The sequence below is a fragment of the Ixodes scapularis genome, unplaced genomic scaffold (assembly GCF_016920785.2).
Source record: "Ixodes scapularis isolate PalLabHiFi unplaced genomic scaffold, ASM1692078v2 PGA_scaffold2__306_contigs__length_199485367, whole genome shotgun sequence".
Lineage (NCBI taxonomy): Eukaryota > Metazoa > Arthropoda > Arachnida > Ixodida > Ixodidae > Ixodes > Ixodes scapularis.
Genome location: NW_024609857.1, coordinates 68,951,045 through 69,023,133, shown reverse-complemented (window position 1 = coordinate 69,023,133; position 72,089 = coordinate 68,951,045). Strand labels below are relative to the sequence as shown.

General features: G+C 46.7%; 1 protein-coding gene across 1 annotated transcript; it reads left to right on the top strand.

Annotated features, from left to right (window-relative positions):
* Positions 1-26,645: 26,645 nt before the first annotated feature.
* On the top strand, positions 26,646-64,047 carry LOC120838684 (solute carrier family 41 member 3-like). Its single transcript, XM_040208707.3, has 4 exons — positions 26,646-26,712; positions 54,677-54,986; positions 63,420-63,527; positions 63,847-64,047. The coding sequence occupies exons 1-4, from the start codon at positions 26,690-26,692 to the stop codon at positions 64,045-64,047; spliced, it is 642 nt and encodes a 213-aa protein (XP_040064641.3). The 5' UTR covers positions 26,646-26,689.
* Positions 64,048-72,089: the final 8,042 nt, after the last annotated feature.

The window sequence follows — 72,089 nt, the reverse complement described above, 5'->3', positions numbered from 1 at the left end:
AGTTGGGGTGCGCCGGTAGGTTTTACTGCGCTGATGTCACCGACGTATTTCCTGAATCGGCGCCTCTCATCGCCGCATCGCAGCTGAGCGAAATTCAATGAGATATGTTGCGCTACAGCGACAGCATGGGACTAGTCCCATACGCCGGTATGCTTGTTGGGAAGTGCAGCGAGTCTTGTCACCACCCCGTCATTGTTGGCAGAAGGGCCGGCCCGTGTCAGTCGTTTGCAAAGCGACGTAGATGGCGTTTTTCGCGGCCTCGGAGATGCAGGAGGGAGCCGACGTTAAAAAAGATACGTTTGAACTACGAGTGTCAGCAAGAGCCACGTAAATACCTGTTTACACTCGGAGCGGACGCGCGCGCTTGATGGAAGTCTTGTATTCGCGCTGTTGGTAAGCGCTTCGGGACCGTTCTTTTACGATTGCAACTCGATACTGACGCGACACTCGGCAAAGAAAGGTTGGACCGGGGTCGACAGTGACGTGCAGTCTGTCAGAATAAAAATGGCATACCAATAACAAAGTGTACATACCGTGTTACGAAGGCAATCCATACGGCGTTTATTTCAGCTCTATATCACACAAAACAAGAAGATAGAATCGACGAGAGTCCCTTTCCGACGAGTGTTCGTCAACGCTGCCTCGGGAAACAAGGGGAAGAGATTGACCTCCTCACCTCTTAATCTAGAATTGAGGTCAGTGATCAAACTATAATACGGGAAGGGTCCACAAGGGTCGCGCGGGCATATTCCATTTAGCACGCCAGCCGGTCGTAGGCAGACGGTCTTGCGACGAAGCAACGCAGCGCCGAGTCGGAATGCCTGCTAGGCCTATACGCTTCGTCGGAGTCGGTGAATCCAGCGTTCTTGTTCGTCGTGGTCTGTTTTAAGTACTGTTTTCTTGCTGCTTGAAGTCGGCACGCGCGGGAAGAACACGTAGAAAAATAAACGTTCAGTCAGTCAGAGTTTTGAGAGGAAGGAAAACAAAGAAAATAAATGTTCGTCGGTCGCCGTCACCCAAGTAACTGGCGGCCCTGCCCTACTGCGCACGCGCAGTAGTTGCTTTGTTTACCACACGATAGATGGCGCTTGGCTCTCAGCATTATCAAATTTGGCAATTTTCGCCACACATCTCTAATTATGCTACAAAATGTGGATCTGAATATTATTTAACAAAACTTTTAGGAAACATTCGCCGGCTATTTATTGTTTACGATCGCGGTGCTGGTGAGGTAGGCTCTTACCCAATAGGCGATGTGGATTCGGCTGACGTGCACCGATTCTGCGTATGCATCGTAGTGAACAGGCGAAGGAAGGAAGGCGCAAAAGAGTCCAGTTTTTTTTTAAAAGTTCTATAGCAAATAATTTTTTTGGGCTCCCTATTTTTGTGTTTTTGTGTTTCTTTTCACACCTTTTACGACGTGCGGTGGATGAAACTCGATTTTAAAATCATTTCATGGTCCCTTTAAATGGATACTACAACGAAATTTCGGCGCTCATTTTTTGGTCTATATGTGTTCGAAGGAGCAGCATCACATCGAACATACCAATATCTTGTTAAAAAAAAAAGTCACGAAAAGGAATTTGAAAACCATTTAAACGATTAGCAAAGAGCACCTGGTGGATGTCGCTAACGCCTCGCTTGTAATGCCCGTCTAGGAACCTTGACAGCTAGTGACGGAGGTTGTCGCGCCTCCGGCCACGACGAGAGAAGAGGGGAAGGAGGAACTCCCCTCTTCCTAAGAATGCCTTTTGTGTGTCGCAGAAGTCGCTATTGTCCTCCTACAAGATTATAGAAGTCACTCAAAATCAGTACAAAAGCAGCCGCTTCGGTGGCTGGAACGACTAGGCCATCATCTCGACGTCAGCATCGCCGTAGCTTTGCTCGTCACGAGACGACCTACGTCACGATTGCGTTGGACGTCACGTGGTCTCCGCTGGGCCTTCTCCGAACGCTTGCCAGAGTGGGCCGTTTATAACGAAAAGTACAGCCACCAGGCTCAAAATACAAACGTGCGATTGTTATTTACGGATATTGTGGATCATATTCAACCTATTTTTGAACATGACGGGAATATTTCAAATTTCGCTGCGCAGCAGCGGAGGAACATCAGTGCCACGATCCAGTTTTCTGGCCAAACGGGTGAGTGCCGCCATCTAGTGGTTGAACTAATGGCTTGTTCAAGATGGCCGCCGTGGGACCGCCGCCTTACTTTCATTCCACGCGTGGTCACGCGTGGAATGACGCTTCAGGCAACCCACAACGCTCACGTGAAATTTGACGTACGTCACGTTTCACGTGAGCGTTGTGGGTTGCCTGAAATTCCCGCGGGAGGTCATGTGGCTGTGACGCCATGACCCTATCGACTAAACATGCTTGTACCGTCATGCCACCGACGCCGGCTTTTCTGCGACAGGAGCTCATTAACACTATCGCGTTAATAAGCAGTATGTATTCGCTAATTAAAAACTGCTCCCGGCAAATGTATCCAAAGCCGGTTTGTATCAGTTCGTATCACGGCCAAAGATTAAAGTTAACTTCGCATTTCCAAATAACAAACGCTCATGCTGTTGTTCACGGTAATTATATTTGCACAATTTATTAAACGAAACGAGCAAGCCGTTATATATCTTATATACTCGAATAAGACACAAATCAGATACGTATTAATTGAAAACGAGCGTGTATGTGAATATATGGAAATGCATAAAAGGATAAAATATCGAGGACGGGGACGGAAACAGGACTTCTTTCATTGAACAACAACGTAGAATGACACAAAATGATGTGTGGCCCTGCATGGTATTTTCATATTTTCTGTCGTTCTATGTTACTGCTCGGTGAAAGAAGTCCTTCGTGTATCCTTAGCATATACGTAAAATCACTATCTTAGAGTTTTCTCCTGGAGACGAAGATAGGCGGCCACCAAGGACCCACTTTTTTCAGATTATAAGGCCATGGTATTGGGCTTCTACGTGGGAAAACTGTTTTGCTCCTATTTTCCACAATTTGGAGCATTTTCCACCGTATACACACCACAATGCCCTGAAGCTACTCACGTGAGTTAGGGATCTTTACATCATAAGTGGCTTCATCAACAACAGCCGAAAGAAACACAATGTGAGTGCATAGTACTCCGGGAATGATAAAATTAAACTTTCCGTCGATTGAACATATCAGAGGTCGCTCCTCTCTTGGGTCTGAAAATTAAACAAGGCAGCAATCAACACTGCGGTTTCACATTGAAAAGATGGCCCCCTTACGCCCAGGAGTTATAAGATCAATCAATCAATCAATCGTGTGTTTTATTCTACACGCCAAACGCGAATAGGTTTTAGGAGGGCCTAAGGCCTACAATAAATTATGTAGATGCAAACCAGTAATATTCTGAAAGTTAAAATTCAGTTGTGCTTGTAGGAGAAAAGTTAAACAAGCAAGTCGGCTTTTCCGAAGACCCGTTTGCGAAGAAACCGATTGTTCGAAATTTTTAACTCTGGTAAATAGGACTATGTTCGGCACTGAATTGAATACGAGACAGCAAAATATTCTCAAACTTTCTGGACGTTCTGGTCGTGTTGAATAGTACACTATAAATGCAGGCCTGCCCCATCAATTCAAATCGCCCTGCATAGACGATTGCAAGCTATGGGACTGGCCGCCGCCGTGCCTCTGCTCGAGCAGGCACACCCGTGCGATTACAAGCTTGCCAAAGGTATGTTCACGCGCACGTTGCACGTGCTTGCACGCATGGGGCACCAGTCAGTGCACGGCCGGGCTAGACGGCGGCGTTCCTCGCGGCGTTTGCTTTAGCTTAAGAGCAGACATTTTGTTTTCTTGCCACATGGATCCGCGAACACGCCAACTTTCCCAGTAGTACCTCAATCATCTTCTATAACTATTCAACCGTGATCGAAACTTTGCGCCAATGTATGAACTTTGGCAAGCGTGGCGTCCCGACTGTGCCCCATGCGTTCAAGCACGTGTTGCATTCGCGTGAATGTGGCTTTGGCAGGCTTGCTATTTCACGTGCTTCCTCACACGAGCAGGAAAATCGCGGCGGCCAGATGCCCTGTTTGCAATCGTCTATACTCATTTGAAGTAATTGCACTACGCTGATGAATATACTTCTGTTTACGATAAATAAACGCTTTTTTTTTAGTTATCGTAAAAAGTGCTTTCTGAGAGGACAAAGAGGGGAAGCTTTTCTACATAAGTCCCTGCAAGTAGACAACCCCAAGGCCTGCAGATCTATTACTAGTCTGGAAATGCTTCTAGTTCGACTCCGTAGCGAAGAAACCAACGTGTTAGATTGGATTGCCGGCAGTATGATACTTTAGACCCATGTTACGGATTAAAAAAAACAGGACGCGGGATGGCCAAAAGAACGCGTTTTTCGTTTAAGGCTCGTCAAATTATGAGGCGCTGGAGAAATGCAGCGAGAAATGCAGCCTTCAGCGTTAAGTCCTTATTTCGAACTCTTTTTGTTCGCCTTCCGCCCATTGAAATGCATGCGGGAAGGGCCTTAGAACGCACCTGGTATCGCTGCGCCGCAGCGTTCTTCCGCAACAAGTTCGTCTGCTTTCCTCGCCGTCACCATGGCAACGAACGCCGAATGAATAGAAGCACGCACGGTACCGCCGCGTTACAGAACACTAGCCGCGTGAAGCCAGCAACAGCCGACGCCATTTTACGAACGCCGTCTGCTAGCCAAAGCCAAACGCGGTTTGTCAGATCAACCGCCTCCGCCAGTGCGCCGCTAGCAAAGACGACGAAGCTGAGACACGCCGACGGCGATCGAGCAAGCAACAGCACCGCGGGACGACTGCAACGGCGGCATTTATTCGGATCAAAGGCCGCCTTCACCGGTGCGCCGCTAGCAAAGACGACGAAGCTGAGGCACGCCGCTGGCGAATGGGCGAGCAACAGCACCGCGGGACGACTGCAACGGTGGCATTTATTGGGATCAGAGGCGCGAAATAAGCCAGAACAATTTTCATTTGAATCATAACACGTGATATCCAAGTTGGGGACCACATACCTTTGCTGGGTCTTTCCTGTAAACTTTTTACAGAGACACGGGGTGCCGCATTCAAAACACAGCTCCGTTTGCAAAATATGGGGGCCCTGAAAAGGGCCGTTTAGACCGCTACCAGAACCTATAACTGACGTAACGAGCACTTGACGAGCGGTTGGCGTATAAGTCGTCTTTATGCACGCAGGCGGGCGACGGGCTCAGCGCAGCGGACCACTGGAAGTCACCGCGGGGCCGTCAGAATCCTCGTCTTCCGCACTATTCGCCTCGAGATCGAACCGTGTCGCCACCGTGCGGCCGAAATCGGAAACGCGCGAAAGCGGGGATACCACCGTGCGTCGTCTGCTACGGGCGCACGGTCAGAAGCATGGATCTCGACGACGCAAGCCCGTTTCAAGCTGAGCTTGAAACAATTTCCGAGGGCGGCGTTGGCATCTGTATCATCGTCAATCTCCGTGTCTTTTTACCTTCACATTTAAAAAATATATTGGAAGATTTACTATCGATAAATGAATGGTTTAAGTATTGGGTCAGGCTAATAAATCTAAGACAAATAATTACACAAGCGTAGCGTGATATAATGCGTTCATTATTCGATATGATTGAAATCAATAAACAATAAAGACGAAGAGGAAAATAATACACCCGAGTTCACTTTATGCCTAGAGTCACTACATCAGCTTTAAAGTATCGGCACTCAGTTCCCCAAAATTGGTTTGGGCGCCGCCATTTTAGGTCTTGCCCAGAGCAAACGCAACTGCCGATCATCATGATCCAAAAGTACGACTTCCTCAGCATTAGATGCGGTGCTAGGAAGCTGATGCAATATTGAAATGCTCTGTCGCGGGTTGTTTGAGCATTTGTGAGGGACGGAAAAGCGTTTCCTGTGATTTTAGATAAAGCTCTATATAACTGGCAACCATGATTTTAAGCCACAATTTTAAGCCAAGTGTCGTTACTCGGAACCGCAAGCTAATTTACTGGCACAAGCGGGAACAATGAAGAAGAGGCAGGTGTCAAAAGGTAGTGGCTTGTGGAATCCACGGGGCTTACGTCATGGGCCCTCCAGGTATTAAACGCCTCTTGAACAAGAGCATGAATAGTGTCATTAAATAAGCTACGCTTCAGAGTAGCGACACTTGGCCTTATTGTGGCTTAAAATCATGGTTGCGAGTTATTTGAAGCTTTATCTGAAATCACAAGAAACGCTTTTCCGTCCTCCACTTTAAACAGTTTTCGACAAAGCAAAGCAACATTACATGAGCTTCCTAACACCGAATCTAATGCTGAGGACGTCGCACTTTTGAATCATGACGATCGGCAGTTGCGCCTGCTCTGCACAAGCAACAAAATGGCGGCGTTCACAACACTGTCTGGGGAAGAGAGTGCCTATACTCTAAGCGCAGCTCATTTATTGGCTCTAGTTCCCGCGAAACTTCTTTTCCCTGACTGAAACTGAAAGTAAATATGAATAATACTCCATCATTATAGCTTATTTAGTTATAACAAAATACACATAATGAGAGGGGGAAGCGGGCGGGTAGGAGAAACGCGGGTTTTATGTGCGACCGTTCTAACCGTCTCAAAAGAAAGAACGCACGAGCTTGCGCTGGTTTAAAAAAAAAAAAAAAAAAAAAAAAAAAAAAAGGGCACCAAAAGAAAAGATGCGGCACGCTGTGTTCTTTGTTATTATGCGTCTAATTGCAAATTGTTGTGTGTATGTTTATACAGCCGGAAGTTAGTCTGCCTTAGTGGGCGTCTGGTGTCTCAGCTGTAGATGAACAATTTAGCCAGTGTGGTACAGCCGCAAACCTGGGGTCTTTAACGTGCACCACGCAGTAGTGATACACGACCGCACGCCGGTATACGATGCTCTTCCAGATCGAAACGGGCAGGGGCGGGGTGGGTTCTGCAGCGCGAGCTTTCGCTCCAAGTGCTCCGAGCTGGTGTGCGCTAGACCATGCACTCGGCCACCGACCCCCCCCCCCCCCCCCCTTCTTGTGCGTCTAATTTATATACAGGTATAAGTATTTGAAGATCGACGATGGACGTCGATCGTCTCGAGGTAATGTAACTTAATAACAATGTATAAATAATAAACTTGTTGAAGGACTGAACGACTAAATTTTTCAATTCTTGGATTGTAATATGGCGGTAGCCTATTGTACTTACTGTTGATGAAGTGCAATATGAGGTGACGAGGTAATTATTAATTGATGAGGCTCCATAAGGACGACGACATTAGTGGGTGTCGAACCACAACGTACAGTGCCAGACTTGTTTCAAGTATCGTGTACCCAAAGACTTTCTTCACCCGCAACAGTATAAGGTAGAATCAATGAGGATGCTGCTATACAACTGTACGTTGCACAGGAAAACTGCACTGTGCAGAAGTGCGGCTTATTCGTTAATATGAGGGACGGATTTCTAGCAGCATTCCCTTATTGACTACTTGGAACAAATGGCCTCGTTGACGTAAAGTGTCCCCGTTCCAAAAGATCCTTGAAGCATACTTAAACCGCAAAGGAGTATGAGGCGAAAAATAAGAAAAAGGAGCCTGGTGTGAAAGGTCCATATCACCACTATAGCTTCTACTATCAAATACAAGGGCAGTTAAACAATACACAAAGAGAGTTTTGTGATCTAGTTATATTTACACTGAAGGTCATTGATATCCAACGTATTCAGAGAGATGACACCTCCTGGTCAACCAACATAGAGCCTTTTCCACTCAAGTTTTACATGGAAGGCCCCACTTCCGCTGAAATTCCTCACGTAGACGAGTTGTCCGACCGAATAAACTGCCATTACTCTCTATTTGGGAATCTCTCGATCTTTGTTCGTAGGCTACAGTAATATGAGATCGAGGAGTGTGGCTCTTCGTCCGCCGAATATTGCTTCGGCGGGGTTTTTGTTTCGTGTAAGATGAGGCCGTCGCGTGTTGCCGGAACAAGAACCTGGCGATTCTTCACTGAAGTGCTTCTTCCGTAAGCTTCAAAAGGGTTTTTTTTCGTTTCGCACATCATCTGCTCTGCTTGCCCGTTAGTTGCAGGATGGTATGGAGCACTAATGTGATGCCTCATGCCGGTTTTTTTTCTTCAAAAACGTGTTTATTTTATTTGAAGCAAAATGTTGCGCGTTATTAGAGAAAAGTATTTTCGGTAGGGCAAAAGTAGGTAAAAAAGACCGTGGAACGTCAATGACGTGTTTGGACGTCGTGGCAGGCATCGAGTAAACTTCCAGCCACTTAGAGCACGCATCGCCCATGACTCCGTAGATGGATACGTTTCGCCACCCATCGACTGAATAGTGGATCGTTTTCAGTTACTGTTCATGATGGCGTTCGATTCAAGGAAGACTTCGAGTCTTTCCACAAAGTTAGCCCAGGTGCCAGGACTTTTGTCGAAAGCGGCAAGTGTTCGAAACGTCGACAACGTTGGTAGCCACATGTTGTGCTTGACACTGGACACTTACCATTCGCTGAGGAGAAACTTGCTTGTTCGTCTGCCACGAGTCGTCCGATATCAGGTCATCACCGCAACACCATCTCCCGACTAAACTGGTCTTCATTGCTCGCATGTCCATAGTTAGCAATCACGTCAACTTATGAATTCCCGAACGCTCATAACTTGCCGTCGCTAAACGCCGTTCATTCATAGCGTCTTCATTGCAAATAAACGTCTTTCTATTTCTTCTGATGGTTTTCCTAAGCTGTACTTACAACATTATGTGTGTCGGTACTTCCGAAAATATTGCAACGGCGTTTGTTTTCCGGGAACTATAATGTAACAACCTTTACAACATCTTCCGGACCCCGTGAAACACAATATTTCGTGACGTTATTTTAGTCGTCATTAGAATGGTGAGGTAAGTACCGTAAATCGCGAAGCAGTTTACTTGACGTCCGCTTCCACTGGTTGAGTCTACTGAGCGTGCATTCCTGCAGAGAAAATTTTCATTGATAGAATATTGACACGTCAATCAACATTTGATTCCTTCTTGGTAAGATTTATTGCGAAAGCCCGTTACAACCGCCGAACCGTATGTCCCTATATCAGAGAACAATTTATACCCAGCCTGACATTCTCGCATTCCGTTTGCTGGGCCACGCTACTTGAGCTAGCTGAGCACAGCTGGCAGCGGCGCGAGCAAGGCCACGAGGGGAACGTGATGGTGCTCGAGCCATCCCACTGTGAACCAATGTTTCGGCCACCCCACGGGTGCGTGTCGCCATCTATTGGTTGAACTAACGCCTTGTTCAAGATGGCTGCCGTGGGACCGCAGCCTTAATACGTAGATGCGTCAAGCGCGCGCTGGGCCTGCCCACGTGCACATCCACGGAGCGACTTTTGGCGCTCGGGATGCACAACACGTGGGTGGAACTGGCGGAAACGGTGCGCACATCTCAGATTGAGAGATTGTGCGCCACAAAAGCGGGCAGGACTATCCTGGCTAAAGTAGGAATCAATCCGCACAGGGGCCCAATCCTGAAGGCAGAAATTAAGGAGGGAATCAGAAGCTGGCTAACCACCCCCTCTTTACCTAAGAATATGCATCCCGAGCATAATAAGATCAGAAGAGAGAAGAGAGCAGAGGCCATTAGTCTCCGGTATAGGGAGCTGCCCTCGGAGCAGGTAGCGTATGTGGACGCCGCTTGTGGCCACGACGGACGAGCGGTAGCCGCGGTAGTCGATGGCCGCGGAAATGCCGTTACGGCAGTCTCCTTAAGGACGCGCTCCGCTGCAGTGGCGGAGGAAGTTGCGGTAGCATTGGCTTGCGTCGGCACGGAAGCAAATTTCATCATAAGCGACAGTAAAACTGCCATCCAAAATTTTAGTGCAGGCAGAATCTCGCCTGCGGCGGCGAAGATTCTCGATCAGCGACAAATTGCGAGGAAAATTACGTTGATCTGGACACCGGCACATGCCTCCGTCCCCGGCAACGAGGCGGCTCACGAGCTAGCTCGAGGTTTATACCACCGGGCTGGTGAGGACCCCCTCTGGCAAGGGAGCGGTGAACGTATGGTAAAATATGGGGAAATTACTCAACATTACAGATTGGAACGTACGCTGGTACCCCCACCAGACCCGTCATTAAATAATACGCAGGCAGTCGCGTGGCGACGACTCCAAACATACACGTACCCACACCCAATCCTGGTAAACCATATGTTCCCGGATATAAGATCAGACGAGTGTACACACTGCGGGTTGAGAGGGTCCCTCGACCACATAATCTGGGAATGCTCAAATTCTCCTGGGAGGGCGCTAAATATCGCTTCTAAAGAATCCTGGGAGACCCTGCTGCGCAGTTCGGACCCTAAGCTCCAGCTCCGCCTCGTCCGACTGGCTGAAGAGGCCGCCGGGACACAAGACCTCCTGGCCAGCATCTAAAGCGGTGCCTCCTGCCTCCCCGGCCTGGTGCCGAGGGGGGAGGGAGAATGCCAATTCTGTCGGACAATAAATGTTCTTTCCTCCTCCTCCTCCTCAGTCCTCCGCTGGGGCGTGCCCGATGCCCGTCGTTGGTTTGGCACGTAAAAACTCCCAAATTTGAATTTGACAACGTCTACACGCCACAGACCTCTAGAGCGGCTAGGCTACGGCGTAAACTTTGTTCAAGGCTCATGAAAAGTGTTTCGTCACCGAATGTCGAACTACTACGCTGTCGATATGCTGTACTTTCTTTTTTTTTTTTTTTTGTTTAAAGAAAGGAAGATGTATCGTATTTGCTATGTCACGGTACACGGAGCCGGTTTTCGGGGTGCGCTCTCTTATCGTGGCGCACACTCTGTAGCAACTTCAGTCTTTCGTTCAGCTTCACCTTCTTTCCATACCACCCTACAAATACGATAACTGAATAAAAACGAAAAAAACGTGTTCTTAATCTGCCCAGAACTGGCGCGCTCGTGTCTTCCATAGAAACACAGCGAAAACAGACTTCAGTCTATTTGTACACAGATAACGTACAGAAATAACTACGCCATGCTTGCGTACGTGGTTTCAAATCGTTCGTGCTTAGTTTTGGGCTCATTATTTATAAGTTTGGGTTCAAATTAGGTTTCGTTGGGTTCTAATAGGTTACGTTACGTCATGTTACGTAACGTAGGGCTAGGTTACGTTAAGTTAGGTTAGGTTAGGCTTTGTTTGTTAGGATACGCTATGTGAGTTTTCGACAGACTTATTCCGCTCAATCCTAGGCCATAGTCTATGTGCAGGATTTTCATCGTTACAAGCGAAAGAGAGTGCACCACAGCACACGCTACGTACGTTTCCACCCGATCCGATTTGGCCGTAGTGGAACGTTTCTTTGTCGTCGACAAGTTCGAGCCGTTGGCAACTTGGCTGTCGGACTCGGGCCCAGAGGGGGAAGATGGCGAAGTGGACGTTGCGTAGGTAACCTTATCGGTCGTGGAGGGAGCGGCCGTGGTTGTCACAGGAGCCTTCGATTTCTTCAACTTTGCCGCCGTCGACGGTGCCGCCGTCGATTCTGTAATCTTGACAGTGGTGAATGCTGTCGTTGCCTCCGACGTTGGTACCTGCGACGCGGTCGTACTTTTCGTTGTCCCTGAACTCAAGTCAGCAGCTTCCGTGGACGCCCTACTAGAAGTTGCTTCCTGGAAAGAGACAAATATCTATGTTCTGAAACGTGCGTACTGTACAAAGTCACCACTGGCCGTTTTAGTTATACCGTTGCCGTAAGACGAAATGTTATGCAATTTTCACACTCGCTACTCTAGCGGACGGTAATGTTGCTGCAGTGGACGTTCATCCGAAGTTGTTTGGTTTCTCAGCAGACGACAGCCGGTTCCGGCGGCTGGTTCTTGCATTTGGCGCGGTGACACGAGCGCACCCGTGACGTGCTGCCACGCGCCTCGCTCTGACATTCTTACGGGGTCGCAGGAGCCGTAGCCTCCACAGCTCGCCAAGTTATCGTCAAACGGAGTGTGGACTAAGTTGTCTGCTGGTGAAAGTAGCTTTGCCAGCATCATATATAATGCATAAAACAGAGTATACTTTGAGAAACAAATAAAGCCGTTCAGCCTTTCCACTGAATGTGCTTGTTAATTAGTAAAACCTGGTTTCGTGGGCTTATTACATTTCAGCATGTAGGAACCCTTCGAGCGGCCGCTCCCTCGAGCCCCGTTTCCCCTGCTTTTCCTTGCTCCCTCGGCCGTTCTTCCTGGGCCCCCTTCCCCGCTCTCCCGGATTCTCGACGAGTGAGCGTTATCACCTTGCGCGTCACCCCCTTTCGGGGATCGCGGAGGTGGCACGTGGACAGGTCGTAGGGGTGCAGGTGATTGGCCAGGGGTGAAATTATAAGCTCCTTGCACTGACGTCATATCGCATACTTTTGAACACCAAGTAAAAGGAGGAGAGGGAAGCTGCTTTTGAAAGAATTTTGATTGGCAGGTGAATTTTCTATAATATTCTGGGAGGAGAACAGCGACGCCTGTGCAAATCCGGGAAGCACAAAAGAGACTCCTAATAAGAGGGGAGCTCCTTCTACTCCTTTGCTCTGGAGGGCATCGGAAATGACGGCATGTGCAAGCCACGTACAAAAAGGGGAGGCGGGACAAAGAGGGGGCTCTCTCGGACGGCGTACGAAAATGTCAGATATGGCCCTGACATATTTTATATACCGCCAGATATGATAATATAAGCAGTCAAATAGGGCTGTATTTCGCCAGATATGGGAGCTAATATGGCCGTATTTCGCCATATAGGGGGGCAAATACTGCCAGATCTGGCCTCATAAGTGCGTAAATACGGCCATACGCGTGCAAATGCGCCCCTGATAATGATATATGGGCCCGTTTCAGTCGTGCAAGCAACAAGTTATATGTACTCGCTAAGGCACTAGTTGAATGATCTATATTGCATGAGTCTCATGTAATTGGTTAATATCGTCAACATCCTTAAAGGATGACGAAAGTAATCCCTGGAGAAGGGGACAAGAGGGACAAAGGACAAACATAAATCTCCAAACACAGCTAGGTGACTGGTGAGCGACCGAAAAAATCCGCCTGGTCCGGGTATCGAACCCGGGACCTCTCCATTACAACTGGAGCGCTCTACCAACTGAGCTAACCAGGGGTTAGACGTCAGTAGAGCAAACGGGTTTTATCAGCTGCCACCAGTCGAACACCAACAAGGGTGAAGCTTGCAATTTAAGGTTAGGTTTTTCGGTCGCTCACCAGTCACCTAGCTGTGTTTGGAGATTTATGTTTGTCCTTTGTCCCTCTTGTTCCCCTTCTCCAGGGATTACTTTCGTCATTCTTGTCCAGCTCGCTTGCGCCTTTGCATTTAATTGCATTATAATTACATCCTTAAAGGAAGTTATTCCAGGTATTTGGACCAATTAATTAATTGCGCCATTTGAAGATTGAAAGACAAATGAAATTTTGTTGTATGTTTGATGTGTGACACTAGGACGAAATGCGATCGGAACGCGAGTTAATCAAATAATGGATTTTAGTCGCAGCTCTTAGACACCCGTTTCCGAGTTAAGCGGTTTTGGCGTCGCCATCGCCGTAATCGCCCCGCTAAATTTAGCGAGAAATTGAATTGGTACGTACATCACGTGACGTCAATTTTCCGCGAAATCTGGGAGTGAAACAAATTTTTCTCATGTTTCCCCGCTATATTGAGCGGGTAAACGCGAACCGTTAGCTTACTCAAGATGCAAGACGCTACTTCGCCGTCCCGAATCCTTTTCCCTTCGAACGGAAGCCGTTGCGCCCGGAGTACAATACGCAGCTCTTTCAAAACCGTTTGCGCAGCATCGCATCCCTTCGGTTGCGAGCGTCGGCGATTCATCCTGTGTTGAAAGTCGGAAGATGTGCTGTCCATGGTGTCTTTTATGTCTAACTCGTTTGTAAAAAACTTTGAAAGCGTGTACACATGACTTTAAATTTATTGGTAAAAATATATATATACATATTTATTTATCTATTTATTCGTCGACATCATCCACAAAAAAATAGTCGCGTTTATTTTTTTATTTAAAATTATAACGTAGGTTATACAGAGTAAAACATAGTATCTTGAAACTCGCATCGTTTTGAGTTCAAAAGCTGGACCTAATAGAACTGTACTGTATGTTCACTCGGTATTGACAGCAGGGTAGATTCTACGCGTGTTTTAGGCCAATCGTGTCTCCGGTTAGGGTCACGTGACTACAGTCAAAAGGTGACAAAGCAGGACATCGCACCTGCCTGGCGCCCAAGGCCACAGATAGCATTCACAGCACTGTCAACCTTCGTGACAAGTGACACATCCCCTTGTTGTGGCCCCATAAGATAAGCCTTTTGTTCTTTAAACCCCGTTTTGGCCTCTCCTTCGATCCTTTTCTCTCTCTCCCTAAGCTGAAAGCGTTGTAAAAGGTGAGCGGTCACGTGGTTTGACGGATGACGCATTAGCCGTTGCCGATCTCGTAATGCGTTTAGCCAGACCTAGTTTGGCGTGTGAATTCTCCCATTGAGGCTGCTGCATATGTCTGCTTCTGCAAGCGATTTCTTCAAAGAAGCCCAAGAAGGAAGGGTAAAAGCACAGGGGAGCCGGTTTACGTTGGAAGCCCAAGAATGTTTTGTGATGCGTTTAGTGTTCGGTTCTACAAACGACAGCTTGTGCTACATCGTGTTGAATCTTCACGGGCACCTTCTCGTTTTTGTGTTCGAGTGGTGGTTTTGCCGTGGCCGTGTCAACATCTCCATCGGATAAAACCTTTCAAGTCGCGTCTCGTCCACGTAAGTGCGCTGCAACCTACTTCGTGACAATTTATCATTTTTCCTAAGTGTATTCTTCCAGATTACCTCTAGATTTAGGCCGTGTCTATCTCCTGGCAGCCGGGAGAGTCATTGTCCAGAATGTTTCGGCATTGGTGCGATTGTGCTACTAGTAGAAATTATCGATATGCCGCCGACAAAGTTTTGACGTGTCGCCAAAAAACAACAGAAACACAGACTCTTAATTACGCGTTCCAATATTTGACGAGCGGCTTTACGAGTCGTTTGTAGAAAGATTGTTACGATTTTGCGAAATACTGGTAAACAATGCTAGGTTATCGTCATAATCTAAACCCTGAGATGAGGATAAATCAAATAACGGACAACTCTCATCGACACAAGTTTCATAGTATGATGTTTCCTAACCGGCATGCCAACATACTTTCGCTCCTTGCAAGGGTTATCGTATCGCGGACGGCACAAACCGATCCCCCGACGGTGGCGTCTCGGCGAGCTTGCACACGGAGCCGCCGCCGACCGATCGCCGTTATCGGCGTTATGTAACGATAGGCACAGGACATCTACTCCACGAATGGGCAAAAGCCGATGCAAAGGCGTGCGCGAACGTAAACAACGGTAGAAAAGTGCCGTTGCTCGACGCTATGAGATGCGTCCCGCAAACTCGGTCATCCGCGTGCGTATCACTCTCCTCCCGCTCGTACCTTCTCTAACTTGACGGACACTCTGTCTCGCGGTTCATGCCGACGAAACGGTCGTCGGGATACCGGGTAATCGCTACAGCCGAGCGCGGCATAGTTTACCATTGCTCCCGCTGTGGAGGGTCGAAGAGTCAACTACCAGCATGGTGGACACCGTTTTTTTGGGGGGAGGCACTCACTTGATCGAATGACGTTTTAGCGAACGACCACGTTTCTCCGAATGACACTTTAGCGAATAGTTGGACGCCGCGAAGCGGCGTTTTCGGGTGGGCCAAATGGGTTCACATTTTTGTAATAAGCCGCCGCAGACTGTCGCCGCGAAGCGGCGTAAAGCGCAGCGCGGCGGATGGGTTAACGCGCGCCCCGGGTATTCGCTAAAACGTCCATTCGCTCAAATGTCGCTGTTCGCTAAAATGTCATTCGCTCATGTGATATGGACCCTTTTTTTGTTTTTTTTTTTAGTTCTTGCAGATTTGTTTCAAAAGAAGCCGTGAACGCTACATTTACGCGGTTTGTGCGAGAGTAATACGCCCAGGGGGACGTTATGTAGTTTTCTAATGTTTGCGATAAGTCGGCTAATTAATTAAAATTCATTAATTAACTTTTAATTAGTGAAATTAGCCATATGGTTTCAATTAGAAACTTGCTGAGCGCGTGTGAAGCGCAGTAGTGCGCTGAAGTTACCACTCGTGGACCAGGTACAAGGCTGGGGCTAGATAACAGACGGAAAAATTGCGCGGGTACCTTGCCGAAACCGCTAGCCTTGTACCTGCTCCACGATTGGTTACTTTAGTGCGCTTCTCACGCGCTGAAAGACTTTCTGAAAATGCCTGATTTAGGGATTTTGGACGACGCCCCGCTAGGTGCTTATTGGAACCGTATGTCTATTTTCACTAATTGAAAAGTTCGTTAGTGAATTTTAATTAATTAGCCGAGTAATCGCAAAGCTTAGCGCCCACGTAATGTCCCCCTGGGCGTATAACTCACTCGCAGATACCGCATAACTGTAGCTTTCATGACTTTTTTAAAACAAATCTGCAAGAATAAGAAAAAACACCCTGATATGGGAGGCAGATATACCGCTATTTGGCAGACCCAGATATAGATATATAAAACATTGGGCAGATCTGGCTAAATAAGGCTTATATAAACTGATGTGCTTGATATCGCCAGATCTGCCAAATTTTTTATATATCCATATTTGTCTTTTTTTATATAATTCCAGATCTGCCATTTTCGTAAGGGTATATATATTATATAAGTCCAGATCTGCCATTTTCGTAAGGGTGGAGTCGCTTCCAGCACTGTACTAGCCGTGTTGCTGTATTTGAGGAGTACAGTAATATAGCTTATTCCTGCGCCACGCACGGAGTGGATATTTTTATGGTCTTATCAAACAAACACGCTGGCCGCGTATGTCCTAAAAATCAAATGCAAAAAAGTAAAAAAAAAAAGAAAATGAGGGGATTTAAGTTTTGCTGTTTCTTGCGAGCCACGTGGTCCCGAGACCGATGTCTTAAAGAAGCATCGAGATATCAAGGGGCTTTTTCGGTGTTTGCAGTACATTGTAAATAAACACTTTGTGCCACCAGCGTTACCGCCTGTTGTGCCTTGTGGTCATGAGTGTCAGAAAAATATCATACCTTGATGAAAGGACGCTGTGTGTATTTAATCAAGTAATAAATGCACTCCCGCAGATCAACAGTCTGCCGATCCCACCGGCAGCGCAGAAACCGGCTCGAGGTTATCGTAGGTCTCGGGAGACTAGTACGCCTGCACCATGTCTGCCATGAACTGGCTTGCCGAAAAACAAAGTAAACGACGACGTGAGCCATCAACGTCAGTGGAAGAAACTTCACGTCGGAACTCGAACAGGCCTTGTTTATGGCCTATGGATAATCGAAGGCAACGCCGTCCACGCAGTTTGTCCCCATACGGCTGCGGTTCAGGCTCGAATATCGAGCTCAAATAGTCGTGCATAACATATGACATACTTGGCAGGAAATACGACGCACAAATAAATCTAGAAGCGTCCCTACAACGTCAACAACGAGCGCACGGCAGACAACGCAATGGCGAAACACGAAGAGCCTGGCCGCTTCTGCCCCTTCTGCGCAGGCGCGGCTTTCCGGCCGTGTTGGTAAACAGAGCCGCGCCACGTGTCGCCATTCATCGTATGTGGTATGGTAGTTGCAGTCTAAGGTTGTAATCAGGTTACTAGAAAGGCACACACCTCAAAACTCACCACAAAAACGCGATATTCTTTTTTTCAGGAATGAAATTTGAATGGCTGTTACGTGAAATACACTGAACCAAGTCGGGCAGTACAAATGTGTCGTTTCACATAACCAGTATGAGTTAATTGCCAAAGAAGTTCCGATGCCGTCTTGCTGCAAAATGTGTCGCGCAGTGTATCTTCCAACCACACATATCGACGCTGTCCGTGTCTGGCGTGTTTTTGTGTGTCCTTTATATCCTTTTTCGTTCGCATACCAAGATAAAAATTTGAAGATTGCGCACTATCGAAACCTAGCTAATGAGCTCCCCATGAAATCGACACGGGAGTCAACAATGACTAATATGTATGTATTTTTGTTTTGTTCACTCAGCAGACTAGGTTAAACGAAAGCCAGTGTGCAAGTAACAAACTTTCTAACATCATTCGTCATTTCTAGGTCCCAGATGGGCTGTTGACATCCACAAACACACTCCAACAGATGGTGGTCATGCAGCTAATGTGAAGAATGTCAAGACAGTCCTATTTTGATCTACATTTCTAGTCCACTCATTGACGATCTTTCCTTGCTCCATCAATGCCCAATTATTCCAGCCACTGAGCGACTACTGTTTCCTGGGGGGTAGTACCATGTCAGCTGCTCTGCATGAGCCATTTGGAAACTGTTTGGACTGCTTTTTTCCTTAGTCTGTCGTGTCCATGCTAATGCTTGGGGGCTTCTCACTCCGATTCCCTCAAACCCTATCCCTGGATGAATACGACGCTACAATACTTCGCTCTCACCAAAAGGTTTATTCACTCACTTATTGCCTGGGGGGGTTTCGGGATTGGAGAACGGTCAACAGCGAGGCCTTGGGGAGGTCCGCGGCCACTGCAGCTGCTCCTAGTCCCAGCGGTGGTCGTCTACACCGCGTCATGGGGACGTCGTCGTCCAGGGTCGCCGTCCGGTCCGTTCGAGTCCGCCACTCAACCTCTTGCCCGCACTTTCCCTGCGCCATCGTCAGTCTCCCCGCCGAATTCCGCACGAGTGTCCTCGTCTCCTGTCGCCGCTGCACGCTTCTTGCTGTTCACTGTTCGAGAGAGCCGACGTCCGAGGGCGCCCTTACGAAAATGGCAGATCTGGACTTATATAAAAAAAGACAAATATGGATATATAAAAAATTGGGCAGATCTGGCCATATCAAGCACATCAGTTTATCTAAGCCTTATATAGCCAGATCTGCCCAATGTTTTATATATCCATATCTGGGTCTGCCAAATAGCGGTATATCTGCCTCCCATATCAGGGTGTTTTTTTTTATTCTTGCAGATTTGTTTTAAAAAAAGTCATGAAACCACCACTCGAACACAGAAACGAGAAGGTGCCCGTGAAGATTCAAGACGATGTAGCACAAGCTGTCGTTTGTAGAACCGAACACTAAACGCATCACAAAAAATTCTTGGGCTTCTTTGAAGAAATCGCTTGCAGAAACAGACATACGCAGCAGCCACAAAGGAAGAATTCACACGCCCAACTAGGTACGGCTAAACGCAATCCGAGATCGGCAACGGCTAATGCGTCATCCGTCAAACCACGTGACCACTCAACTTTTACAACGCTTTCAGCTTAGGGAGAGAGAGAAAAGGATCGAAGGAGAGGCCAAAACGGGGTTTAACGAACAGAAGGCTTATCTTATGGGGCCACAATAAGGGGATGTGTCACTTGTAACGAAGGTTGACATTCTAGACTGTAGTCACGTGACCCTAACCGGAGACACGATTGGCCTAAAACACGCGTAGCATCTACCCTGCTGTCAATGCCGAGTGAACATACAGTTCTATTAAGACCAGCTTTTGAACTAAAACGATGCGAGTTTCAAGGTACTATGTTTTACGCGGTATAACCTACATTATAATTTTAAATAAAAAAATAAACGCGACTATTTTTTTTGTGGATGATGTCGACGAATAAATAGATAAATAAATATGTATATATATATTTTTACCAATAAATTTAAAATCATGTGTACACAGTTTCAAATTTTTTACGAACGAGTTAGACATAAAAGACACCACGGACAGCACATCTTCCGACTTTCAACACACGATGAATCGCCGACGCTCGCAACCGAAGGGATGCGATGCTGCGCGAACGGTTTTGAAAGAGCTGCGTATTGTACTCCGGGCGCAACGGCTTCCGTTCGAAGGGAAGAGGATTCGGGACGGCGAAGTAGCGTCTTGCATCTTGAGTAAGCTAACGGTTCGCGTTTACCCGCTCAATATAGCGGGGAAACATGAGAAAAATTTGTTTCACTCCCAGATTTCGGGGAAAAATGACGTCACGTGACATACGTACCAACTCAATTTCTCGATAAATTTAGCGGGGCGGTTACGGCGATGGCGACGCCAAAGCCGCTTAACTCGGAAACGGGTGTCTAAGAGCTGCGACTAAAATCCATTATTTGATTAACTCGCGTTTCGATCGCACTTCGTCATATTATCACACATCAAACATACAACCAAATTTCATTTGTCTTTCAATCTTCAAATGGCGCAATTGATTAATTGGTCCAAATAGCTGGAATAACTTCTCTTTAAGGATGTTGACAATAGTTAACCAATTACATGAGACTCATGCAATATAGATCAATCAACTAGTGTCTTAGCGAGTACATATAACTTGTTGCTTGCACTACTGAAACGGGCCCATATATGATTATCAGGGGCACATTTGCACGCGTATGGCCGTATTTACGCACTTATACGGCCAGATCTGGCAGTATTTGCCCGCCTATATGGCGAAATACGGCCGTATTAGCTCCCATATCTGGCGAAGTACAGCCGTATTTGACTGCTTATATTATCATATCTGGCCGTATATAAAATATATCAGGGCCATATATGACATTTTCGTACAAGTATATATATATATATATATGGTTATATAAAAAAATTGGCCATATCTGGCCATATCAAGCACATCAGTTTATATAAGCCTTATCTAGCCAGATCTGCCCAATTTTTTATATATTCATATCTGGGTCTGCCAAATAGGGGTATATCTGCCTCCCATATCAGGGCAGATAAGCCCCAATCAAATAAATCAACCTTCATATACGGGGTGTTGTTTTTTATTCTTGCAGATTTGTTTAAAAAAAAGTCATGAAAGCTACACTTATGCGGTTTGTGGGGGTCAGTTTTACGCCCAGGGGGACATTATGTGGGTGGCTAATTTTTGCGATAAGTCGGCCACTTATTGTAATTCCCTACTTAACTTTTCAATTAGTGAAAATAGACATATGGTTCCTATAAGAAACTTGCTGAGCGTCGTTCAAAATCCCTAAATCAGTCATTTTCAGAAAAACTTTCAGCGCGTGAGAAGCATAGCAGTGCACTAAAGTTACCACTCCTGGAGCAGGTACAAGGCTAGCGGTTTCAGTAAAGCGCCCGCGCAATTTTTCTGTCTCTTCTCTGGCCCCAGCCCTGTACCTGGTCCACGAGTGATAACTTCAGCGCACTACTGCACTTCACACGCGCTCAAAGTCTTTCTAAAAAGTACTGGTTTATGAGTTTCGGACGACGCTCAGCAAGTTTCTAATTGAAACCATATGTCTATTTTCACTAATTAAAAGTTAAATAATGAGTTTTAATTAATTAGCCGACTTATCGCAAAGATTAGCAAACTACATAGTGTCCCCCTGGCCGTATGTATAACTCACTCGCACAAACCGCATAAGCGTAGCTTTCGTGGCTTCTTTTAAAACAAATCTGCAAGAATAAAAAAAAACGGTATTCATGCCTTGAAGTTGCACGTACGTCCCATCATGACGTCGAACACAGGTATCCACCATGCTGGTGGTTGACTCTTCGACCCTTCACAGCCAGAGCAATGATAAACTGTGCCGCGCTCCGCTGTAGCAGTTACCCGGTATCCAGACGATCGTTTCGTCGGCATGAACCACGAGACAGACTGTCCGTCAAGTTAGAGAAAGTACGAGCAGCAGGAGAGAAATACGTCCGCTGGATGACCGAGTTTCCGGCACGCATCTCATAGCGGCGAGCAACTGCACTTTTCTACCGTTGCTTACGTTCGCGCACGCCTTTGCATCGGCTTTTGCCCATTCGTGGTGTAGATACCCTTTGCCTTTCGTTACATAACGCCGTTTCTTCGCTTCGAGCGCACCTTTGGGGCTCCCGGCCGAGTACGGGCAATTGTCGCGTCGCGAGCCCGGCCAGACGGCGATCGGTCGGCGGCGGCCCCCGTGTGCATGCAAGCTCCCCGAGACGCCGCCGTCAGGGGATCGGTTTGTGCCGTCCGCGAAATGGTAACCTTTGCCAGTAGCGAAAGTATGTAGGCAAGCCGGTTAGGAAACATCATAATATAAAGCCTGAGTGAATGAGAGTTGTCCGTTATTTGATTTATCCTTATCTCAGGGTTTAGATTATGACGGTAACCTAGCGTTGTTTACCAGTATTTCTCAAAATCGTAACAATCTTACCACAAGCGACTCGTAAAGCCGCTCGCCAAATTTTAGAACGCGTAATTAAGAGTCTTTGTTGTTGCTTTTTGGCGACACGTCAAAACTTTGTCGGCGGCATATCGAAACTTTCTGCTTGTAGTGCAATCGCACCAATGCCGAAACATTGTGCACAATTATTCTCCCGGCTGCCAGGAGATTGACACGGCCTAATTCTAGAGGTAATCTGGAGGAATACCTTTAGGAAAACGATCAATTGTCGCGAAGTAAGTGGCAGCGCACTTACGTTGACGAGATGGGACTTGAAAGGTGTAATCCGAGATAGATGTCGACACGGCCACGCAAAACCACCACTCAAACACAAAAGCGGAAAGGAACGTGTCCGTGGAGATTCAACACGATGTAGCAGAAGCTGTCATTTGTAGAACCGAACACTAAACGCATCACAAAAAATTATTGGGCTTCTTTGAAGAGATCGCTTGCAGAAGCAGACATCCGCACCAACCACGCATTGCAATTCACACGCCAAACTAGGTCCGGCTAAACGCATTCCGAGATTGCCAACGGCTAATGTGTCATCCTTCAAACCACGTGACCACGTTCCTTCTACCACGCTTTCAGCTTAGGGAGAGAAAAAAAAGAGGGAAGGAAAGGCCAAAACGGGCGTGCATGAACAAAAGGCTTATCTTATGGAGCATCACCAAGCGGATTTATCACTTGTACCCAAGGTTGACAGCGCAGCGAATGCTATGTGTGGCCCTGGGCTCCAGGCAGGTGCCATGTCCTGCTTTATCACCAGCTTCTAGACTGTAGTCACGTGACCCTAACCGGAGACACGATTGGCCTAAAGCATGCCTAGCGTCTACCCTGCTGCCAATACTGAGTGAACATACAGATCTATGAAGTCCAGCTTTTGAACTTCCAAAGAAGCTGTCCAGCTCGAAAGTGACAGAAAACGATGCGAGTTTGAAGGTACTATGTTTTACGCTGTATAACTCACATTATAATTTTAAATGAAAAAATATATGCGACTATTGTTGTGCACGATGTCCACAAATAAATAAATAAATAAATATGTATATATACTTTTTACTAATAAATTTAAAATTATGTCTACACTGTTAAATTCGCGTTTTTAAATTTTATTTTTTTTTTACGAAAGAGTTACACATAAAAGATACCACGGACAGCACATCTTCCGACTTTCAACACACGATGAATCACCAACGCTCGCAAACGAACGGATGCGATGCTTCGCGAACGGTTTTTTAAACATGCTGCGTATTGTACTTCGGGAGCGACGGCTTCGCAGCCGTTCAAAGGGAAAAGGATCCGGGACGACGAAGTAGCGTCTTGCATCATCAGTAAGCTAACGGTTCGTGTTTACCCGCTCAATTTAGCGGTGAGACATGAACAAAACTAGTTTCACTGCTATATTTAGCGGAAAAATTGACGTCACGTGACATACGTACCAATTCAATTTCTCGCTAAATTTGGCGGGGCGATTACACCGATGGCGACGCCGACACCGCTTAACTCGGAAACGGGTGCCTAAGAGCTGCAATCTAAAATCCATTATTTGAATAACTTGCTTTCCGATCGCACTTCGTCATATTGTCACACATCAAACATACAACCAAATTTCATTTGTCTTTCAATCTTCAAAATGCGCTATTGATTAATTGGTCCAAATACCTGGAATAACTTCACTTTAAGGATGTTAAGAATAGTTAACCCATTACATGAGACTCGTGCAATATAGATCAATCAACTAGTGTCTTGGCGAGTACATATGACTTTGCTTGCACGACCGAAACGGGCCCTTATATCATTATCAGGGGCTATATTTGCACGCGTATATGGCGATATATGGCCCTATTTACGTATTTATATGGCCACATCTGGCAGTATTTGCCCACTTACATGGCGAAATATGGCCGTATTTGCTCCCAAATATGGTGGAATATGTCCATATTTGACTGCTTATATTATCATATATGGCCGTATATAAAATATATCAGGGCCATATCTGACATTTTCGTACGGGCATGCACAGCGGCAAGAACAGATCCTCTGACACAGTGCAAACTCTGCGGCGCAGCACTAGGGACTGAATAGAGACCATGTCACGAAACCTGTCTTAAAACACACAAGTTCACGCTTGCTTTACGAATCTCGATATTTCTTATCATATTCAATTAAATTTTTGACTGGTTCGCCTGCCCTTTTCCACCCTTCGTATACTCATTCTCGTGTTTCCTCTTAAGATGGCGAATAAAGTTCGATGATATACGCCGACTGCACCGTGTATAGTTTCGTTGCACAACTTTCAGCGTGTAGCTTGTTTATTTTCTTTGCGACTAATGTAGAAAAATGTATTCTACGATGCCATGACTCGATCTGTATTTATCTTGTCTTCTCTTACGAATTGTGATGTTCCTCTTCGCGCTGATTGAGTGGCGGTTTCAGGCAGCAGACGGTAACAACTGATTCATTCTTCTATCTCGGTGTCGGTTGACACAAGATACAATAAACGGGGTAATACCGCACTGGCCGAATTGACATTCCCCGTGTTTCCTCAACAACACCGTCCAACTGACTTCTCACCGCCTCAGACAGGGTCCAGGCCAAGGAGCACGAATGCAGACCGGACAGCCGAGACGCGCGGAAGCCAGAACCTCAGTGGCAGCTAACTCCCAGCTCTCCTTCTCAGTTGCCCTCACAGCAACGGTCGTGTCTCGTCTGGCGTGGGACGGTCTTTCTGCAGGTCTAGTCAGTTTGGTCACATCAAGAGCGGTGACGATAGTTTAGTTCACCTTACGATGGACCTCAACAGACAGCACGAGAGTCATCGAAACCAATCCAGTGCCTTCTAAGTGTCACGTGACACTGCAGTGCCGCTCACGGTGCTGGATTACCTAGGGTGACTCGCAGCGTCCGCAGCAGTCCATCGCAAGGTGAAACGAAGTATGCAGAGGCTAAAGTCAAAGGAAATGAGCGGGAATCCGCTAGCTTGCTTGTAACCCAAATCCACTAAAACATATAACACAGAAAACAAGCATCGGAACAAAGACCAAGTAAAAGACGGACTTACACTACAAATGCAGTATAAAAAAAACAAGCCTCGGAGTAACGCGCAAGAGGAGAAGAGGGAAGTGAATCTCGCTTTGGTTTTAATGCCGCAGCAAACCCACATTTCGCACTTCAAAGGAGTGTGCACGAATGAACGTGGAAGGCAGCAGGGTTGGCTGCCTGCTAAACAACGCTCCTCGAACTATAAGAAAACAATACCTGATCATCTTTCGGCGGCGCCAGAGTCAACGAGTTATCAGAGCTCTGCGAGTTATGAATCGCTTTCGCTCCCAGACCTCAGCCTGTGCACGCGCGTGCATTCTACAAACCGTCGCAACAACAACAAAAGAAGCATGACAAGAAGTACGTTGAGGAGTTGTGCATGGCGGTTTCTTTCTTTGCCGCTCTTTTTTCTTTTGCTTGGTGCTTGGTTTCTTGTTTCGCTCTCGTGCAACGCCAGTGAAGCCCGACGCCTGCGCGTCCGTCAAAGGCGCCACGTTACCCCCCTTTCCCCCTTTGCTCTTTGATTTGACGCTTGTGTTTTGTATTTCATTTTTTTTTTTTTGCGTATAAGTCTGTTAGGGCTCCACGCGGGCTAGCAGTTTCCCGCTCATTTTATTTCTGAGCCACTGACTCGCTGACTGGCTCGGTTTAGCTGACCGTAAACAGTAAAAAAAAAAAAAGAAGAACCGTGCCCATTCCATTCCCATTCCATTCCGGGCAAGAGGCGCCTAATTCCATTCCCTTTTTTTTACCCTGAACGTTGCCGCCATCCACTCCCATTCCATTCCGAGGTCGTGAAAATGCGGAATGATTCCGGGAATCATTCCAACTCGGAGTGGCAACTCCGCAACACTGGTAGTGACCGGCGCGACCGGCGTTTCAATCGCGAGGCTATGCAAGCGCCTTCTTTTTGATGCTCTTCGTCGTCTTTATCTTGGAATCTTCAAAATGCCTCGATCAGACGGCGGAGGAATCCTAAGGGGCGCAAAATGTCTCGACCTTGTGAGCTCGGCAAATTTTAACACGGCTAGAATAAACAAAAGACTCGTGGTCGCCGCTACAGCACGACCGCCCATGCCGACGCCGATGTTTGTTTACTCCCGGCCTCCCCCCGACATGTGCGAGGGCGGAGGTTAGTCGGAATCGTCACCAACCTCCTCCCCGCCTTCGCGCCTCCTTTCCCACGCACAGAAGACGAAAGTGAGCCCACTTGCGAGGCGTATCCTATCACATCCTGGGTTGCGGAGTTGCCACTCCGGAATCGGAAGGATTCTGGAATCATTCCGCTTTTTCGTGTCCCCGGAACGGAATGGGATGGAATGCCTGCAGACTGGGAAAAATGGAATAGGAATTGAATTGCATACCTCTTACCGGAAAGGAGTGGCAATGGAATGGGCTCGGACCTTATGGGAGCTGAGTCGGTTATCATCTAGGACCTACGGGCTGATGGCGCAATTCACTAGCGCATGGTAAGTGGCTATTGAAACAGCATCATTGCGCTGGAGGTGGCTGACGGCTTGATTGTCTCACTGACATATGCTCATTCAAGGATGAAAATGGCGCGAGCTGAGTGAAGCTACCAAAACTAAATAGTTATAGACAGACAAGGTGTTGTTCCTGGCGCCGCGAGACGCGACAAAGCTGCTGATGTAATCCTGCGCTTTCAGCATGTAGCTTTTAACCAGGGTGTCGAACCGAACCCGAACTGAAAGCCGGAGACAAACCGTTATTTTTAGCTGAACCGGAAAAAAAACTGTAACCCAAATCAAACATTTGATATCGAACCCGAACCGGAACAGAACCGTAATTTCATGTGGAAATTACCGGTTCATTGGAAATGGTTGGGCGCAATAAATTATGACCCGCGCCTTCTTGCGGGTGGTGGCGCTAAGCCAATTAAATATTCGTGACGGTGGCATCGGTGGCTCCGTTTTGATTAAACAAACGTCAGCGACGACACGAAGGCAGCTGACGAATAATGCAACAAAGCGCTATATTTGACGTCCATGTGCAGCACGAATTGACTTTCAGAAAGCGTACACTTCTCTACTTTGGTTTCACGTTATCATAGATTGCAAAAGACGCTACGAGCCACCGGAGCCAATCCGTAGCTCGGAGGGCGTCACGTGTCCTTCCGGTTTGGCGGAGCGACGTGGAGAGCGCGAAGTAAGGAGACAAGCTATAGCCTTTAAACTATGGATTGACTCGCGTAGGGTGGCGTCCATCGCAGTGAAACGGAGCAGGCGTATGCCGAAATACTAAAGAGCTATTCTTTGTGTGCGGGCGTGTGTTTTCTTTTCTTGCTGCTGAGTGATATTGCTCGAGGAAAGAGAAAGCGAACATGAACATCAAAATAAAAACGAAACGTTGACGGCTGTCGGCGCTTTTGTTCCGCTGTGGCGAGATCTAGACTCGTCTAGAGTCACTAAATAAGCTACGCTTTCAGAGTACCGCATTTCTTTTCATTGGCATTTTGCCGACAATACAGTCGATCTATTCAGCAATATTCTGGTTCGCTGCGGCATCATTGGACGGCGGCAGTCACGCGAGTCGCTAAAATCATCATCGCGTTTTTTTTTTAACGCCACCATCTTGGGTCCAGCGATCCTTTGCCTGCTGCTGTTTTACTGTTTACTGCGCGCGCACGCTGAAGTCCGTCGCTCAGCATGCACTTTTTCCTTCTTACGTCGAGATACGAACAACGCGACCTTGATTCGCTGGCACAGTTGCGGCTACGGCAGCTGGCGCAGGCGACGACTACAGTTCGGCTTGGCTCAGCTACAGTCACTCCTCCATCGGTGTGTGAACCCAAGATGGCGGCGCCTGACGCGCTTCAGACGCCTAGTTCAGGAGTTTCGGTACTCTGAAAGCGTAGCTTTATTTAGTGACTCTAGACCACGGTGGAAGAAATACATTTAGGTGGTGACTCTGGCCGCTCTTCTCGTGGGGAGCGAGCGACCAGATCGTATTCGGAACTAGCCTCGAACAAGGAGTATACTCTGTTTCACCTTATGATGTACCGCAGGAAAGGCTACAAGCGCGAGCTCCTTGCTCTGGGGCACATCCCGGCGGCACAAGCTCTCGTGACTTAAGAGCAGCTGCCAACGCTTTAAGCTCGCGCTTCTAGCCTTCGCTGCGGTACAACATAGGGTGAAACGAAGTGCAGTTGTTCCGTGTCGCCGCGGAGGGCGCTGAGGTGTGAGCACTGTTAGGGTGCCTACATGTCTGTCTGTCTCAGGGTGAAGACATCCATTGTTGCCCTGAATCTGCCAGCGCGTGACTCTCTCGCGCACTCGGTGCGTGACTTGGGCGGTAAAAGGGCGTCTATGCATTAGCCAAAGCTACGCGCTCGAGCTGAGTGACAGCAGATTGCGCGCGCTCCAAAATGCATAAAAGAACGATTGGGTGGAAATATGGCAGAGATGTCACCACTCAAGCAAAAGCGCGCGTGTGTATGAAGGCACTCTAAGCACTGTGGGTATGAGGTCTCTCATCGGCGGCCACGGAGTCAGGGGCGTAGCTGGCTCGCCTTTTTCGCGGTGTGGTGGTGGTGTCCGGTCAGTGGCTGGCCTCATGTTTTGCTTTGGTGCTGCGTCAATCACCGGTGCCACCATCGCGCACGAAGATGAGCATTAACCCGAAGAAGAAGTTATGCGATAAGGATGGGAAAGACGTGCTCCGACCCCAACGGCAATTCGGGGTACCGGAACTGCGCAGAGCGAGCGTCCTTGTTTAAACCTCCATCGAATGACGCTCGCCTGGAGCAGAGGCGTCGTGCAATCCCGAGGGCCGATCGCAAGTTACTACCTAGTCTCCTCATCTCGTTGACCAAGTGGAGACCGAGCTTGACAGTTTAATTTCTGTCGAAGACTGGGAATGCGAAGATGTCTGGACAGAAAAGGCTCATGAAACCAAGGCTGTGGATTGCATGCTATATTATATAACTAGGTTTTTGAGCGTAAAAATAAAAAAAAAGCTACACGCTGCCCTGCATGCCGATCCGCTTTCAGCATCGACAAGGACACTTCTACTGAAGCAGCACTGACAAGCCTGAAGAACAGAGGAGGCCTTACACACCCCAACAAGAACCTTTTCCAGCTACTGAAGAAAGCGGAAGAGTTCTTCGTGCAAAACAAAAACCACAAGACTGTCTACTGGGACACAATCGACAGTGTTCTTGACACAGGCACAATAACGTTTCCATGCGCTGAACACAAAGAAGAAACGATTGCCCAGTTGCTCCACTACTACTTCAGCATGCGAATGCGACAACACTGTAAGCATATTACGATGAGTAGGAAAAAAACAAGCTCAAGAGATAAAGAAATCAGCAAAGCAGCGCTCGTCTTAGTTTAAGGGCATGGGCGAGAAACACAGGATGTAGGAGATGGCGTTCATTAGTAGTATGCAGTGAATTCAGATTTTATGTACATTTTAAAGCCAAAATATTTGTCAGGTATATTTTACCTGTAAGACGGGGTGACACCATATTGTGCGAGTATAGATGAAAAGTGATTTATGTATTATAACCACTACTATTGTTTGACTTTCAGTCACTGTGTCATCATGTCAGTCAGTATGTCATCATCCTGTGTCATTGTTTCAGGCACTATGTCATCATAAATGGGAATTTTTTCTGCTCACAAGATTTGTAGGTTCCACAGTACAAGTTGTCATTGTATATATAAACCATTTGTAATGCTAAAACCTTTATGCGCATGTAAAGATTTCCCTCCCTTCTACGCTTATGGCCAAGAGGTCAACGCGTCAAGAGATCCAACGTGTCAAGGGATCCAATAGTCACGTGACAGCCGAGTCAAGAGGTCCAGCGCGCCAAGAGATCCAATATGGGTCAAGAGGTCCAACGAGTCAAGAGGTCCAACGCGTCAAGAGATCCTAATTGGGTCAAGAGGTCCAACGAGTCTGGAGATCCAACGTTGGATCTCTCGACTTTGGACCTTTTGACTCGCTATGCGATCGATTCCGAGGGTGGTGGGGGGGGGGGGGGGGGTAAATAATATTAAAGCAAAACGCTACCAATCGCGCAATATTGGAGAGCTTATGTAGACCGTCTGATAGCCCCCCTAACGGTACCCGATAAGCAAACGATGCACGCGGAAAGGTGCCGGAGGAGTATGGGGTATCGTTAACCGTCTTATCGGGAAGGTCTACTAAAACTTCCTACTGGTAGCCTGAATTAAAAACATAAGCAAACAAGGAAACGGGATTTTATTTATTTATATTTCATGCTTGGGGCACTAGTGCTCCCGCTAAAAGATACTTTTAAAAGCCACGCGTTAGCGGCCGTGCCTTAATTTGCTTCTGCTGGACGCAACTTGTGAGATTGAGTATAGTTTTCGGTCGCGTTTGATTGTGCTGCCACGCCGATATCGACGCCTGCGTCACCAGTTATTATTCCCTTCTGTTCATTTTTTCAGTTATTTGCCACATCCTCTCCTGTCATTCGTGACAATATTTTAGCGGTAAGTGGTTGTCGCATTTAGATTTACAGGATGGAAAATTCTTCAGCTTACTTTCGATGAATTACTGGAACCTATGAAAATAGTCTATCAGTCTTTTTTGTCGATTATAGGATTCCGATGGATATCAATGACTGCTAGTGATTATCACTGAATGTTTCAATATTTTGGGTGCTTTTGGAAAACACGGGTTTTACATCACTGTTGATGTCAACTGGATATATACGATTAGTCACAATTTTCAGGTTTTTGAGCGTTAATTATTAAGCTGGGGCAGTGTTTGGCAACATATTCTGGGCTTGTGTTAGGTCACTGTCTACATTACACTGCATTATTAGATATACTTGTGAACCACAAACGACTTCGGGAAGAGAAGTGTCTGCATTCTAGGATATTAATTGCTTTTCGTTTTTTTTTTTTTTCGGCATTATCTTTCTAATTTTTCTATAAATTGAGGCTTTGCCCAGATACATAACACGCCACAGCGATATTGTCACGAATTAAAAAATGATTAGGCCGTGAATTAAATGGAGAAACTAAACCTCTAACGGGGGTGAACTTTTGCCCCAAAGAAAATAGAACAAGGCTAGCGTCGCAGGCGTCGACGGCGGTGAAACAGCAGGGTCGAACGCTGGGGCGAGACTGACTCCGGCTTGCCACGCGGAGCCCTTATGTAGTCGTGTGGGCTTCTGGAACAATCGGTGCAGGAGGTTCGGCGCCTTGAACGTTCTAACCTCGAATAAGCAACAGGGTTCTCGAATTTACCAGAACGCGACTTTACAGAAACAACAGAAAGGTGTATCGGCGGCCAGGCATCGAACCTCAACCTTTCGCGTGGGAGCCAAGCACGATAACTGTTACGCCACAAGCGCCCTGCTTAAGACCGGTTCAAACAGACCCGGACTGCAAACCCGGGCGCCGGAACCCGTAGTGACGTCAGCGCTCCCTCCGTACGGGCATTGACGTAAATACGGCTTCCGGCACCCGGATTGAAGAGTTGAAATTTTTTCAACTTTCTCCTGCCCGGGTCGTGACGTAGGTTTCCGTATTTTCTCCGCGGCCAATCAGCGCGGCGCGCTTCCCTCCTCCGCCCTCCTTGCCACCGGCGTTCACGTTGTTCCGCGTGCGAATGCCTCAGTCGCTCCGTGCTTGCTTGCAGGAAAAGCTCCGGCGATGAACTTCTCGCCCGTCTCCGACGTCAGGAAAGCAGCTCAGGCTGCAAAGAAGAGTGCCGCTGCGTTTGACGTACCCGAGAAAGCCTATAGACTAGTTAGCTAGTTCAGCGGTACCCCTGGATCTACGACAGGTATCGTAGCGACCACAAGGACCGGGACAAGTTAAAGAACTCGATACTGCTTTTAATAATTTATTGACACGGTTTCGGAGACAGGGGAGGTGGTTGCAACCCGATGAAACGGCATGTTCAATGAAAATATCAGTAGCGTTTAGAAAGGCCGTTTGTAGAGGCAGGCAGTGGCTGGTGCTGCAAAGAGACCGGAAAGGCAGTGGGATGTTATTAATAAGCAAATGTGCCAAGCTTCCAGCTTTGAGGGCATGCTTGTTCACTACAATTGTAATGGAGCAACTCATTTCTTCATTTTTTTTTTTTTTTTTATACACAATCTTTTACCAGCCTTGGGCACTCTGCGACCCACAAAATCTCCTCCCCCCCGAAACAAAATCCTGGCTACGTGCCTAGCTGCAACCATTGTGCGTGCAAGCTACATCTGACACTTAAAAAGTTAAAAAGGTCAACGACACTGGTACGCGCTGTAGACCAGTTTTTAGGCAGTATCGTACGACCGCTAGCCTAGGGTCTTTAACACCCGTCACGCAGTAGTGAAACACGAAGGTCTGCTGGTACGATGCTCATCCAGATCGAAACGGGCAGGGGTGGGGATTGAACCCAAGATCCCTGGGTTCTGCAGCGCGAGCTTTCGTGCAGAAAGCTTGTAAGCACACATCCTAGCTAGCACAAAGGACAAGGAAGCACAACAAGCTTCCCTCATACATGCAATCAAAAGAGCACAACACCGTGACCAGATTTTGTTTACCAAAAGAGTGTGTCGTACGAGCTGTACATGTGCATGCCATTGCTATTTTTTTATAGCACAGACGCAGTAAAATTTAACAAGCATGTGACTGTTACGAAAGCTGCTCTCGTGATCCTGCCGCGTTAAAAATGATAAAAACGTGCTTTCACTGCGGGAGCGCACGCTCCAGGTGAGTATTCCTGCGAGCGACGCGCGAGCCCATGTGGAACGCCACTCGATATATAACATGAAAATAATCCAAAATAAAAAGCAGCACACCCTACCTTGCTCGTGACATTCGGAAGCACTCAAAGAATTCCCGGCCGTCGGGGTCTTGGAACATCTGTCTCACAACACTGTAGGACTGTAGTCTCACGATGGTGGCATACTCGTCGAGCATTTTTCGAGGCTTCAGGAGCTCGCGGACGGCCTTTCGCTTCTTCTTTTTCTTCACGCTCCGTAGGTACTGCTCACACGCAGCCGCGGAAGTAGTCAGCCGACGCCAGGTGATAGTTCTTGCATTTGCGACGCACCTCACTACACAAAGGTTCATAATTGAGGCAATTCGAGCTTCGTAGCCGGGATCCTGGCGAGACGACGCCATCACGAAACAAAGCGAGTGCCGCCGGTGCCGCTCTAGACGGAGCGCGCCGCGCGCCCGAATGCCCGGGCTGCCCGGGCGACGACCCGGCTTGACGACAGCCGCTGATTGGTTGCCTGGGGAGCCGCCGTGACGTCATGTTCCCGTATACGGAGACCCGTGTCGCGCGCCGTTCAAATCAAACCGTGACGTCAACTCCCGTAAACGGGAGCCGGAAGTGATTACGTCAGTACGGGTTCCGGCTCCCGGGTTCCGTATTCCGGGTCTGTATGAACCGCCCTTTACTTAGCCAGCTGCGCGCGCGGCACTATATGCTGCTAGCTGGAGTTTTACTCTGACCATGACAGAAATCCCCCAAATATGCTTTTGTAGCGTGAGCTACACTGGCCAAGGTTGAGCAGTTTCGTGTGGCTCGCATAATGAGCTTTGCTCCGTGCAGCGCAAGCGCGAGGAGCAGTGACGTCACATGGTACATAGCTGGCACGCCGGAGACGCCGCCACCGCGTGCGCCTCGCCGGTCTCGGCATGCGCGAGGAGCAGTGACGTCACGCGGCGCACAGCTGGTGCGCCAGAGCCGCCGCCGCCGCGCGCTCCGCCGCCACCACGCACGCCTTGCCGGTCTGCACATTCCAGACGTCATAGCCGCGGCAGACGCCCTGGCGCCGCCGCGTGCCCAGCTGTCCACCTCCGTTGCGCAGTAGCAAAGTCTGACGCTGCACCGGACTCGCTTGATAGCGCCTCTTATTTTGTGCGCATATGCTCACGCTACCTATATCCTGGCATAGCCGAGCTAAGCCACCGCAATTTTTTGTCTCCCTTTGTTCTGAGGAGTATACACGAACGCATCTCTGTTACGTCACGCCGCGGTGGTGGCGCGTCGGACGCACTTCCGGTCCGGGGCTGTGTGCGGAAGTGCCCATGTGAGACGTGTATTCCAGCGTTGTTTTGAAAGGAACCAGACAAAAACCTGCCTCCTCGTCAAAATGCTGCGACTGGGGCTGTACCAAAAGTGTCGAGAAAGATTTGAATGTCAGTTTTCATGCGCTCGGTTTGTCCGAGAACGTGGATATGTGCCATGAAAAGGAAAAACCAGACGCCGTCGGACTACGATTGCTTGGGCGGGAAGCATTTTGGGTTGAATTCCGGATACTTTTGGTCATCAAATTTGTTTGTTTTGTTCCAAAATGAACGTCGGAAAACCGTCAAGTTGTACGGACCACCTGCGGACTACGTTTAGTGCTTCTTCAAGTTCAAACGGCCGCCTGATCGTTCGAACTGTCGTCTGCTCTTTCAAACGTTTCTGCTTGTTGTCTGCTTTTTTCGAGGACACCGGCCCGTAGACCAAACGTGGGACGGCACTTGCGATAAGAAGTAAGTGCAGGCCTCAAAAGACTTAAGTTTGAAGGTTGGTAAGCAGGCTGGACGTAAACAGAAGATACAAGGAGATGTTGATCATTGTTACCAGTGGCCATCACCGACTTGTTATGCCTGATTCACTTGGTTAGATTCTGCTTGCGATTTTCAGTATCGACGTCGACATCTCAGCTACGGTTCACGCTTTTGCAGTCCGAGCGACGTCGCTACTGAAAATTGCGAGCGAAATCTCATCATGTGAATCAGGCTTTAGCGTAAATTCTGCGGCGTCCACGCGGAATGTATCGCCCTATGTCAGATGATTCACGCGAAGTTTTGCGATGTAACGAACCTCAATAATTTCGCTGACGCCGCTCAAGTAGTCAGACATCGTTAGGAGGACGTAGAATCAACAATTCCAACGCCAAAAAGAGCGCGGGGGCTCACACCGACGCCGACAACATCGCATTTCAATGGTTTGTTTATGGCGACGGCGAGCTTCTTGCCCACACCCCCATCGCGCATGGGCGGCGCCGGTGGCGACCGCGAGGGGCGCTCCGGGCGCTCCGGTTTGTTTGTAAACATGGGTTGGTCTATACAAAGAGCTTCCTGAAAGAATAGTATTTTTCTGGGGTTCAAGCTCAGCGGTGTTCGTGGAAAAAGATAACATGGGAATCTTACAAATAAGCCTTCTTTTGGTTCGGACCCGCGCCACAACGACGGCTCCTTTAAAGGGGCACTGAAGTCAATTCCGAGAGCGTCGTTTTGTGGGGACATCTCAATCTAGATGCTCTAAGCATCCTAACAAACCTGAAATAACAATCCTGCGGAGCTTATTTCCTGGTTGAAAGTGTGTTCAAAGATCACGGCACGCCCTTTTTGGGAAGAATTTTTTTCCGAGTGAAGTGGTCGACGAAGGGCGCTTGTCGGCGAGCTGCAAGCGATGGCTTCGCCCGCGAAGAAAAAGAGGAGTCTTATCCGAATATGTAGTCATCCGACTCTTTTCGAAACAAGTTATAATAAAATCATCCAGAATCTGCGCGTATTGTATGGCTTTTATTGGTCCACACAATGTAGTCTGCGAGAGAAAAAAGTCCACATGTTTTTCTATTGCCCAGAGATGAATAGCGGTTTTGTAATATAGGACTTGGTATATCTGGGAACTAACACATTTGAAAAAATAAAGATAAAAAACGACCTTTTTTCAAAAATGTCTTCAGTGCCCCTTTAAGTTGAAAGTTTGCCCACTTTGTGGGCGCGAGTTGGAGTGTCCCCGAGATTTTTCTTTTCTTGCCCTTTCTGTTAGTACCAGTTCGCGTTCAGGAAAGGAGGTGATGGCCTCATCGTCTTTTGTGTTCGTAGTGGTTACGGGGCATAGTGTAAAGGTCGGTTCAGCGTTAAAAAGTGCTTGGTCCGCTTGCATATCCTTGTAACATGATCAGTGTAATCCCCTTACATTGGTACTTGCGCCGTCTCAAGTGACTATTTTTTTTTCTTATATAATCTACAGCGCATATAAGGAAACAAATACACGAACAGCAAAGAGACACATGAAATGACAAGGACGGCGCTGAATTTCTTTGTCCCTTCTGCGATAATGCCTTTAAAGCGCAATAAACATTCCGTGAAAAAAAAAAAATCTTTTGCACCATTTTAGATTTTTCCGAGACCAAACGCAGCATGCGCATCAGACCTGCATTGCGAGTTAAAGGGCTACGGAAACGAACAATGAAATATTCCAATTTCGTTCGAAAATGAGTCAAGCATGACGGATAATAACCGTAAATGATAATCGCCGGTTTGCATTTTGAACGACTGGCTATATTTTTCGTTCCAAACGGTGCACTCGAGCAAGCACTCGAAGAGATGCGAACGGAGAGCGCGATGCGTCATGGAACATCCAGCGCACGCAAAAACAGAGAGAAAAAAAAAAAAAAAGAGATTCCCCGCATTCGTGACGTAGCAAGGCTGGCGTGGTTATGAGATTCGCCGTTGGTGGCGTTGTCAGCGTTACAACCGAGCCGTTCGGAGTACCTGTGGGGTGACGAGCGTGAGGCTGGCCCAAGGAGCACGTAGTTTCCACAGCACTGTCAGCTTAGGGGTGAACAGAGTGGGGAAAGCAACTTTTGTAAAAATGTTGAGCGAAGGGCTAATCTTCTAGGGGGAGAATGGCTGTCTCCGGGTACGCAAACTAGGGTTTTGTACAATGCGCGATTTGTGAGTTGAGGAAAGCTATGAAGGAAAATCTCGAATTCCAAAGAGCGGCGCTGCTCCGATGGAACTTGCTACGTCATGACTACATAGGAAGTTCCCCAAAGTTGCTAGATTACCTCGTGCACATTGAAAGATCGTTTAATTAGCTTTCAAAATTAGTTTTCCTGTGCCTTTCAACGAAACACTGGTATCTTTGAGGATATGGTGCAACATGCAATACATAAAAGCTAAAAAATGAGCACTGGAATTTCGTTTCCGTACCTTTTTAAAGCATCGCATGAGGCAAGGTCAGGGAGGCCGATGCAAAGTGGACATGAAGACACTTAAGTGCAAAACACATGCGCGTCAAAACTGTCCGATCTGACGTGCCAACTGCTGGAACGAAATTCGGCGGCGAGGTTTTTCGTAGCACCGGAGAGCGTCGAAAACCCTCTTCTCCGAACGTCGTTCCGGCAGTTCGCACGTCGGATCGGACAGTTTTGACGCGCATGTGTTTCACGCTTTAGCCCGTGCTTTTTTCCTTTCCCTCCTCTTTCTTTTTTGTCCCGTATTTTTCTTTTCCATGGATAAACCCCTCCCCCCCCCCCCCCCCCCTTCGAATAATCGATTGCATGGCGAGTCCAGAGGTCCAACGAGTCAAGAGATCAAACGAGTCAAGAGGTCCAATATTGGATCTCTTGACTCGTTGGACCTCTCGACCCGGAACCTCCCCCCTACCCCACCCTCCCCCGGCCCATCTCGAGGCAACTCTAAAAAACTGACCATTCTCGGTTAAAACAGAGTTTTAGAGAATGAATTCGGCTTACTTTTATCGTTTTTATCGGTTTAAATCAAAAACTCCGAACCCTAGGTATAATCCACTGCATCTCGTGAATCTAAGTCGCACAGGTTTCCCCTTCTTGAAAACTTCAGTGCGAGTGGTGGAATATGAAATCAAAAAAGTGATGAGCTTGCCACTTTCAGGCGCATGAGGCTGTTGCTGTGCAGACAAGATTCGAGTCCGGGTACATATACTGGAAATAAAATGAGCATGAATTACTACTGCCTTAAGGTATTGAAAAGTAATGTCAAAGTAATTGTAATGTGACTTTATTACTTTAAGCCTGCGGTAATTTGTAATATAATTTCTTACATTTTTGCAGTTTTCTGAAAAGTAATGAGTAAGGTCATTTATTTACTTTTTTAAAGTAATTTTACCATATCTGTATTTAGAGAACCACTCCTTCCCATAGGAACAGGTTGCACCATATATATATGTGGGGTGTGAGGTGAGATTAACAGCGCAACAGTAACAATGTTGCGAACGAAGAAGGAAGAGCAGAAGCGGGGATCGAACCCGCAAAGTTCGCCTCTTCGGGCGACGTCTTAACCGATGATACTATCCCGGCCACTGGTTTCGGCGGACTCAATCTGCATGGGCCTTAAATTAACAATGGCTGTCGTCTACCCAGTTAAGCGAATTCGAAACTAACTGCGACTCTGATGCAATAAATTTTATAAACACTCTCCTCCCCTTTTCGTTCGCAAAAAATAAATAAATGAACATATATATATATATAACAAAAAGTCAACGCTATAGATTAGTTAGGACTCATGAGATACCATTATTCGAAATTTTAATCCGTATAGATGCGAGAATTAGTAGAACCGGCAGGTAGCCTAGGCCACCGCCCATTCAGTGACCTCGTCCAGGTCCAGTCACTCCTGAAGCTCAGTGACATATGCTTAAGAAAACGCTGCGGAACAACTGTTTTAATAATAACTAAAGCCTGAAGAGATGAGGGAGCAAAACAGAAAGCTCAAATCAGAAATATTATTTTATGCTCATGAAAGAACGATCTAACTAATACGACGATAATTTTATGAGTATGAAGAGAGAGATTTGGCTTAAAATAACTTCACGGAGAGGACTCTTTGATGTTTTCCAAGTTTACAGCAAACAACTTTATAGTTGTTTAATCGGAAGGTTTCACCGGTATTAAACAAATGAGACACACTCTCCCCGTCAGCAGCGTTGTCGTATGCCAGGCATAAAACGGTGCATAGAGCCGCGCATTGCATCGCCGCAGTCGCCTTGGGGCAGCAAAAACTCGCCCTTTGGGGCTGGCGACAGGAGTCGCAGCTGGATCGGAGCGTCCTTGTGCGAGGTCAGCAATGCTACTGCAGCCGAAGATGTGCGTCGAGATACGCAGAGCCTGAAAAAGCAGCCGGCCCACACGACTTGACAACACCCCGGCTCTTGATGACACGAGAGACATCTGGATTTGCTTTGTTTCGCAAAAGCATTCGGCGACCGTGACTCAGTGCTCGGGGAAATGAAAGAAAAAGAAACATCCTATTCAGGTACAAGGCTTCAATCGGTTCCCATAGAAAGGTCACCGCGCGAGGCCTGCCATATCTCGGTTATGTCATCTGTTCCACTGTACGAACGTCTTGTCATGGGAACACACCCGGTTTGCTCATCTTGCGGCTGCGGACGCGGCCGCGGCCAGGAGGGATTTTTACGTCACGTGACCAGCTCCATGGGGACAAGGAAGTACCTAGCGTCCCTGCCTAATGGCGGAGAGATCCGCATCGCTTCAAGCACAAAAGCCTAATTTCGCTCGCAGAAACTGATTGGAGGGACTTTCAACTGGAATCTAATTGACCGCCCCTTTATACTGTAGGAGCGGCAGGTAAAGTTACGGCCAGGGAGGGCAAATAGGAGCCAAAATGAAGAAAAAACCACACGAGATAAAAGCGGTAGCAGTATTTTTATATACCTCCGCCGGCGCCGCGCCTCGCGCCTGCTGTTGTGATCGAGAGGTTGAAGCGCCGGTACTTGTCGTCGCGGCGTGAAAGTTCCGGGTTCAAATCGCGCTAGGACCTTCTTCTTTTTTTTTTTTTTTGTGTGTGTATTTTGCGCGTGTCTTACTTTTGAACTGTGGTCCTTTTTTGGAAATCATCCACTTGCACTACTGCGCCTTACACGCTTTTACTGTTAGTCCCACCTGTTCAATCGAAACACCGGGAAGAAGAAAAAAAAAGATCAACGCAAGTTAACGCGCTAATGCAATCATTTCGTAATGTTCATTAAAAGGAAACCAAGCTAACAGCATCAGTATGGCTTTCACACAAGCGGAGCCGAAACAAGCATCCTTTCCCCAGCGTTTACAATTTTATATGTTTTCAAATAACGCTCTTGCTACGATTCCTTTCAATAACAAGAGACGCCTATTTGGGACTAATAAAAACTGCAGTAGTAGCAATTTAAAAAAATAAAATAAACCAAGCAAAAAAAAAACAAAAAAAGACTAGCAGCTGTGGATACATTGATTGAGCGAAATCCTACAGGCAAGGTAGCAGGTCAAACGTCTGAGAAAGTAGTAGAACTGAACTAAAAGAGATCATACTTTTACTTGCATGGAATGAGATAAAAAGTATGTTTATAGTAGCCCGCGGCTCACGGCCGCGGGCTACCCGTTGCGCCTCTTAACGGCAGTCGCAGAAACTCTACTAAAGAGAAGACGGATTGAGAATGCTGAACAAGTTAACAGGAAAAACAGGAACATCACAGTACTACCGTACCTACACAAAATATCCCATAATCTGAAAAAAGTGGGACGCCGAGCTGGTGTTCACGTGGTCTTTTCGGCTCCAGACAAGCTATCTATGATGTGCAAAAGAGTGAACTCTCATGTAATAGAGAGACAGGTGTGCGCCAAGAAACACCAAAGCCAGTTTGTTACATGCGTTGCGGGTGTTGTCTACTCTATTCCCCTGTCCTGTGGCCGGAGATACATAGGGCAGACGGGACGTTGTCTTAATGAGCGTTTAAGAGAGCATCGATATAATGTGTCTCAGGTTGTGTCGGGGCACCTTGGGGTGCATTGCCGCGATTGCGGATGTACTCCGTTTTTTGAACGATGCACGGTCATCAGTAAACAAAAAGATAAACTGACACGTGAGATTATAGAAGCCCGCGCCATTGGACAATCGGGCTCTGAGTGTGTTAGTGCCCCGTCACTTGCCTTGACGGAAAAGGAGTGTATTTTTCTACTCAGATCGGAGAGCAACGGCGCCTGCAGATGACTCTAGGAACACGTGTAGTCCTCCTCTTGTGTTTCTTTTCTTGGCTTTTGGGCAGGGCAAATTGTGTATTTATACAGGTTGTCAGTGCCAATAAAGCTCAGTTGTAAGTCAGCGCTGTGTGTGTCTACCGCCTTCTACTCTGTCTTTGTCCTTGCGCTGTTTGTTTTCCGCTAATATGAATGACCAACTAGCCCAATCGTCAACACTACTATACTCTTTACATTTTGTTGTGACAATCGTTTTGTAATATTAACACATTACTTGTTGAATTTTAGTAGAATAGCAGACAATCATGACCAAATGCAAAAATGAATCAGGCATCGACCATCGCAAACCCTCTCTCTCATGCAAACACCTAACCTGACTTTGGATCAACAAATGGAATTAATTATAATTAATTCCATTTCTTGATCCAAAGTCATTTTAGGTGTTTGTATTAGAGAGAGGGTTTGCGATGGTCGATGCCTGATTCATTTTTGCATTTGGTCGTGATCGTCTGCTAGTCTAACTAAAATTCAACAAGTAATGTGTTAATATTACAAAACGATTGCCACAACAAAATGTAAAGAGTATAAATCAGGGTGTCGAACCGGAACCGAACCGAACCGAAAACCGGAACTGAACCGGTATTTTTTCCGGAACTGAACCCGAACCCGAACCGTTATATTGTTATCGCGATGAACCCGAACCGGAACTGAACCGGAAAAAAAATAACGGTTACCGGCTCATGTCAAAACGGTTCGGTCACGCGCTGTTGACAATAGGGAGTTTTAGAATAACGTGCGCAATTTTAGCGCACGCTAGCGCTAAATTTAGCGCTTGTATTAGCGCACGCGACGCAACAGAGTTTTAGAATAGCGTTTCTCCATCGCAACGCAAAAGCCTAAGCATCTCGCGCTTGCGGCGCCACCAAAATACAGTAACAATTTTTATTTCACACACGAAATGCTGTAACTATAGAAAAAACCAAGTTTTTTGGTCCAGAGTAGCATTTTAGATTTGTTTAAACATGAGAATGCGACGCGAGCGGTTGACCGGTCGTGTCCGCTTGCGTCGCCTCGGCTAGAGCACTATATAGCTCCTACGGAGCAGAGTAGCGCAATCCTTTGAACCCCGTGTTTCGCCGACAACATGGCCGACAGAGCGGCTCGGCGCGAGTCACGTGGTACTCAGGGTGCCAGGAGGCGGCCCGCCCTATGGGAGAATACATGGAGATCGACACAACACGGCTGATTAAAAAACTAACGGCGAGTTCACATTTTTCAAAACTAGCCTGTCGTGAAGTTAGTAAAGCGCTAAACACTTTATCAAAGTTTTAATAATATCGGATGCGTGTGCAAATATTGAGAAGGCAATTTCCAAGGCAATGGCGTTTGAAGCAGACGATTTTTGCTCGCAGCGGAGATGGGCTTTTGGGGTTGGCTGGAGCGGGTCACGTGAATGGTGTGACGTCGCGGTGTCGTCTGCTGCATGATGCCGCTCAGGCAATTTTTTAAAAAAAAGTTACGTCCTTGCATGGCACAAAACTTATCGCATATTATTCTAAAATGTTTCATTATTATGTCAAAAATGATTTCCATTCCGCACATCCCCACAAAACTGAAGAAACGACGATTTTCTCACATTCTCCATGCATTTCTGACCGCAGTTGGAACCTCCGGGCGTTCGCCGCTAGTCGCCGAGAGGCGGCGTTCTAGATTCCGCTACTCCTGCGCTACTCTGCTCCGAAGGAGCTATACAGTGCTCTAGCCTCGGCAAGAGAGGTCTCGTGTACTCACCTTAGCCGAGAAATGTTCGCGCGTCGCAAGCATCAAGTTGCCGGTGATCGTTGCCAAACCGAGTACAATGTCATCCTGCATTGAAAATCGCAGTCGCGAGGATGCGGCCGACGTCACACTCACGACGCCGCCAAAGCAGTCGCCGACATAATCCTGCAAGCCGCCATTTTTTTACCTCTGCTCGTCTTGGCTTTAGCCAACTTCTCATCACGAATCCTCCTTGGAGGAGCGCAAAGACTCTTTGCGTACGCACGCTATTTCCGAGAAATAGCGCACGCTAAAATTGCGCACGCAAAGCGCAATACCTGGTTTGCGTTCGGAGCATGCGCAGTGCCGACGACGCTATTCTTTGCGTGCGCAAAGCTTTAGCGTGCGCTATTCTAAAACTCCCTAATGAATGTGCTATCAATGCCATTTGTTTTTGAAGTGCCGTCAACTGACACACACCTCGCTTACATATTTTTCTTCTCCACTCAGTCTTAGGAAAATAAACGCTGCATCCATGAATCTTGACAAACGCTGCATCCATGAATCTTGACATAGGAACCAGTATTGCGCTGGTCGCGGCTTGCACGGAAGAAAGAGAATTAAAAGGCTGTGCAAAAAAAAAAAAAAAAAAAAATCTCGCGTCACGGGATTTCATTTTCCTACAATCTCGTAAATCCTAAATGCTGCTGTGTGCTCATTTCATAACACGTTTCTAGAACGCGCGAGTTCTTGAAGCTTGCTTCCATCGGAATGAGAAAAGAAAAGGCTGTGGAGTTTGATAATAATGCATCGTACTTAGAAGCTAACATATTTGTGAGACAGCGAACTCTTCTATTTTAATGCTTATCCAATTACGTCCTTCTGGCGTTGCGTTCGGTGAAGTGTTTTTCATATTCCGTATCTTGTTTAATGAAAACTTCTTTAAGGGGTTAATTTGAGTTACCGAAGGCTAGTTCAAATAAAGAAAGTGTATTTTCTCCCTACTGTTCCTTCAATTGCTTACACGCCGAGGTGGCGGGATAGTTAGCGAGTTCTACTTGTAAGTGGGTTTGCAAGGAGGTCGCGGATTTAGATGAAGTCCGAATGTGTAAACCCCTCGGTGAGGTAACCTTTGAGTGCACATAAAGAAACCATTCCTGGTAGAAATCCCTGAGCCTTACACTACGATATATCCCGTTTCGTATGTGCTGATTTCAGATGTTTTATTTGTAATTTATTTTGAGGTTGCAATTTGTCATTTATAATTTCCGAACCGGTTCGCGAACCGGTTCAGCGCCCCGAACCGGTTCGCGAACCGGTTCGTGGATCGAATTAATCGAACCGGAACTGAACCGGAACAAAATAAATTTACCTGAGCCTGAACCGTAACCGAACCCGTATTTTTTTCGGTTTGACACACTGGTATAAATATACTTTTTATCTCATTCCATGCAAGTAAAAGTATGATCTCTTTTAGTTCAGTCCTACTACTTTCTCAGACGTTTGACCTGCTGCCTTGCCTGTAGGATTTCGCTCAATCAATGTATCCACAGCTGCTAGTCTTTTTTTTGTTTTTCTTTTTTGCTTGTTTTATTTTGTTTTTTAATTCCTACAATTGCAGTTTTTATTAGTCCCAAATAGGCGTCTCTTGTTATTGAAAGGAATCGTAGCAAGAGCGTTATTTGAAAACAGATAAAATTGTAAACGCTGGGGAAAGGATGCTTGTTTCGGCTCCGCTTGCGTGAAAGCCATACTGATGCTGTTAGCTTGGTTTCCTTTTAATGAACATTACGAAATGATTGCATTAGCGCGTTAACTTGCGTTCATCTTTTTTTTTTCTTCTTCCCGGTGTTTCGGTTGAACAGGTGGGACTAACAGTAAACGCGTGTAAGGAGCAGTAGTGCAAGTGGATGATTTCCAAAAAAGGACCACAGTTCAAAAGTGAGACACGCGCAAAATACACACACAAAAAAAAAAAAGAAGAAGGTCCTAGCGCGATTTGAACCCGGAATTTTCACGCCGCGACGACAAGCACCGGCGCTTCAACCTCTCGACCACAACAGCAGGCGCGAAGCGCGGCGCCGGCGGAGGTATATAAAAATACTGCTACCGCTTTTATCTCGTGTGGTTTTTTCTTTATTTTGGCTCCTATTTGCCCTCCCTGGCCGTAACTTTACCTGCCGCTCCTACAGTATAAAGGGGCGGTCAATTAGATTCCAGTTGAATGTCCCTCCAATCAGTTTCTGCGAGCGAAATTAGGCTTTTGTGCTTGAAGCGATGCGGATCTCTCCGCCATTAGGCAGGGACGCTAGGTACTTCCTTGTCCCCATGGAGCTGGTCACGTGACGTAAAAATCCCTCCTGGCCGCGGCCGCGTCCGCAGCCGCAAGATGAGCAAACCGGCCCAGGTGGTCCAAATTAATCCTCAGTCCTCTGCTGGGGCGTGCCAGATGCCCGTCGTAGGTTTGGCACGTAAAACCCCCAAATTTTGGCCTCCCCCCCCCCCCCTTCAAACTGAGCAACGAATACAGCCATGACGAAGCACTTGTACTTTTCAAGACGGACCTTCCAAAAGCCCTACCCTCTTCTTCACTTGCTCGTCCTGCAGAGAGCAACATCGAGAAGCAACAGTTGTTAAGTTCGAACAAGGGTCTTGATTCTAGATTAGATTGGAACGTGTGAGGTTATTGTAAAACTCTCGTGCAATGTGGAGTAACAGTCCATTTGGCTCGTCTGAATCGCCCACCACAAGATATGGTTGAAAGCTGCGATTTTTAAAGGTTAAAAGGTTAAATTTTTAAACAAATGAAACCCTGTTTCCGCTTGTCTTCTCCTGGTGCCCTTCCATCATTGCATTCAAATTCGTATATTCAAATTTGTATGTTGCCATTTGATGGGAAAGATAAAAAAGAAAACTTGGCTAGATCTAACTAATTATGGTTGTCCCCAAAATACGAACGTAATGTATTGTTCGCCCTATCTCCGTGAAGCATTGCACGCACGTCTGGTCTTATATAGCAGCTGCAAAACGCTCCCAGCGAAAACGCAACAACCCACATAGCAATTTTCAGAACGAAATTGGGCTTTAATTTATTTCAGAAAGGTTTATTTCCAAAACATTCCACAGATGCTATGCACCTTGAGTTGCACACTGTTAGCAAAAATAACACGCCCAGACGTGTAAACCGTTGTCCCATAGCGGACACGTCGAAACGTGTTCGTTTTACACGGAGCCATCTGTGTTTTTCGTCTACACATGAGGTGCTGTGTAAAGTTAACACGCTACACCGTGTTTGCCTTCCGAGAAGCACGGTTCAACGTGTTCCTTATGAAACATGGCGGCCAGCAGCCGAAAACAGGCGAGGGACGAGCCCAGCCAGCCGCGCCTTTCAGCCGAACTGAAAGCATACAGGACGCGTTCGTTCTCGTTCGATGTCTTTTATGCACAGTAAACAGTCTCCGAGCGGCGGACGTAGCTACGTGCAAAGGTACCTACGTGCATCGTCGGCGGTCGGTGGCGTCGGCAGCTACGACAAAACCGCTAGACAAAAACAAAAACAAAAAAAAAACGAATATTAACTTACATGGATAAATAGCTCAAGCAAACTCTTGTAATCGGGCGGTAACTTGCGCCACCTAGTGCGATTTCTAGCAACTAATGAAAAAAAAGCAGGAGTCGGTTAATACGCTGGGAACTATCACGAGTAGACTGCTACTCTCATACATCACAGACAACACGAGCACCACGTAGGACACAGCAGCGATACATACACAAACACAACACCGACACTACGCCCGACACTTCCTACTAACAACGGACTCTCCCCGCGGCGTATATATGCTTGACATGTACGGGTGAGCTCTTTGGTCGCTGATCGTTACCGATTTATAGAAGAAGACACAAAACACGGCACAATGGACAGCCGTATGTAAGAACTGTTTGCATTTAAAAAGTATGGAGGCAAAATCTGTAAAATTAGTCCTTTGCGAAAAACAACGATGTACTAACAATAAATCTTAAACCAGCCATGAAAAAGTTCAAATTTTTGTTATTTTCATGCTCGACCAGTGTTATGAGCAGTCCGACTCGCTTGAATCAGATAGAAAAACAAATGATTGGGATTTTATCAGTACGTATTCGATAATCAATGGAAATTATACTTGCGCAAGGCATTTTTTATATATATTATTGTGAAGGACATCCGCCCAACACTTCACTTCCGCTAGTTGTAGTACGCGTCCGGGAGCAGACGCCTTCACTTTTGGGGCGTTTTGATGCAGATTGTTGTCGTATGTCGTGTTGGTGTCGAGCGAAGCGGTGAGGCTTGGGAGTTTGTGACCGGTGTTATTCGTAATCATTAATGTGGCGCTGACGTGTTTTTTTTTTTTTTATATTTTTATATAGCCACATTGAAAATTCACGAGCCCGTGGCACTGCATTATGCTAAAATCGCGAGCTCCTTCTCTGTTGACGTCGTTTTTCTGGTAGCACTCGTGGATACTGCAAGCGTTTAAACAGTGCACAGTCTCGCCCACATCCGCGGTGACGTAATCGACCTGTTGAAACTTATTGCTTGCGTCATTTTGGAGTACGCAAGGCAATTATCTCGCTGCTCTGGTTTCGGTTATAAAAGCAAGGCAAAACGCTCGTAGTTCCCACCCTCAGTACACGTTGGACATCTTCCACACTTTGACACTGGATAACTGGATGAACGAGGATTTACATTTACTTCAGAGGTCACACTCGCCGCTTCCTCACCGTCGAGCAGCAGGAACAGCTGGCGACAAGCCGCGTATGAAAGGCTCGAGCATCAACAGCCCAAGTGCACTCGGTGCCGATGCGGGCGATGCGGGTTTCTGTCAACCGCTAGCCCAGCACAGACCGTGACCGTTCCAGCTCTTCGTCATGACGCGGTGTTGCAGAAAGCAGCGTATAATACCACTACACGGACCACCGAAGCGAACGCACTGTTATCGTAAATCTTGGCTTGGGATTGCGCCTAAATTTGTAAATAATCTTATTCTTTTTTCTGGAGACGCAAACGAAGGGCATAGCGAAATCGTTTGCATATTCCGCATACCTCGCAAAAGCCTCAGTCACCTTGCGAGAAGCGCAAAACACGGTGTCCGCACCGTCCTGACTTCCCAGTCTTTTACCTGCTTTAGAGCAGTTTGTACCTGTTAGTAGGTATGTCTACTGAAACTGCAACTTGAAACTTGGGGCAGTGCCAGAGGGAAAAGAGACAAATTCGGGACTCTTCCCAATGTAAAGAAAAACCACTATGTTCTCTACGTAAAAAATTGGTCTCAGTTCATGCATCTGTGGGCAGGTAGAAAATCTTGCCCTAGTTTATTCACACCGCATGATGAGCGCAACAATCTCACACGAGTCACACGAGATTTACAGGAAAACATCGGTGGTGACTTAAGTTTCCCTGAAATTCTGTATAACCGGTCGTTTGCGGGACCGAATCATCTACTCGAGCGGTGTGCGTCGCTGTGCGAACACGTCGCTGTGCAAATGCAGTCTAACAACACGAAGCATAGAAACGGCAGATTTAGGGAAACTATCCGAAGTCCCTTGTTCAATTAAAACGACGTAATTTTGTTGAAAACGTCCGCAGCATTTTACTCACGGTATGCGTCGGGACTCTTCCACATTTTGAAACGGAACGAAGGAAGATTTAATTTTCAGAACGCTCGCTGCGTCCTCCCCGACCAGCTGGACCGGATCAGCTGACGACGACGGGGCTAAACCCGTCAAACGCAACCCCACAACAACCAATATGAGCTCCGCGTTAGTGCGGGTTTCTACCTACAAGCACCGCACCACACACCACGAACGTTTCGGCCCTTTCTCGCATCGCCGTGTTGCCCCAAACAGAACGAGATCGCCGAAGAACGCAGCGCTGTCGTGAACCTTGGCTTGTGGTTGCGCACTCGTGGACCCTGTGACTCCCCTCGCTTTCAAAGCAAACACGACGAATGGTACTTTCCGTCTTCCGGGAACATCACAGGGGCACTTCTCCGGTCACGTCTTCACTATGTGCTCGCAAACTGCGAAGCTCTATGCGAAGCTTCTCGCGTCCCGTCAAACCAAAACAATAGCGGCTGCCAGAAATTTCTCCGGTCAAACAAAAAGAACGAAAGCCAACCGGCTCTTGCTTCCAGATCGGCCAGATCGCTTGCAGTTGAAGCAGTTGAAGGTTGAAGCAAAAACGAAACCAACTGCAATGTCACGTGTTCACATCGAAGACACGTTTTTTATATCCATTTTAACTGTTTTGAACGAATAATTGGACCCATGACTTTATTTGTGGTGTGTAAGAAACTATTATCAAGAGCCCTAAACTAAATGCAAACATGGGCGACATGAGGGAAGCCGTATTGCCATCGACCAGAAAATGGCGGCGAGCCACGGTAAGCGCGGGTTTCGCCAACGTCCCGCGACATGGCGTAATTGCTTTTGGTGCTTATCTGTTTCCGAGACATGTTTCTTTCCGCGGCATTTGTCTCGACGGTCCTTTCTAAGTGTGTCCCCAAGCATTCCGGTGCTTCGATAGCCGGCAATGCCGCGGTCGTCGCCGGAGGCGATGCGTGTTATCGAGGTCGGCTACACGGTTATGCGTGTATGACCGAACCAAAACACGTTTTTTACAACCTCGCATGATATCTGAACGTATTATCCGTTACTCATCGTGTAAATTTATGGTAATTTGTGTAAATAGCGTGTTTTTCACCCCAAATATTCACCAAATACACGGCACTTGCTAACAGTGCAGGATAATCATTGTAGCGGCGCTGTTTCTACCAGTACGTAGTTTGATTCTGTGGCTGTACCCGTACTTCAGAGTGTACAGCAATGATAAAGAAAAATGTGCGCGTTTGATTTTTAAAAGGAAGAAGACGATTAGTAGTTTCGTTTGTTTGTAGTTTGTGAGCATCTTCTACGACTGACTCCCACACATTAATGCAAGATCAATGAGGCATCTTCGCCATGAGCCGGGACATCTCACAAATTGCGTAAATATGCTGGTCTTATTTTCCGCACGATGCTCGTCGCAACCTTTAGGCATCCACAGTAACGTAATATTCGCAATGAATTGCTGCTTGCTGACCCTTCTGCGGAAAGGAAGGCTCTACCACTAGAAAAAGAAAAGAGTGGATCGGGTGTTTTTCTTTATTTTATTGGGCTTAAATAGTAAACATTTTTGAGTGTGTCTAGTAAACATGGAAGTGCATATTAGTTAACGTAAGAGCTTGTACATATACCAATACACACGACACAGTATTTTGAAAAGTACGAGGGGCGTTCATAAAGTTCGTATTAACGGCACCAAAATCTAAAGAAAAAAAAGAAAAACAGGCATCAACATCACTCTAGTTTCGGTACAGGATAACCATCGCGTGAGCTTCTGATAAAGTAGCGAGAAGCTGTCAGGGCAAAGCGCGAAGCGAAGGTCACGAAAGACGTCCGTCGGCTTCATGACAGTACCCCGGCCCACTGGGCAGAGGCGACGTTGTCCCAGGCGTCCTCCTTACGTTACGAAATTTCGCGTCATCCCCCCGATTCACTTGACGTCCCAGCTTTCCTCCTCTTCCGTCGCATAAAGACTCCCTTACGTGGAAAGCAATTCAAAGGTGACGAGCGAGTGATTGCTGATGTGGAGCGATTTCTAAACACTCAAAACGAGGTGTTCTATAAAAATGGGCAGGTTGTTCATCGCTGCCAAAAGTGTGTTAATTTGGGTGACGAATGCGTAAAGAAACGCTAAAATCCTACCAGTTTCATTGCTTAATTTCTATTTTTTCGTAACCATAATGCGAACTTTATTAGCGCCTCTTGTACTGTCCTGGTTTTTGTACAAATAACAAAATAACCCCCTCTTTTCGGTAAAGGCGCGTTCACACTCTTGCAACCGAGTACGACCGAGAAAGACTTCTTGGGACCGGATGCACTGAGCGGAGCTGGTCCTAAGAGATCGCAAGAGGCTTAAAAACCGGTTTGGTCTCTCTCGGTCGCACTCGGTTGCAAGAGTGTGAACGGGCCTTAAGGTTGTACAATGGCCCCAATGGAAACATATATATTGCTTGTGGAAGCAGGAAGTGGTTTCTTATTTTATATTAAAGCCTGTATCTTGTTGGCGCTCTTAACATACGTGTCATTGGAAGCAGTGCTGGGGAACGGCGGCTGCTTCTCACTGTACGCATTTCGGGCAATGGCGGTAACCTCCATAAAAATAACAATTTCAACCTTAATCCAATAATAATAATATATTTGTCATGGGTACTTCGAATGCCTTAAAACCATATGCATCAAAGACCTTCAAAGGCACTAAAGACGATAAAAATCGGCGGGCCTCCGCACGCCGATGGCCACTCGCAGCGAGACTGACCCCCCCCCCCCCCCCCCCCCCCTTTCGGCCCTTCACACACGCACACACAGTTGTTCTTTTGTTTGTTTGTTTGTTTGTTTCCCAGATAATTTAGTATGATGTTCGTAAACTACCCAATCAATATTTTGATACACAGTAACCTATATTTTTAATAAAGTAAAAGCACGCAACTGCTCGAAACCAAAGCGGAAACATGTGCATGAAGGCTGGGAGGAGAGCGTTGCCGGAAGTCACGTGGCTTCCGGCAACGCTGACGCCCTTATCCAGTATTTTTTTTTAGTTCTACCGTTTTTTGATTGTATGTTTATGTTTATGTTTATTCTTATTGTTATGAAGCACACGACGACCACGAGGACGTTGCTTCGACGGGCTGTCGTGCGAATGTGTCGTACTTACATCTCTTTCCCTCGCCGTTCTGCACTTGAACCACAGTTTCCAAAGTAGCCGTCACACATCCGTCGCAAGGTTGGTCCGTCGCGCGTCGCCATCACGTCGTCCAGCGTGCGCTAGATACCTCCATATTGAGAATGACTTATAAGTCTACCTTCCGTGATATGTCGCACAATTATTTTTTTTCGATCAACGTGCTTGCAATCATAAAAAAAAAAAAAAACTCGATTTTTTTTTTTTTTAATGTGTATTTAAGACGACTCACGACTACGAGTATATTTGGTATGCATCAGTTTGAAGGGCACGTGACCGTGGAAAAGAGAAAGAGAGAGCGAGCCTGTAACCGGCCAATTCTCGACCTCCAGCTTTCGGGCGGGAAAAATACGAATTTCGAGCCGCAAGCTGCGTTCTGGGCAGTCGGAATGTCATAGGTTATGTTTGAGTCAAACCTCGGCACGCATGAGTGCCCTGTCAGTGTCCCTTTAAAGCTGCAATCACGTGGCTCACAACTTCATAAAAATATTTGTAAAAAAACGCCGTACTGAATATAATGACAGAATTTTCTGAGTACACGTCTCAGGCACGATAGAAACTTCTTCACTTCATAAATATATGCATGCTTCTAACATGGCCTGCGAAAAAAATCGGCCTGGTCCGGGTATCGAACCCTGGACCTCTCCATTTTCAGTGGAGAGCTCTACCAACTGAGCTCAGTTGGTCACATTTCTTAAGATCCTAAATACGCGATTATAAATATACATTGCGCTATACTTATTCCGAATATTCCGCCACTATCACTGAGCACAATTTAGTTGTCGTAAATAATTGCGCTCAATGTGCGGCAGGGCTAACGCTGATTCCTGTACCTCCTCCATTCTCATACGCATCCTGTACGCCGAGGCTGATAATAGACAACGTGTGATACAAAATAAACTGCAGATGTCGTGGTTCACATAGAGATGGCATGCGACGAAGTGTAAATGTCAGCATCAGGCGACACTTTCCACGATAAGTCGAGAAACGCGGAGAAACTCGACGCAGAACACAAATGCAACGCCTTCGCCAAGGCGCGGAGGGGGGAGTGGAGCGACAAGTTGAAGCCACCTGATGGCGGGTGTGTCATGTTATTCCAAGATGGCAGCGCCCATGCGACAGAGGCTGAAAGGTCTACAATGGCAACCGAAAGTCGTAATATCCATTTTTTTTTTCTTTTATTTTTTCATAACCTTTATTATTTTACACTTTTCTAAAACGAGATTTTGAATGTCACTTGCTTCGAATGACGTTGGAGCGATTGGCCAGTCAGTATTAGCGGCGAGATGTTTTGGTGGCGCCCTCCTATGGTTCCCCCTTGTGACGTCATTACCTTGCGAACAACAAGTTCGATGGTGTTTGTAAATAGCATGGTGGAAGCCTGATATCATTGCGCTCTCAAAGCAACACTGCCAACACCGTCGAAATTAAAGTTCTTTCATTCCTCTTATTTCCGTCGATGGTATACCCTTTCCGACGTCATAATCAGCTTTTGGGCCAATCGTGGAAGGCCGACCACAGCGACACTTTCGGTCGCGCACATCGCCAATACACGCCCCACTCCTGGCGCAGCGCGTACTCACGCGCCACGAACCTCGAGCTGGGTCGCATATTATGTAAATACCATTCGATGGAACTGACATCAATTTACCCTCCCATGGGACAGGGGCGACTGCCATATTTGTGTTTCTCGGGAGAGCATTAATGCTAATTACTTGTCTTTCTAAGTGTGCACCCCCCCTCCCCCCCCCCCCCCCCCCCTAAACGGTAGTTTTGTGCAAACAATAAGTAATATGAACAGTAAAATTTCAGATCGAAGTCGTTTTGTTACTCTTTCTATTGGCTAAGTGCTTGGCCAAGAGCGTCGCTGTGGTCCGCCTTTCACGATGGTCCAAGCGCTTACTATGAAGACTCTAGTATAATAAATTCTACTTGGCGCAAAGAACAGTAATTATTAGACTCAACTCTGCCTGTCAACCTTGACAACGATAGCCTATCCACCCTGCTTCTTACACACACTATCGAAATTTCGGTCGCAAATATTAATTTTCGCCGTGAAATCACCGAAACCTATCATCAACAACTGGCACAGTGTAGCCAAAGTTGTGGCGGTGGCGCCCTCTCATGTTTTTACGAATAACGTAATCACCCATATTTGCCCCCATGCTCGTGATCCTGGGTTATCATCTGTATGGTGCGTTTCGAAAGTACGAAAGAAATAGTTTTAGGCATTTTTGGCGCGTTCACTCGCATGTTTGTGTTTTTCATTCGCGGACATCTCGGTTGACGTACAAATGACGTTCCAGAAGTACAAGCGCAGCAGATGGCGTTGGCAGAAGAGAGTTGCAGCTACCCGTACTTGATGCGTGGAAACGTGTTTGACGTTCGTGGGTGCGTAGCTTTGACAAGAGTGAAAACGCATGTGCTTGATCAGACGAGCAGAAACGTAAAAGTCGCCAAGTGCGCCTGGCCTCTAAACATACCAACACATCTCTGAAATAGTATTCTAAATATTAGGCCAAAGCAACTTTTTGTCGGGAAGTTATCGCATTTTAAAGTTTGGTTCTCTCCGTGTTTCTTATACTGAAAGTCTCGACTTGCAACAACGAAAAGGTTACGCCAGCGGCAAGCAGGGGTTTACTCTTCGGACGGTTCGATTGGTTCTCAGCTTATCACAAGCGGTTTCATGGTGTCGAATGAGTGCTCTGGAAGCTCGCTCCAGCACCCGCGCAGCAGCACGAAACAAATGCTCAGAATAGTCCATTTTAAAAATTGCCTGCTCGACTGGCGTGTCTGCTTGCCACCAAGGTAACGGTACTTAGAAGCGCAGGCTGAACGTTCGGCAAAGCCCTATACGTTGGTTTTTGGAGGTGTACTTCCATACCAAACCTAAAATAAAAGTCGAGGTGATTTGAATCATTATACAAATGAATAAAGAAATTATGATAGTGTTGACTATTTAAATCGGGTAATTGTTGTGAAAATAATCTAGAAAGCTTTTCTTTATCGTTTTAGCGCGGAAGCATCTACATGGTTACTGCTATCAATGAGCGTGCAGTTGAACCTGAAATTGAAATATTACTTTATTAAGAGCCGGTACCTTTTTCCTCTTTGACAGCCTCCAAAAGGATCTTCCGAACAACGGCATCTTCGAGCGTGAACTGGTCGTAGAGGACCTTCGCTTGCCTGCCTCCAGGGCCGCTTTCGTCAAGAAGCCACCAGCGGTCATTCTGGAGACTGGCGGAGGAGATGGAGAGCCTCGGAACGAACCACCGCCTCTAGACGTCTTGCGCCTCAGCGAATCCTCGTGCTTGCTAGATGTTCCACCTGAAGAGTCCTGTTCCGCATTCCTGTATCAGGTGTTCCCTACGTTCATGCTTGCTGGGGCCGGCATGGTTGCAGCGGGACTGCTGCTTGACATTGTGCAGGTGATCTTCTCTTTCTTCATCGGTGTTCAAGAAATTGTCTCAAATTTAATTTCGTCGTAAGGCAAGTCCAAACAGGATACTTCGAAGCGCGTGAAGCGAAAGAACACATGCATATGAAGTGAAATTTTGTGTCCGCCCGTCCGTCTTCTGTTTCGACACGAACCACGCAAGCATCACGACTTTCCTCCTCGCCTCCTCTGTTTTTTAGTGGCGTCCGTGCTCGTCAGGGTATGCCTGCTCATCTACTCTGTCGCGTCCCTCCGCGGCCGTCGCCATGAGAGGAAGATCGAAAACGTCCGGCCATTCATGTTCGGCTTGCGCAAAGACGCTTCGCCTCCTTGCCCTCGTATCCTTCCCTCCCATTTTTAGGGAGCTCAGACAACACTTTCTGGAAAACAAGGCCGTAGCGCTAATAGAGATGTCTTCATCAGCGAAAGCCGACGCTGAGCACAGATTGGACACGACCATTGCGTCAACGCTCGGCTCAAACCTGACTCGAAGTTGAGCGCTGACGCAGCACTCGTTTCCAACCTGTGTCCAGCGTTGGCCTTCGCTGGTGACGACAAAATGTCAGCCCTACGGCGCCCCGTCTTCCAGGCGGTGTTGGCTCAGACTTGAACAGTAGCGGAGGCCTTGCTGATAACCAGCTGAGCGTGTGAGTGTCTGTCCGGACCCACTTGAGGAGCACGCTCCAGGTCTCCGTCAAGAACGGAAACAAAAACAAAACTAAGCAAAAAAAAAAAAAAAATCTGAAGTTCAAAGCAGCAATACGACAGCTGCCTTGAATTCTTTGAAGGACTTTGGAATCAATCATGATCTTATATGTTTTCTTGTGATTTCCGTCTCCTATGGTGCCCTTGAAGCTTAGGCCTACGAGATAAGCCTAAACCACAATTCAAAAATGACTGCACATCAACTAATTTTTACGACGCACAGAAACTGAGACATACAGAATTTTTAACATGTTTAATTGATAGCAACCTGTTAGCATAGACACTATAGACCAGCGGTTCTTAACCATCGATGTTTCGCGGACACTTTGTGGATCGGCGGAGACGATGGAGGACCCCGTTCGGGGTGAGGGGAGGGAGAAGTTATAGGTTAAATATAATATGAATTGAATAAATGGATTTCAGTAAGGGCTAGTGTAAAGTAGACCTTTCTTTTTAACATGCACACGAGGAAACTAGGCCAAAAACTGAAACATTTATTCTCGACCTGGAAAAAAAACTTTTATTGCCGTGCTTGACAAATTAACGCGGACCCCTAGAATGCCTTCGAGGACCCCGGAGGGTCCCCGGACCCCCATTTGAGAACCACTGCTTTAGACTATTCTACTCATGGCCCTCTGGACGCTTCCATTCTTGTCCACTGGGCTGTGGCATGCGTTCTGGACATGCGCAGTAGCTCGATTTTACGGAATATTTGACACCGCGCAGGCATCGGCAGAACAGTAACTCGGCCTTTTCCGCCTCAGTGGTTATCAGCAAAAAGCCTTATACATGGAACGTCGAGCCTTTGCACGCAGACGGAAAGGATGATAATAACAATGCTAAGTGGTAAATATTACCTCTCGGCGTCGATTGAAATTTGTAACCCGATTATTGGCTAGCCTTTCATTGTATAATTAGATTAAATGATCGATTAATCTATCTCGTTCATTTCTATGCATACAAATTTTTTTAATCAAGATTACTTTTTTTTTTTGCTTTTGTTTAATACATGATGAGCGCCGCAATATAAGATTTTGATTATGAACCAACCTCGATGTATAGTTGGGGACAATTCAAAAACACTCTCACCATTTATTACTTCAACTGCATGCAAAGAGGTTCGTTGATATTCTTCGGCCAGAGTGACCCGACCTCCTTTGATACTTCACAATACTCTCTGATGATCTAAACTGACACTGGAACGGCATTGAAGTGGCCGGGGCGCGTGTAACTTTCTGCACTTGTCTGGAGTTAAAAATATCGTCTCTACAGTTTATTTTAGGTTAAAATTTTACCAAAAGTCTCTCCTTCATACACGTGTACTCGTCCACGTCTGTGTGGTGAAAGCGCTTATTTTTTACCTTCTTTGGGTTCATAAAAATTTTACAGATTATCCGGTTAATATTAATTAATCGCGATTAAAACATCCACCGGTTAATCGGTAGGTTAATCGATCGATTGCCCAGCCCTAGTAAGCAGTATTACAAAAAAAAATGTTACCGTTGGTTCTTTTTTTATTATTTTATTGTTATTTTATCGACTGGCAAGCAGGTTAAATACAGCAAACAAAATTTATGATGTAAACTTATGCCTGAAAAGAAGAGCAAATATCTCAACGACGAGATACAGACAGACTCGCTTAGCTTGGTTGACTGTAGCATTTTGCAGTGTTTCACAGTTCGGAAACTTTCGGACTCAGAATAATGTTTCTCTTTCGTGATCACTGTAGAACCTTCTTGAATAAGCTACCGATAACAACCTCAAACTACCTCACATTATCCTGGCAGTGCCAGAAGAACGTGAGGCTGTCATGCTGCCAGCTAGGCTAGGCAAACATTTGTTTTTCGTGTACTATTTTAGTGCAGGCTACGCGAAAGGGGGCGCTAATAGGACCTTTCTTCACCCCGAACTGTATGGCTCTGTAGTGTATTACTTGCATGCTCACATACATTTAGAGGGAGTTTTGCGCAGGTCTTGCTCAGGTCATCTGCCTGCGTGGGTCGCCAAGTTTTTGTCGAGAGTGCACTCTCCACAAAAACCGGGGGGACGCTTGAAGTGGTACGGAAACAAAATTCTGGAGCTCATTTCTTTGCTTTATTATGACGTAGGTAACAGTAGAACTTCAGAAACATCATTTTTTTTTTGTAAATTGCAAGAAAGCGTTTTTTTTAGTTGAATTAAATAATAATAAAAAAAAGCCTGGTTGTGGGTTAGGAAGCTTCAATGGAATGTCGTGACGGCATCGGCCTCCGACGTTCGCGACACTATGTGAGTGCGCTTACTAGTACAGATTACCTAGGCCAGAACGTAGTACCCAGAGTTTGATAAAGAAAACCAAAGCACAGTTGACCACCTTGGGTTCACTGCGCCAGTCAGTCGCTTCCACCAACGTTAATAAATTACCTCAGTTCTGGAACTCGCGCGGAAGAAGGTGCCCCACTTCACTCACTTCAGTGCGCCTCCCGTCGTTCAAAGAGCCATCTAGATTTTCGTTTGCAAACTGCGTGTTCCATGGAGCACCATAGAGCACGGTGGAACGCCATCTAGACGCTGCGCTTCGAAAGGTACGTATTCCATAGAATACACTGCCGTTACCATAACAGCCGTCCGGCGCGTCGAACGACGGGAGGCGAGTTGTGGTGAGTGAGGCGGGTACTGCTCGTGCATGCAGCGTCTATGAGCAGTTTCATAAGTGAGCTAATCTAATAACGTTGGCTTCCACTCGTTCTTTGACGTCACTGCACGTCAGGGGCTGACTAACTATCTTTTTCAACAAGGCGCGCGCTGCTTTTGATGTCGTTCTCGCCGAGGGAGGCCGACCTCGAAGTGACCCGGGTTGACGTCGCAGAGCTGTGTCGGTATCCGTTTTTGTGCACGGTAGTTTCTGTGTGACGATTCATGGGCTAACGTGTCTCAGCTCGGAGCGTGGAGCGAAAGCTTGGGCTACAGAACCTCCTGCGTTCGACTCCCACCCCCTGCCCGTTTCGATCTCGGTGAGTTTCGTACCGGCTCGCGTTCGTGTAATCATTACTGCGTGATGCACGTTAAAACCCCAGGTTACCGGTTGTACTGCGCGGGATAAATTTCTCATCTACAGCTAAGAGGAAAGTCACCTGCTGAGGCGTACTAGCATCAAAGCTGTATAAACATACAAGCAACACAATTAGGAGCGAGCCCGCTCCGGCCACGCGTGCGGTGGGCTCTAAAAGTTTAGAAAACCTTAGCCGGCTCGCAGTGATGTCGTCCTGTTTAAAGAGCAGCGATCTCGCGTCCGAAACCGACATTGCCGATGTCGCTATATCGGCCAAGTTGCGCAGCAGACGGCCCACTACGTGTTTTCATAGTGGGTGCGGCTCCGCTATCTCCCGGTGATATGCTACAGCCCTTGGGCACTCTGACTGAGCGAGGTGGTAACGTGTAGACGTCAGCAAGTGTCATCGCTCATAACTACGGTACGCTTGGCCATAAGGAGGCCGATGACGTCGCCGGCGTGTCGCGGGCGCGACGGGTTTACTCGAGAGGCGAACCGCGCTCTTCGATGGCTGATAGTAAAAGTGCTCGCCAGACTCGAACATTTAGAACGAAAAATACAGCCATCCGTTTGGAGTACAAGAATGCGATTGTCATTGGCAGATAGAGTTGGTCATGTTTCACTTTTTTCTGAACGTGAGAGGTATATTTTAAGTTTCGATTCAGTACCCCTTTAAGCTTCGCCTTTAAAGGGGTACTCCGCCGATTTTTGAGCTACCTCAACTAACTATACTTTCTGACTCCCCGGCCTTTACCCTTTCTGGTATGCTATTTAGTATCGTAAAATTCATAATAGTTATTGCGAAATCGGCAAATGAAAATCATGCAAAAACACATTCAAATATACCCGCCCTTTTCAGGGCCGTGACGTCATTGGAAGGTCAGCTTGCCAGTCGGGCGAGCAGTCTAAAAAATAGAATATGTCAATCATTTGTTCCGTGATGGAGCGCGGGGACTGGAGCGAGCTTCCAAAGCATTCATTTGACACCATGAAACTGATTCAAATCAGTTGGGAACAAATTCTTCAGCCCAAAGAGTGAACCCCTGCACTTCCAATGACGTCACTTTTTCATTGTTGCCAGTAGAGACTTTCAGTTTGAAAAACACGGTGAGGACCAAAATTGTAAATTCAATAACTTCGTGAAAAAAAATTATTTTGACCTAATATTTGGGATACTATTTTGGCGATGTTGTTTGGCGAGTTTAGCAAAATTTCAAGCAAATCGGGGACCATGAAGAAATCGGCGGAGTTCCCCTTTAGAGTGGAACGCGATTGCGTCATAAGGTTCCGTTCGCAAAGGCTTCTCAGATAAACCCGCGTTCGTTCCCCAGCCATGCAAGCGTGTGCCCGCAGCGTCACGTGTCACGTGACGCGTGATTTCAAACATGGCTTGGACGTCATCACCCTATCGACCCGCTAAATTTAGCGGGAACTGTTTCGCTAAACTTTCCGAAAAATTTAGCGGGATATGTTATACTACATTCGGCGTGAAATTTTTGCTCTAAATTTGTCAGAAAAATATTCGGGTTAATTTGGCGGGGAAAGTTTTTGCTAATTTTGGCGGGCAAAATTTTCGCTCAATTTAGCGGAAAATTTTTTCCGCCAAGTTTGGCGGGTCGATAAGGTCATGACGTTACAGCCAAGTGTAATGTCACACGTGGCTGCATGCGCCGCATCATGAACTTTTTGGTCCCGCCGACGCCGGATTTTCTTCGACACGAGTTCCTAAACGTGATCGCGTTAAAATATGGCGGCTGAAAGCAGTTCATGCCGTGCCATATGTCAGCTCAACGCACAACGCTCGGGATAAAGCAGGCCAGCATTGGCGTCAAAATGGTTTGCACCGAATTTTATCCACCACGCGTTCAAAACCTGCGGCAGTGTGTTGGCACAAGCGAGCTTCCAGAGGCTTAGCCCTTTTTGGGGAAGCAATGGAAGTACTACTTACTGTGCTTCCACCGCGCAAATCAACGTCCTTGAACGCCCAACGTCTAGGTCATGTCGGGGCCTTGAGCGGCTACTTTCGGTTTTGTCGGCCGCACCCCAAACAAAACTTTGAAGCGTGGATATCTTTAAAACTACGCACAATAACCAGAAAAAAATTACACCTTGCAATTCAGGGACGCTGACTGCGCTAAAAAGAGTCAAAATCCCAAAATCAAAACTACAGACCGGAGTTGCCCTTTAACCCAGATAGCGAAAAGTCATACCCCCAGTACTCTACATTACAGTACTTCTGCAGCATGAAGAATACAACTGACGCCCTGTTGCGTACCCGTCGTGGCATTTTACAGAAGTTGTAACGGGTTACTCACAGAAAGATAAAGAGGCATTGGGTCTAGTCGGTCGTTGGCTGAGAAAAATTCCACCAGTTTGTCTATTGTATGAAAGTAACACTCGACCCTGATCATCAGCCACTCATATCTCTCTGTAAGAAATCCATAGGCGAGATACCACCACGTCCCCAGATATTTTTTTTTTTTTATTTCTTTACTAAAATACGATTTCACGATACAGCACGTTCCAGACAAGAAACTGTTAGCTGCAGTCATGCTGTCAAAAGCACCCGTCAATGAAGGGTCGAAAGGCGCCACTGCTGGCATCGATTCATGCAACCAGTGTCCTTTGGGACTCGGTGTCAGCTGCGACCTTGACGAGGTTGACCGAGAAAGCCGGAGAAGATACGGTATTGCTACAGGTAATTCTGGCAGTTGCCAAGAACTTGCCCTTCAAAAAAGTTTTCAAGTCATTAGAGTCGTATTCAACGGTAATACAAGAAATTATGTTAAAAGGAAACAGTGTCGTAGTAACACAAAACATGCGTACGGAAATGCTGGAACGTTTGCATGACGGAGATCAAGGAATGACAAAAAGTAAAGCTAAAGAATGCAGACTTATCTTTTGGCTGGGCTAAATGCAGACAGAATTTTGACGACAAGCAGCTACTCAGCTTGCCGGCGTTAAGCTTACGCACAAGCAAGTGAATGCGAGACAACCCAGAACTTCCAAGAAGCCGTGTGGGAACTGATGTATTTGAGTTTGCGGGAAAGTCGTATTTAATTGCGTTTGATGCATACTCCAATTATCCGAAAGCCGAAAGATTAGAGAACCTGATAGCCAGAACGTTGATTGAGAAGCTCAAAGCTATATTTGCTATACACGGGATGCCGTTGGTACTTACTTCTGAAAATGGTCAGCAGATCTCATCACACGAATTCAAAGCGTTCGCGTCTTTCAATTACCTCGAACACATAGCCTCCAAACACAGATTCCCACTCTTGAACAGTCTAGCTAACAGAATTTTAAGAAGGCCAGTTCTGCTGGTGAGGGCAAGTGGCTTCTGCTCCTAAAATATAGATCAACACCTCTTGAGAATGATCGCTCACCGAGCGAAATACTTACGAACTGAAATTTACGATAAAGGTCGCCCAACTTCTCTTGTATGGAAAAACACGTAAGAAAGAAACATTAACAGCTAAGCAGCGCATATCTTTTGTGTGAACTTCACCCTGGCGACATTGTAAGGATGAAGAATGCTGGAACATCTGAGCAAAAAGCGAAGGTAATTCGCAAGGTTGCACCGAGTTCTTTTCGAGTCTAAACAGAGAACAATCATACATTTCGCAGGAACAGGCAGCAACTGCATTACGGACACAAGAGAATTTTGAACTAGATACAGACGCCACGGACAGCGAAATTGAAGACTTTTTTTATTCGAACCCAGCGCAACACATATTCTGCCAGCCCGACACCACCAGAACTACAAATGCAGCACCTGGAGCTTCTAGTGCTACACCCAGTTCACAGGACATCCCAATAAAATCTTCCAGACAACGCAGGCCGCAAACTAGGCTGCCCTACGACGAAAACTTTGAATAGATCGTCTAAGTTTCAATTTTTTTTGCTTTGTTTCGGCGTGTGTAGTGCGTGTTATCTTTAACGTGTTTTCTTTACAATTTTCTGGGCAGTGTTTTAGTGTTACTTTTTATGTGGATACGTATACCAGTTTTTTTTTCTCCTTTCTAAAAAAAAAAGATTTATTGTATATCAGTCTGGCAACCATATGCTCCCTCATCTATAATGACGTGACACCGATAAATATAGGAACTATTGCTGTCAATGGGGGGGGGGGGGGGGACATGTTGGTCGTGCCTCTCCTTTTCGTTTGGTACAAGTATTGGGTGTTGTAGTCTCAAGTGGCAATACTGCTCCGGGGAAAAAAACGTACAGAACATGAAGGGAAATTAGGTCATGCCTTATCAAGGGAGGTCTGGTATCATCATTCTTAATACTACTTTTTAGGCAGGTTCAGTTTCATCCTGTAAGTATGTCCTCATTCATTGCTACTAGATGCTTATCTTTGTGGCAATAATGCTCTAATTGACAGTAAAACTGTTTATAAAAACGTGGTGCCCATCACCTTAAAATATCAATGGGCTTGACTACATTGTCTAGCCACCTTCGGTCGCAGTACCATGTAAACTGCGATGTTTTGGCACTTTTTTTTTCTCCCACGCAATCATTCCATCTGTTTGCCTGAGTATGTATATTCTGTTCCTCGAACATGCTTCGATCTCGGCATGATTAACTATGGCATCCAGAGTGTGCTTTATTCTGCTCAAGGCCATCTTTCTTACCCCTTCTTAAACTACGTCGCCCAAATCCTGACGACGAGAACTGATTTTGCAGTCCTGGCAAGTCTTCATCGATGTTTCCCAACTCTTCGTTCTGGTGCCTGCACTGCTGGGTCTCAAAGGAAACCTGGAGATGACGCTGGCCTCGAGGCTATCAACACAGGTGCGTGAAGTCTAGCGTTTATTTCAGTCACCTAGGTATCCGCACTAGAATAAGTGGCGCATACTGTCAAGCCAGAAGAACGCCAAGGAATACTGAAAAAAGTGTTGAGATAGAGAAATCCGTCCATTTTCTCCGTAATGTTTGCAACTACCAGGCGTTGATTCTAGTTCACACTTTCTCGGTCTTAAGGACAAAAAAGTTTTTATTTACAGATATGTTGCCGGTGTGCAAAATCAAAACGCAAACTAGAATTAGAAAAAAAAAAAAAAGATTAGCACTGCCTTATCCTTATGTGACCTTTTTTTTCGTAAAATTTTAGGCCCACCTAGGAAAAATGGATTCTCTGATGGAAGTCCTCAACATCACCTGCGGTAACATGGCCTTGCTTCAGGTAACACACCCACAAAAACTATACGGCCACAGCACAAATGAGTGGGGTATCGCAACCAGCCGCCATCTACAAGTGTTGGGCGACAACGGTTCTGGCACTTGTTTAAACGCAGAGAAGGGAAATTATTGATTGTACCAATTTTCAGTAGCCCACTCGTGGATGATCCCTTGCTTTCTGATTTAGTGCACTAACAGCTTCTTTAGGAAGGCACCGTCCCGCACATGTATGCGGTAATCTCAGTCGTAGGTTTGTGCTCACAGGTGGTTTCATGCAAGGTATGGCCTTGCATGAAACCATCAGGTGACAACGGGATATGTCGTTTGAGATGAGCAATTCGATTGTCCCTTGCGTGTCTTCTTCTTTACACATATAGTTCTTGCAATTGTGCCGATGACAATACGATTTAAGAAGGATGTTGTCTCCCCAGGGTAAGCCGCAAGCCAAACAACCATTGGTACCATGGCATACCAGGTGAAATGACGGCCAGTTGAAACAAAAAAAAAACAACTAAATTTCAACCCTCGCGTTGTTTTTTTTTTTCGTTTTATGCCTGATTGCGTCTATGTGGCTGTTCAGTGTAACTTCTACAGTCCTTATTATTAAGTAGTTTTTTTGTTGTTTAATTCAGTGGTTCTCAAATGGGGTTCCGCGGACCCTTTGGGGTCCGAGAAGGCATTGTAGGGGTCCGCGAGGCCTTGCCTCATCAGTCAAGCCCGGTAATAAAAGTTGCCTTTTTTTCAGATTGAGAAGAAACATTCCAATTTTCGGGAAAGATCTCTCGTGTGAGTGTCAATGAGAGAAGTCTACTTCACACTAGCCCTTAGTTATATCCAAATATTAAATCATTATCATAATTAACCTATACCTTTTCCTTCCTCCCGTCATGAACCGGGTCCTCCATCATCTGCGCCGATCCAGAAGGGGTCCGCGAAACATCAATGGTTGAGAACCACTGGTTTAAAAGGATACTGAACCAAGGAATTTCGTGTCCATAATAAGTGGCGCACGTTCTTTCCACGAGCCAGCAGCCGCCGGTGTGCGCGAGCACACGCAACAAAAATGACGTCAAAGGCCTCCATTCGCGGTTGAGATGACAGTGAAATGTATGGGCTTCGGGCCAAAGGAGAATAAAAACAAGTTTTTCATCTACACAGTAGTGTCTTGCGTAAAAGGTAAGCAATTAATTTGTCTAACAAGCACGTAGCTTTCACTTGTAGAGATGAAAAGCCTGGCTTTATTCTCCTTTGGCCCGAAGGCCATGCATTTCACTGTCCTCTTAAGGGCGAATGGAGGTCTTTGACGTCATTTTCGCTGCGTGTGCTCGCGCACACCGGCTGCTGCTGGCTCGTGGAAAGAATGTGCGCCACTTATTACGGGTACTAAATTCTTTGGTTCAGTTTAAGTGTTCAGTATATCTTTGTTTCTGGGTTCCTCCGAGCAGTTTTAAATCGTTTTTTCCCCCGACCTGCTTCGTAGTGCCAGTCCTTGGTGGTGGGTGCCATGGCCTCGCTGTATGCTATCGTCACTTCCCTGGTTGTTTTTTCCGAAGACATTTCGCTGAGGCATGGGATTCTCGTCCTGAGTAGCGCCGTGATCACTGTGTCGGTGGCGAGCTTTATCTTGGGTAAGTGCTCGAAAACATGTTAGTCCAAAATAAGGGCTGTGGTTCCGTAGTACTCTGCTGCAGATGACGTCGGAATTGCTTGTCTTTTCTGACGGTTACGTGCCGTGGATTAAATTGCGCCGAACCATATAGCGGGTGAATAAGCATATCAAATGTCGGGCGCGGTCATACTACGTCGCCTTTTCTGTTCATCTAAGTTTTCTTCAGTTCGCTTCTTGCACTTGTGCAGCATTGTGAAGGTTGCGACACATCCAGTGAGCGCCTCTCGCCCCACCCGCGCATGCATTCTTTAAGGAGATGACAATGGCACGCGTACCTCACTCTCCCGCTCATTCGCATGTGTTTCAATGTGACGACCGGAATATTTCAGAGGAGTTGCTTACAGGACTGCTACCACATTTAACAATATATCGTGTGATAGGAAACAGATTATAGCGGGGCGAAGGATTACAGATTTGTAAGAGACCCATATCAAAGATATGCCTGTTATGGTTTTCATCCCGCAATATACGAAAGAAAACTGAGACTTTCTTCATGAAACTGCTCCTAGATGGCTATGCCAATGATTATATTTAACGCAGAATGTGTTTACGGGCTGTATTTCGTGCGAAAGGTGTCGCACTCGAGTGTTACGAAAAACCGTTTCGCACATCTGGAACAAGACAACATAAAGCACACGGACACTATAGAGGGTAATGCATGAGCATAGAAAAGAATGCATTTTTAATTATAATTAATCTTACGTATTCATATTAAGGTTAATTAATTGTAAAACGCGATATATACCAAGTGGCTCAGTGGAAACCCAACCCACGACCGTGGGATCCGCAGCTCAACGCCTTTTGTCGGCGTCACGAGAGATGAAACAAAGCACGAACAGCAGAGCCAAGTATAACGCACGGGAGCCTGCGTGAACAGGCGACCGTTGGCGCTCACAGCTATAGTCGGTTGCAAGCTAAGAAAAAACCGGAAATGCCTCTCAGAGGAAAATGTAATCCTACGCCGAGAAACGCCAGCCAATCGTTTTCTTGACGTCACAATTCTGTGGACCAATCGCGATCCTTTTAAAAAAAAAAAAAAAAAAAAAAAGAAGCTCAACATGGCTGCTTTTAGCAACGCGACGCTAGTTTCTCGTGACAATTATTCTGCTTTTTTGCACCGTGTTTTACGTGCCCGAGGTTACGCCACGAAATCTTAATGGTATCGGCTTGCGTTTGCAGCAGTTTTTGCGCGACAACGTGAGAATCCAGCGACGCTATCGCCAACGAAAATTTCGAAGCGGGCGCGAGGCTTAGCACTGCTGAGAGGTGAGAAGCTACGCCGGACGTCGTCTGCTTCGTTGGATTGTGCTTCTTGAAGAACCGCTTTGGTGTCGCCGGTAAGGCTGCACCAGGCTGTTTCGTCCAAGAAGAATCAGAGGAATCGCTTTCCGATGTCACCTCAGTGGGATCCACGACGGAAGACAAGGAGAGCGGGGCGCGGTGGTGGTGTCGATGACTTGGGAGGGTGCCGATTTGTCAAAACCCGAAAAGTATAATTATTCTTGTTTTCTATTCATCCAACAAAATAAAGGCACACATTTCGTGCGCAAAGCCCACAAAACTAAGTAAATCACTCAATATTTATTATTTGCAGGAACTATAAGTGCTTCGCTTTCCCCAGCGGCTTTCCCTCAATCGAAGCAGATCGAAGGCGCTGGAAGACGGTATGTTAGACAGTATCTTGGACAGAAAATGAATTGAGAAGACGGTACATTGGACATGACTTTCTTTCTTTACTAAACAGCTATTTCGTTGACAAAAACGTATTCTAACTTATTTAAATGTCCTGAATGAATTAAATGAATAATGTGGTAGTTTAAGACACGTTTCCTGGAGGAAGAAAAAGCAACGTTGCTAGCGAACTACTTTCTCGACGGCGGAGGCACTTCAGATGGGCGCAATGCGCTTGTGGGTGGAGCTAAAAGATTGTTCTCAGGTTGCATCCGACTATAGCTCTCGATTGACAAAGCCTAGCTCCACACGTGACGTCATCAAAATGAGGCTACGAAAGCGGCGCGTCTGCGACCGCCGTCGCTTGTGTTCCTCTGCTGTTTATCCTCCGCATAAACCCGGCTGCAACGATCGCCAGACGCGACCATGAAATGGCATTCTAGCGTTCTATTCTGCACAAACCACGGTTTAATACAAGCGTCTGTCGATGTGCGTTAAAAAGCGACCGAAAGAACTAAAACAAAAATATAAAGTTTTTTTCAGTTTTTATTTTTTTTTTTTTCTTGCATAGCGCGTCCGCGAGAAAAGTGGGTGAGCGTCATGACGAACGATTAAAACGCCAACGAAAAATATTCCCTTCAGCAAGCCAGGTGCACTGCTCAAAATTGGAGAGGTAAGTGCGTTCCGAAGCGAAATGACGGAAACATACCTGAACAAACCTGATGCGAGACGAACTCGATGCATACATCAAAACGCATCAAAACGCGAAAATGAGCAAACCAATTTAGATCGAGCAAAATAGTTGGCGTGGGACGCTAGGTTTACGCCAGTCCCGCTACGAAAGCCAACATCCGCACAGTGCTTCCGAAGTACTTGCGACAGTTGTTTCTTGCAAACTACATCGGTATCTCCCGCTTAACACCTCGACGAACGCAAAGCGACTCGACTCGACTTATAAAAATACAGAACCGAAATTTGGGTTTTGCGAAATGAGGCCACACAAGCGTTAAACGGGACGCTACGAACTCCAAAACCTCACTCATACATCGATATCCAAACGCCTGGCCGTATTTTTAGAAAAGAAGGGTGCGATCAAGCGAGGACCCTGACGTCACCATTTTCCTGGAAAAGTTGAGAATGAAAGGAAGCTGCTTTTCCCCTCCTCGCTTCGGTTCACCAGCTTGACGGGACGAAGCGAGGAGGAGAGGGAATGAAAATCGTGACGTCACATGTCTCGTCGGCCACGTTCAGTTGCACATTTCTTTTCCAAAAATATGGCCATCCGTTAGTGATATCGCTGTATGAGTGGTGGTTTTGCGTTCTGCAACATCCTGCCTATCGCTCCAGCACTGTTTTGTGAGCTCGAAATTTCAGTTCAGTATCCCTTGAAGGAATCAAGGTGCCACGTGCACCCCCCCCCCCCCCCCCCCCCCCCCCCCCGAAAGAGGCATATCCCAAGTATTTACCACGAGACTTCATTCTACTTCGTTCAACAGCGTTATAAACAATTAAACAGCACCTTCAGCTCTAAATACTCCTCGAGCGGGTTGAAAAGTTACATTCGAGAGAGCACGTTCGATTGCACTCTCGACGTTGTGCTTTTGCTCCGTGACGACGGAGAGGCTGGTCGCCGAAGCACCGATATACCAGATTCGCAAAGACAGCAGATGGCTGTCTTCGCTGTCTCAGCGAGTTTACACGGCAGTAGATGGCGGAAACTGCACCTCTCAACCCAGAGGGAAAACCCTCGAGCAGGGATGGGCAAAATACATGCAAATATGTATCAAAATACAAATACAAAATACTTCGTCAAAAATGTATTTATTTACAAATCTGATTGCATTTCCAAAAAAGCATTTAAGTACAACATACAAATACAACCAAATGTATTTGGTCTCCTCCAAATACTTTTCCAAATACATTCCTCAAATTTTGCGTCAGCGACTTCAGGGCACCTGAATAAAATCACAAAAAAAATGTAATCAGCTTGGACGTAATAGGTGAAAAAAGTACAGAGCTTCAAGCAGCTTTTTTTGTCGATTATATTTTGATATAAACCAACAAAAAACCAAGACGACCAAGACGCGAAGCACTAGCTAGAGAATTTTTTATTGTTACAGCTCGCACCAGTTACGAAACTCTGGACGACCCGCGCGTTTAGAATGTTCCAGACAAAAATATAGATGGAAATCAGGCTGGAAAGCATCACAAGTTGTCACAGGCACTTATTTAGCCAGTCTGCCTGTGAACCTCGATTTGGTCCCTATTCTTGCCCTGGACTAGCACCGTAATAACCAAGTCACTATACGCTTGTGCTTGGTTGAGAGACACTACATTCGGTGCAGAACGTAGTTTTCTTCCTGCTCTGGACAGTGTCAATAAATTTGAGGGATGTATTTTCGCTCACAAAATTGTATTTAATTACAATTGTATTTGAAATACCCACGTTTTAGTGTTTAAATACACACTTCAAATACATTACCCAATTTGTAATTAAATACAAATGCAAAATACGCAAAGCATTTGAAATACGTATTTCAAATACTTGTATTTGAAATACTGTTCATCCCTGCCCTCGAAAATGCGTGCTTTTAGCCGTTCCATCTACGGAAAAGCTTTTCGGCAACAAGGCCATGGGACTGTTGCGGAGTAAGATGTACTCAAAGTATTTCCGGAACCCGTGAAAACGCTTCATTAAAGCTTACGCCTAACACACTCCACTCCCGAATAAATTTAAAATTGTATTCGTCCCTCTGATAAACCCGGTGAGAACAAGGGAGTGTCGTTTGTGCAACGCCTCTGGAACCACCCAAAGCTCTCAGTAACCAAGCGTAGCTTCCCATGACGCACGAATAATACACCACGCACGACACATTATGTGCTCCCTGGTTTACCAAAATGATAAAGGCAAGTTCTTTTTTTGTTTTTCTATTGTCGCATCAATGTTGGTCTTATTTTACAGCCACAACTCGATACTTTTGCTCTTTTTGCATTGTTGACGTTTAACAAAAAAAATTGGGTTGTGTGTGTGTTTATACAGCCTAGAACTTGGTCTGCCTCACAGGGGCGACGAGTCTCCCAGCTGTAGATGAGAAATTTAGCCAGTGCGGTACAGCCGCTAGCCTGGGGTCTTTAACGTGCATCACGCAGTAGTGATACACGACCGCACGCCGGTACGATGCTCATCCAGATCGAAACGGGCAGGGGTGGGGCTCGAACCCAGGATCCCTGGGTTCTGCAGCGCGAGCTTTCGCTCTACGTGCTCCGAGCTGGTGTGCGCTAGACCACTCGGCCACCGATCCCCCCTTGACGTTTAACAGGAAACGCAAAGTGTGCGTAGAGCAGGGTGTAAGATAGACAGGTGGGGAAACGGCCCATAGAAGCCTACCGCAGCGCCGTGACCGGATTGTGTACTCGTCTGCTTGCGGGTACCCCCGATTTGCGACAGATGGCGCTGCGGCGAGAGGAAAAAAAAGTTAGAATCGAATTTGCATGGAACTTTATGGGAGCGTGCGCAAAATAAACCGAGAGCACAACAATCCTTCATTGAAAATCCACGAGAAATCATCTTCGTCTGTTTAGCCGGTCGCCACCGGTCGCCCACCCGGAGTGAGAGTTCGCGGTGCTCCACATAGATGGCGCCACAGAAAAAGAGAAACCCGAGGGGGACACAATCCGGTCGCTCATTTGGCTCTCGTTTCCCCACCTGTCTATCTTACACCCTGGCGTAGAGGCGCGTGGACATCTGTGCACACGCAGGGTGCGAGCACTGCGCGTGCGCACAAACCAGATTCGACTGTGGCGACGCTTCTGCGAATGCGCACAGCCGACGGCAGTGCCACCACCGTGGTGGGACGTCAGAGAATGGAGTTGGTTTATATAGTATATGCGCAGTATGGATTCAGAGAACGCACAGGAACTTGCGATCCTCTATATTTTCAGTACTATGTTAATAAAACGAACAACGGAAAATGCATATTCGTTTTATTCATAGACTTTACTAGGGCCGTTGAAACAATAGACCATGATACATTACTAGAAAGATATTATGTACTATGTGTATTTGGGTGGGAACACAATATTTGTTCCGGAATTCTCTTTGAAATCGGTTCCAGGAAGTATAACTAGGCTTAGAATACACCAGAAACCTTGAAGCTGTAGCGGCTCAGTCTGATTCAAATAATAAGACGATAATATATGATAATATATCGTCGCCAGTAAAACGTACTCGTTAAATAAAACGTAGCGTTTATGTTGGACGTGGTAATCCTGCTTCTACAGTTCTATCGGAGGGCGTGCTCCTCGTCGTCGTCTATATATGTGTGTGACTCTCGCGCCCTTTTGTCCAGTACACCACACGCTTGTTGCGCACCCCCATGACAAGCGCTGCTTGCTCGGGATACGAGCATAAAAACGTCTGCCGGTCTCGACAGTGACAGATCATAACCTCCTCTATAGACGCTTTACACACGCGCCAAATTACAGCCGCCATTGCTGACCTTCTCTCGTCTTACCGAGATGCCGAGCAACTGAAACGGTAGTTGATGATCCTCTACGAAGGCTGATGCTTTAGGAAAGGACACAGTTGAATCTAATGTGGCAAGAACCTGGCCTGCTAAGGTAATGATGAAGTGAAATAAACGGATTAAGAGGAAACAAAAACTGAAGGTCAGTTATGGCGGCGTCCATGCACAGCTGCTGCAAAGCGTCTATACTGACAAAACCTGGCAGATCGCCACGAGCCGTGGCCGCCGAAAGTGAAAAGGTAGAGCCGCAGAAAAAGGGGCCAGAGCCATTTATACTGAGAGAGTTTGGACACTGGGTGGAGCTGGTTG

What these genes read in the sequence shown, in the direction of transcription:
- LOC120838684 (XM_040208707.3), top strand. Translation starts at nt 26,690, where the DNA reads ATGGCGCAATTCACTAGCGCATG. An exon ending in TGCTGCTTGACATTGTGCAG is followed by an intron (nt 54,987 to 63,419) that starts GTGATCTTCTCT and finishes CTGATTTTGCAG; the next exon opens with TCCTGGCAAGTCTTCATCGA. An exon ending in CCTCGAGGCTATCAACACAG is followed by an intron (nt 63,528 to 63,846) that starts GTGCGTGAAGTC and finishes GTAAAATTTTAG; the next exon opens with GCCCACCTAGGAAAAATGGA.